This window comes from Apium graveolens, chromosome 6, assembly GCF_009905375.1.
Source record: "Apium graveolens cultivar Ventura chromosome 6, ASM990537v1, whole genome shotgun sequence".
Classification (NCBI taxonomy): Eukaryota; Viridiplantae; Streptophyta; class Magnoliopsida; order Apiales; family Apiaceae; genus Apium; species Apium graveolens.
In genome coordinates, this window is record NC_133652.1 from 216,624,500 (window position 1) to 216,696,588 (window position 72,089).

The window sequence follows — 72,089 nt, forward strand, 5'->3', positions numbered from 1 at the left end:
GGTTGTTGTAAAAGCTGAGCAAGTCTGCTCATCATGGTAGTTTCTGCATTCACTTCTGGGTCTTGGGTTTGAATTTCTTCTTCTTGGTGTTCTAGTGAGCTGGCCATTTCTTACAAACCTGATTGAGCAATTATTTAGCATTACGATAACATGGCATATATATCAACATTTATTATGAAATCTCTTTTTGCGGGTTTTAAGCTTTACCCAATTTTGCACATGCAATCCTCTTACTACATTATTCTCATATCAGTGTTGTTTTCTCATGGCACAGGGTATGATATTACATGATTTTAAATATGGTTGTATGAAATCATGGTATTCAAAACAGTTTATGCGGATCTTTAGGGTGCACAATAGAAAATAAGATATGTAGTGGATTCATCAAACCATGGGTACATAAATAAAAATCCAGTTATCACAAGTTCAGGAATAAGGTACAATATTATTACAGGGTTAAACAGAGGAAAAACTGGAAAATGTCCCCCTATCTACCCCTAACTTCTAACAACTACTACTACAAGGTTCCGAAATACAATGCAATAAATGAAAAAGGGATCCCGACATCTGACCAAGTATCCCAAAGCCTATCTGTAACGCCCCCAAATCCGGGGTCAGGAATCTGGGTCATCACGCCATCCTCGCACACACAAGTTATAGCCTTAGAAATGACGTACAAAATGTAATCCTCTTTTATTACACTCAAATGTACTTTACTGGATCTCAAACAATTATTTATAACCTCTAAATGAAGTTACAATAATTACGAATGTTATCTTATATCTATTTGATACTCTAGCACACCTGAGACAAAGCTGCTAGGGATCCTCCCCATGACTGCAAGCGACTAAGTCCCATACCGGCATACTGGTTATCTGTTATGTTGTGTCATTTAAAAGAAAGCAAGAGTGAGCGATAATGCCCAGCATAATAATGTACAACATGAAAATGACTGTATGATGACACCATATATGATAGTTATGTTTTATTCGAAAATAGTTTTCCTTCGTGATACACACCTTCTTATGAAAACAATTCTTTAAGGGATTTTATTATCCTTCGAATACCTTAATAGTAATCCCAGCACCTAGGCTTGGGTTACGGTATTGCATCATAATTCCAATTGGAAGAATTTGGATATTCGTTGGAGCCACCGTATACGATGATCAGTCGTACTACGATAAAAGTAACCTTTTCTACTAGTAGAAGGACGACACCTTCGTATCCCGGTTATCACCCTTTCCGCATTCGGGCTACGTGTCCCATTTTTGGGTATACACATACTTCACAAGTTCGTGAGTACACTGAGTACCTTCGCCTACGGTACCTTTGGTAGTCCATCTAGCACACATAGTACCAGAGTCTACCCCTCCCTTCTCCTTCAAAATAATTCTATCAATCTCGAGAACTCGAACCACATCGCAGCTCCCCAAGCGTTTTGCTTGTTGATAGAAATAGCTTATCTCTCTATGATATAAGTGTATATATGTATATACGTACTTCCGAGATTTTCGGAGGAAGTACTAAGGATGTGAGTTGACCGTTGTCAACAGATAATTAAATTAGGGGGAAAAGTTTTTCCTTGAAACTATATTCAAAATATTAAATAAGTCAGGATAATATTCACCGACAATCTGAAATTATTCGAATGATATTCTGAAATCAGGAAGTATATTTTAAATCAGGATCTATGATTTTTAAATCAATAATAAACCCTTTAAGAATAATAAATAATTAAATAATAGTCGATAAATAGTTAAACCTCGAATAAATTTACTCTCTAAAAGAATATTTAAAATAATATTCCTCAACTAGTTTGTGTCTACATAATTAATAATCTATAATGATTAATCAGGTTTGAAATAAATATTCGTTGGAGTATACTACTCCCATAATAAAGGATTAGGTATATAGTATTCATTATTCGAACCATAAAATATAGTTGAGGAAATATGATCTTTGGAAATCGTTTTAATAAAAGTTCGAGGTATTTTTAATGTCTCGTAAGTGGACGTTGATTCTCTTTAAAATGTACTACTATGGACCTTTAATCGTGCTATAATAGCACCAGGATGATTTCCGAGTTTATATTTTATAAAACAAAACCGACCGACTCTCGGTCTTACGACTATACATCACGCTCTACTATAGCGTTAATATTCTTAAATAAGCACCTCCGGAATACTTCCGGGTTTTCATCAATTTTTACTGACCGGTCCTCGGTCTAAAATATATGTGTACCACGCTACTCGCTAGCGTTACGTCCTCAATTATAAACTCCTCCGGGATACCTCCGGGTTTTTATAAGCTTACATCGACCGACTCTCGGTCTATATATAACATTTCGAACTCGGTATGAACATATACTAGAAATTATCAACAATTGAGTAATGTAATACATCTCAAACTTCGTAAAATAGTTTAAAGTAATCTCATGCATATATCACAGTTTTGTAAAATATTCACAACACAACAGTTCTTAAAAGGTAGGGTTTGAAAATTTTCCTGGGTATCTTGAGGTGGAGGATATTCTAGGTTCCGCTTAGAAATCTATAACCATAAGCACAATTCGTTAGGTCTCGTTCTATTTTACGGCGACTCGCACTCACGCGCTACTTATTATGCACCCTCTCAACTTATACTACCCTTATTATTCCTTTAATTCCTTATTCACATCATGGTCGCTTCATTTTTCTAAGTATCTTAGGTCCATTCTCTTTATCACCGTCGGCTCCGCTTATGGATTCTTACGGTTTCTACTCGCGCGATCTCGGCTCCGATATTTTTATAAAATTGAAAAATATTTATTTTTACTTGGAATTTTTATGACAGTTATAAAACTCAATATGTTACTCTCTGTAAAAATTTCATGATTTATGCACACTTTTAAGTCGATCCTTTATATTTTCCAAGTTCGTGATTTGTAGCAGTTTTCGTCGCGTAAATCACTTTTAGTAAAATGGCCATAACTTTTGATCTGTAAATCTGAATCAAGAGATTCAAGCGCCCTAACGATACTTATAACATTTTCTATCCTAAAAAAGGGTTAATTTTCAAGAAACTACAGTTTACAACTTCGGGAATTTCTGCAGAAACTTAAAGTTACGATTTATTGGTTTTAACGGAGTTACGTTTACGATCGGGGTTTCGTTTACGCCCTAACTCTTAACACAACCACCAACAATCATCATATCATTATCAACACACAAACAACTCTCAATAACATCATGTTCTTGAGGCAACAACAATCAACCTTCTACTTAACTTAAACACCAAGATTTCATCAATACCACTCATTGAACTAAGTTTACTACCACATACTAAATGGATCTTAAAATGAATCTTAAATAAAGTTGGGCCAAATATTTTTACCTTTCTTGAACGCTTGAGATGTGTTCTTGAGGATGGTGGAGGCTTGGAAGTGCTTGGTATGATTTTTGGAACCTAAAACTACTATTAAAATCAAGAAACCAAAGAGAGGTTAATATTGATACTATTCACTAGTAAGTTTCTTGATTTTATTTCACCCATCAAACCTTGATAAAAAGAGATGAAATTTTTTTCTTACCTTAGTTTAATTTCTATGAGGCTTGATAATTAATGGGATTATTTTACCATGGATAGATGTTGAGATTTGAAATTGAATTCCTCCTTTTTTTTTTCAAGGGAGCCGAATGGAAGAATGTGCAAGGAGGGGTATTTATACTAGCTTCCCTTGGTTACTTAGATTGATTGCTTTGCTAGGTTGCTTCTAGGAAATGGGGTGGAAGATCTTGCACTTGATTTTTATTCTCCTAGGTTGAATCCTAGGTTTATTCTTGTTGCAAATCTTAGGGACAAATCTTTGTAGCTTGCTAGGTTACGAGCTAAACTACATGGGTTAGCTTCATTAGCACACTATTTTGCTAGCTAGCTTGATAATCCTATGGTTAGCTCACTATTTGATGAATTAATCATGGTTACTTTCTTACCATGGTTTAGTTAGTGCGTTACGTTTATTTAATCGTTTACGCGTTCACTCGTTTGCTTAAACGTTTTCCGTAATACTTACTCGTAAATGGTTCGCGAAGTAATTCCTTTCGTATTTATTCCTTATATTTTTAAATATCATACTTGAATATAAATCCGTAGGGTTTTAATCTCGTAATTATATTGTGATTCCCGTAATCCTCGATGAGTCGTAAATACGGTCGTTTTTCAAAGTTCATTTTCTTCGAAAACTAATAGCGTTTATATACACTCATTTAGTACGTATAATCGTAATATCAACTCTGAAACTCATTTTCTCATGCACTACATAATGTGGGCTTAAAAATTTTTCCCGTCCGTCAGGGTTACTATTCATTAAACGTTTTACAAGGTCTAAAAAATTCAAGTTATTATATTATCATTCATAAAGGTCTTTTACCGATGTCAAAAATTTGGGTTATTACAGTCTTCCCCCCTTAAAAGGATTCCGTCCCAGAATCAGTTCAGAAACAGGTAGGGATATGCTTCTCGCATGACAACCTCGAGTTCTCATGTTGACCTTGCAGTATTTGATCTTTTCATAAAATTTCCACTCATCCACCCAATATATTTTCGGGTACTCGTCCTTGTAGTCTTATGACCTCTACCCGTTACTTGACATACGCTAAGTCTGGCTACGAGTTTATTAGCTTATTTTCAATCATATGTTTAGTTTCGACGGTTAAATTTCCTAACCTCGATTCGTGGTACTCGTTATAAACTTGGTGACCGTTCGACGATGGTGCTAATTTATAAGTCAACCTTCTTAGTCGTTTAATTCTTTAACTGGTCCAATAAATCTTGGGTTCAACATTTCTTTCCCTTTCGAATCTCATCACTCCTTCCTCGGGAGGTACTCTCAACAATACTTGGTCTGCTACTTCGTACTTTCTGTCTTTATAGTCCTGGTCCGCATATCTCTATTATTCGTCCTGGGCTGCCACTAGCCGAGTTTTGATAAGTTCTAGGAATTCCTTTGGTTTGTTGACTCAATTATGGTCCAGTATCCTCCGCTTACCAATTTCTTCCCAACCTAAGAGAGAACGATTCTTTCTTCCGTACAAGCTTTGTAGCCGTTCCAATGCACGCATGATAACTCGTTATTGTCGATAATTCGATTAACGTCAACTGGTCGCTTCATTTCCCTTAAAAATTGATAACATGGACAACTAGTGCATCTTCTAGTATTTGGAATCATCCTTCAACTTATTCGTTTCCCCTACATCGCTCCTACTAGTGCTAGAGTTTCATTCCTTAACGTTTTCCCATTTTGGGCGCATCATCTCTGTCGATTATTCTATGTAAGAAGTTCTCGTCACATTTCTACCCGCTCGTCTTCTGCTACACGCTTAGCACCAGATTTAACATTTCTTCCCGTAGTAGCGTAAAGCACGTCATCGTCCTGTTGCCATCTTGAAGGAAGCAACATTTCATACGCAATTTATTGACACGTTTTAGGATCGTGCAACGTTCAGCTTCCATCATTGGTCGGACTTCTTTAATCATTCCCCGTATAATATCTATAGTACTACGACACTTTTGGGGTCGTACTTGTTATTCTCGCTAGCGCCTTAGACATATTCACATTTATTGGTACCTACTACTAGTGGCCTTTATAGGGCGTGTACGATCTTCTTTGCCTTCTATCAGTTCTGATAATGACATCCTTCATTCTTTCATGTTGCCCTTCGTAAGGGATATCAGCGACTATTTTTCATATGCTAGCGTGGTAAGTACATCTACACGAATTATCTGTCAACAATAGGCGATTCCCCAAACCTTTCTAAATAAAAGGTAAGCCGCTAGACGTATCTTCAATGATTAGGATAGTCCTCTCGTTCTACTTGTCGATTTGAGAACTCTAAGTCATGCCTTTGTCCGTCCTTTTTCGTAAAATATCTTGGGAAATAGTCCTGTTGTGAAATTAAATCTTGGGTCCTTGTGCGGCGCAGTCGTCACGGGGTCTCTCTGTCCCAATTATCTCTTCTGCATTCATAAAAATTTTGTAGAGTGGACATCTATCGTTTGCATAATAAAATAAGCGGTCTTATTTAATCTATCACTCAAAATCCTGAAATAGCACGACACCTAACTTGGTTCTTGATAATCCTCCTTCAAAATTTACTATAATTAACTCTTAACCCTATTTGGGTCATCTACAAGTCGTAATCGCCAAAATTTTAACCCTCTCCTTTCCGTTTTCATTTTCCAACTATGTCGAATACTTACTTACCTACTCGATGACATCCCCTTTCATATCCTGTCACGGCTAATATCCGTTTACGTTTTTAGGCATCTTTAAGTCTTCTTGTTAAGTAATAAAGCGTTCTTTTCATGCGATCCTTCTCATTAGTTATTCTGAGATTTGTCATCCTCAATATGTCTTTTCCTACTTAAAGTGTCGGCCACCGCATTGGCCTTTGCTTGAGGATAATAGATTTCTCAATCATGGCCTTTGATCAATTTGACTATACCCTCTATCTCGTGTTCAGTGTAAAAAAAAATTCCAAAATTTTCTCATAAGTAAACTCCTTGTCCCTTTCAGTCCGAACCTTATCCCAATTATTCTAGATTATTATTAGAAAGCCTTATGTCACGGACCTTAAGTTGCGTAGATTTATCATTAGACTTCACGCAATATCCTATTTTTATCATCGAGTAATTCTAGCACGGGATTGCTACTAACTTTGCCTTCAATTCTTGAAAATCTTATTCCTCAAATTCATACATGCTTGTTTTTTTTTCCCGAATTTGTTAGCACCTTTCCCGATAATGTTTCATAGAAGTATACCTCACTAATCACGTCGTATCCCTATTTTTGTTCTTCTATAACCATATTAAAGATACTTATGATAATAACTAAACATGGTATTCTTCTTTTTAAAACAACTTACCCATCACGATGCTCCAATTGCACCATCATAGCACTGAGCTTTCATTCTCATATTACAACAACCGGTTCTCAATTATTCCTCTCTTTGTTGGGAAGGCAATTAGCCTTGAAAAAATGATTTCCACGATATCGATGGAATTTAGACAATCTTAACAAGATTTCCAAATCTAACATCTGAACAAATAATGAGCTCTGAATAAAAGAGTCACAATACTAAGAAGATTTATAACTTGGAAGGGAGAATATAAAAAGGATTATCCTTCCATGTCCTTGGAAGTTTATATTGTGATATTGTGGAGAATATCCATTGAAAGCAATGATTGCTGAATAATAACATCATACGAATGATACTTGTAAGATTTTCCCATTGAAAGAATACTTTTCTTCTCGAATAATGAAAGAAATATCGAATAACATCCTCAACCAAAGGTTAACCATTGAGGTCTCAAAGAGGTGCTATTTTGAAAGAAGGATTTTTATCCAATGATTAATAAATAAGGAAGTATATTGTTCTTCAATCACTTTGTAATTTTAATTGGATATTCGTTATAAAAATGAAAGAATAAAATATTTCATGAACAAAATATTTCATAAAACTGAATATGAATTCTCGTTTGAGTGGGCGACCTAGTTAGGTCTCAATTAAATCATTCTTTGAAAATTTCTTCAACAATTAAATTTGGCATATATAATGCACTATGGAATAATCAAAATTTTATTGGAAGTGGAACTAGCAAAATAATAACTAGTCCATATCAAGCAATATTATCAACCGGCTAAGAAAATGGCCAGCACAATTGGTTTGGCCCATAGCAACTAGCTAGGATGATTAGCTAGGCTTTTGTTGTATTAATTAAAATTTTGACTAGTTAGGACAATTAACTAGTCATTTATGAGAACATATGCAACTAGGCATATTTCAGTTTGTTTGTAAGAATCTCAACATCGTAACCACTGAAGAAATTGTGGCTACCTGGATGACGATTTTGAAATAAAGAGTTTTTAAATTTGGGGCGAGAAAGACAATTATAACTATGAATCGAGTGGTCTTGGCATCGGAACAATCGATAGCCTTTTATCAAATATTTCTTTCCAAATAAAGGGTACACTCATAGGTGCCCTAGTTCACATACTTTATCAGATCTTTAAATAGAATCGAATCGGAATACCAATATCAAATTGATACCCTTACTATGATTTCAAAGTTCAATATATAATTTCATCCCGATTAGAGGAAAAAGGATTCCCGAGGAATATATGGATATTTGATCATCCATGTTTTTAACAATTTGTTAGATATTTACAATCTCGACTGAAAGAGTAAGTATGAAAGAATAATTAAATGAAGATACTCATTATGAATATTCATCGATGAATTAAGGGAAAATTTATATATAAAAATCTCTTGGATAATTGAAATGAAGTATAAATATATCTGAGTTGAACAAGAAGATCATAATCTATGAATGAAAGTTCATGGATTAACTAAAAGAATTGAACAAGTCCTGATGCGGAGAAAGACTATTCAAGATGGTCACATCAGAAGTTCAAAGTAGGGAACGAAAAGGATTATCTGATATAACTTATCAAGGCAATACGAATGATCAACAATTTGGAGGGAGTAACGGGACAGTGAGTAGGTGCCAAAATATTTCACTGATTATCCTAACTCTCGTCATTATCCATCTGAGGATGATCCCACCTCTTCTTCTTCGTAATTCCATGTTTCAAATAGTTTCTCTTTCAACATCATTTTAAAATAGCTTACTAACTTGACTGTCGCGCGTATATCTATCATTCTGGTGTTTTACATCGAAGACCTCACTCAAAAATATTCCAAAAACATCTGTTAAGCCGATAGTTGCATGCTACACGCATTTGTTACTAACTATAAGTGGCCAATTCCTCTTAGGAACAGATCAAAGAGATCTCTTAGGGATCTCAATGCAGTCCATAAGTTCAGTGGCATGTGTGTGTAATTGAACATACGTTACCGAATATATTAGAGGTCTATGAGTATATATACGTAGCCTCTGACATTATACCTACTAAGAATTCCGCTCTGAACTCACTGGTCTATCCCTTTTAAAAAGGTTGTAAGATCAAACCATCACTCGTTAGAATCTTACGCCATTTAATTATAGACATGCCATCGATTCTCGATGCTCTTAATTTTTAATCTAAACCATCATATCCTTACATGTTAAGCGCACTAATAATATTATGTAGTGTACTTTTCTTACGATGACATTTGTATATCATATTCAAATCTTCCTTAATGGAAATAAAAATCCTCAAGGGTATATCAGACAGTATTTCTGCTGAATTCGTTATTAATACGATATTCACCTTCTCATTGGTAAAATGACACCTTCAACTAGTCTGGGTCAATAACCTCAACTGTATATTAATAATTATACTTTATGGTTCTCACATGTGATGCCCCTTCCTGGGCAACCTACACAGAACTACAGGTAACAAGGCTCGTGTTATCAAAATTTACAAATGGTGTTGGTAATATCGTCTTTAGCCCAAATGCTCTGGAGACTCAGCTCCAAGTTCTACATCCATATCCTTGCCAAATCAAATATGATTCTAATTTTTCTTCTCATCATTCTGATAATCTCCAATGGTCTCATTAGTCATACCTTAATACCTTAAATATACACTAATCCTAACCTACACATTGAGGCTACATCCGGTAATCCAATGATGAACTCTATATGAGCTCTTAGGAAATCTCGCAGTTAGACAGACTCATAACACTCTCATTTCTGAGTACTATAACTTAATGCTCTGATACTATTTCTGTAACGCCCCCAAATCCGGGGTCAGGAATCTGGGTCGTTACGGCATCCTTTACTCATGTGTAACCTGGTATTGACTCAATAATCCAACAGACCCCAATCTCATACTCGCACACACAATTTATAGCCTTAGAAACAAATTACAAAATGTAATCTTCTTTTATTACACTCAAATGTACTTTACAGGATCTCGAAAAATTATTTATAACCTCTATATGAAGTTACAATAATTACGAATGATATTTTATATCTATCTGATACTCTAGCACACCTGAGACAAAGCTGCCAGGGATCCTCCCCATGACTGCAAGCGACTAAGTCCCACACCGGCATACTGGTTATCTGTTGTGTTATGTCATTTAAAAGAAAGCAAGAGTTTGCTATAATGCCAAGCATAATAATGTACAGTATGAAAATGACTGTATGATGACATCATATATGATAATTATATTTTATTCGAAAATAGTTTTCCTTGGTGATACACACCTTCTTATGAAAACAATTCTTTAATGGATTTTATTATCCTTCGAATACCTTAATATTATTCCCAGCACCTAGGCTTGGGTTACGGTATTGCATCATAATTCCAATTGGAAGAATTTGGACATTCGTTGGAGCCACTGCATACGATGATCAGTCGTACTACGATAAAAGTAACCTTTTCTACTAGTAGAAGGACGACACCTTCGTATCCCGGTTATCACCCTTGCCGTATTCGGGCTACGTGTCCCATTTTTGGGTATACACATACTTCACAAGTTCCTGAGTACACTGAGTACCTTCGCCTGCGGTACCTTGGTAGTCCATCTAGCACAGATAGTACCAGAGTCTACCCCTCCCTTGTCCTTTAAAAGAATTCTATCAATCTCGAGAACTCGAACCACATCGCAGCTCCCCAAGCATTTTGCTTGTTGATATAAATAGCTTATCTCTCTAAGATATAAGTGTATATATGTATATACGTACTTCCGAGATTTTCGGAGGAAGTACTAAGGATGTGAGTTGACCGTTGTCAACAGAAAATTAAATTAGGGGAAAAAGTTTCTCCTTGAAACTATATTCAAAATATTAAATAAGTCGGGATAATATTCACCGACAATCTGAAATTATTCGAATGATATTCTGAAATCAGGAAGTATATTTTAAATCAGGATCTATGATTTTTAAATCAATAATAAACCCTTTAAGAATAATAAATAATTAAATAATAGTCGATAAATAGTTAAACCTCGAATGAGTTTACTCTCTAAAAGAATATTTAAAATAATATTCCTCAACTAGTTTGTGTCTACATAATTAATAATCTATAATGATTAATCGGGTTTGAAATAAATATTCGTTGGAGTATACTACTCTCATAATAAAGGATTAGATATATAGTATTCATTATTCGAACCATAAAATATAGTTGAGGAAATATGATCTTTGGAAATCGTTTTAATAAAAGTTCGAGGTATTTTTACTGTCTCGTAAGTGGACGTTGAGTCCCTTAAAAACGTACCACTATGGACCTTTAATCATCCTATAATATCACCAGGATGATTTCCGGATTTATATTTTATAAAACAAAACTGACCGACTCTGGGTCTTACGACTTATACATCACGCTCTACTATAGCGTTAATATTCTTAAATAAGCACCTCTGGAATACTTCTGGGTTTTCATCAATTTTTACTGACCGATCCTCGGTCTAAAATATATGCATACCACGCTACTCGCTAGAGTTATATCCTCAATTATAAACTCCTCCGGGATACCTCCGGGTTTTTATAAGCTTACACCGATCGACTCTCGGTCTATATATAACATTTCGAACTCGGTATGATGATATACTAGAAATTATCAACAATTGAGTAATGTAATACATCTCAAATTTCGTAAAACAGTTTAAAGCAATCTCATGCATATATCACAGTTTTGTAAAATATTTACAACACAACAGTTCTTAAAAGGTAGGGTTTGAAAAATTGCCTGGGTATCTCGAGGTGGACGATGCTCTAGGTTCCGCTTGGAAATCTATAACCATAAGCACAATTAGTTAGGTCCCGTTCTATTTGACGGCGACTCGCACTCATGCGCTACTTATTATGCACCCTCTCAACTTATACTACCATTATTATTCCTTTAAGTCTTTATTCACATCATGGTCGCTTCATTTTTCTAAGTATCTCAGGTTCATTCTCTTTATCGTTGTCGGCTCCGCTTATAGATTCTTACGGTTTCTACTCGCGCGATCTCGGCTCCGATATTTTTATAAAACTGAAAGATCATTATTTTTACTTGAAATTTTTATGGAAGTTAGGAAACTCAATATGTTACTCTCTGTAAAAATTTCATGATTTATGAAAACATTTAAGTCGACCTTTTATATTTTCCAAGTTCGTAATTTGTAGCAGTTTTCGTCGCGTAAATCACTTTTAGTAAAATGGCCATAACTTTTGATCCGTAAATCGGAATCAAGCAATTCAAGTGCCCTAACGATCCTTATAACATTTTATATCATAAAAAAGGGTTATTTTTCAATAAACTACAGTTTACAACTTCGGGACTTTCTGCAGAAACTTAAAGTTACGATTTGTTGGTTTTAACGGAGTTACGTTTACGATCGGGGTTTCGTTTACGCCCTAACTCTTAACACAACCACCAAAAATCATCATATCATCAGAAACACACAGAATCCTCTCAATAACATCATGTTATTGAGGCAACAACAATTAACCTTAAATCTGCTTAACTTAAACAACAAGATTTCATCAATACCACTCATTGAACTAAGTTTACTACCACATACTAAATGGATATTAAAACGAATCTTAAATAAAGTTGGGAAAAAGATTTTTACCTTTATTGAAAGCTTGAGATGTGTTCTTGAGGATGGTGGAGGCTTGGAAGTGCTTGGTATTATTTTTGGAACCTAAAACAACCATTGAAATCAAGAAACCAAAGAGAGGTTACTATTCATACTATTCACTAGTGAGTTCCTTGATTTTATTTCCCCCATCAAACCTTGATAAAAAGAGATGAAAAATTTTCTTACCTTAGTTTAATTTCTGGGAGGATTGAGAATTAATGGGATGATTTTACCATGGATAGATGTTGAGATTTGAAATTGAATTCCTCCTTTTTCTTCAAGGGGGCCGAATGGAAGAATGTGCAAGGGGGGTATTTATACTAGCTTCCCTTGGTTACTTAGCTTGGTTGATTTGCTAGGTTGCTTCTAGGAAATGGGGTGGAAGATCTTGCACTTCATTTTTATTCTCCTAGGTTGAATCATAGGTTTATTTTTGTTGCAAATCTTAGGGACAAATCTTTGTAGGTTGCTAGGCTACAAGCTAAACTGCATGGGTTAGCTTCCTTAGCACACTATTTTGCTAGCTAGCTTGATCATCCTATGGTTAGCTCACTATTTGATGAAGAAACCATGGTTACTTTCTTACCATGGTTTAGTTAGTGTGTTATGTTTATTTAATCATTTACGCGTTCGCTCGTTTGCTTAAACATTTTCCGTAATACTTACTCGTAAATGGTTCGCAAAGTAATTCCTTTCGTATTTATTCCTTATATTTTTAATTATCATACTTGAATATAATCCGTAGGATTTTAATCTCGTAATTATATTGTGATTCCCGTAATCCTCGATGAGTCGTAAATATGGTCATTTTTCAAAGTTCGTTTTCTTCGAAAACTAATAGCGTTTACATACACTTATTTAGTACGTATAATCGTAATATCAACTCCGAAACTCATTTTCTCATGCACTACATAGTGTGGGCTCAAAAATTTCTCCCGTCCATCAGGGTTACTATTCATTAAACCTTTTACAAGGTCTCAAAAATTCAAGTTATTATATTATCATTCATAAAGGTCTTTTACCGATGTCAAAAATTTGGGTTCTTACACTACCGGCGCTGAAAAACAACAACTACGGGCTCAACTAACAGTCCCGCCTAACAACTAATCATCCAGAATCTCTCTCAATACAACCAACATCCAACGAATGATCTTATTCAGCCTCCGGGCCTCAGCATCAGTATCACTAGTGGGTGGATGGTCCCTCATCCAATCTCCTCCGAGCAACCTGCTCCATCATCTTAATCCGGACTCGCCACTCATCATCCATAACTGAAGTGCTCTGCCTAGTCTCTCGAGCTATCCTATCCACCAAAGCTCCCAACTCAGGAATACGGGAGTAAACAAAGTCTCGATCCTGGGCTAACTTGCCACCTACACTGACAGGCACAATCTTAGGCATCTCAGACTCTAGCTCAAGGGCAGGGGTCTCTAAATTTGGCCTCAGGGGTGAAATCTGCATAGGGATCTCACTACTCTCAGAAGGATCCTCCTCTGAATCTGAACTAACATATACAGGCTCCTCTGAAGAGGGTGGAATGGGGTCCACTGGGGTCCCAGTCAAACTAATCTCTGAATCTGAATCACTACCACTACTGGGATCCTGAGAGAAAACACAAAACAACAACCAAGAAACAACGTTAGGGTTAAATAAAGCTTCTTGCTAACTCACACCCAAGCTCTAGTCACCACTTTATCTAATACACACTTTTCCTTAGACTATACCTAATAGTCTAACTCAACTCTATATGAGTCGAACTCTCTCGCGATATAAATATATACCCAAAATACCCTTTTTAATCATAACTTGTCTCAGGGACTAGATCTTGTAGCTCTGATACCAGACTTGTGACGCCCTCAATCTCGGGGTTAGGAAATGAGGACTCACACACCTTTAATCTACTAATTAATAAGCATAAACCCCGATTAGCTACTAACAGGATCAAACAGGATAAAGTATGAGACAAGATTACAACTACCAATCATAAAATATAACTTACAACCCCAAAATAAAACCAAATATACATAGTCGATCCCGGCTTGGAACCGACAGATAACCCATTGTATCTTTACAACTCTCTGGCTAAGCGCTTGCTCACTCAAAAACTTCACTACCTGCTCCGGCAACCGGAAGTCCTCAACACGATAGGGACCACCAGGTACGCTCTTACGAGCAGTGCGCCTAAGCCTGGCCATCTTCTTGCTTAACTGCCATGGTTAGATTAAAACAAAACATATGAGTATAAAACTCAGCAAGTAACTAAACAGCAGTTCTACAATATAAAATCCACAATATACTCTACTGATCTCAGGGCATTCTACTTTATCAATTCTAGGTGGCAGATTTCTATCTTTCAGGTTATAAAAGGGGTTATGAAGAAAATTTTGGGCTTCCAAGGAACAAGGCTCAAAGCAGGGTGAAAGCCGACATTCATCACAAATCATTAACAGGATTACAAATGATCTTTCAAATGTAAAGCGACAATCTTTTCATTATAAGGAATCAATCATATGATCAATAGAATCAAAATCAGGGTTCACAAGCTACAAGCTTCACAATATCACAATCAACTCTTTACAAAGCAAAAAACCTTTTTTAATTTTCAAAGAATCAAATACTGAATAGGAAATTTCAATTCCTTTTAAAATCATTAAGGAACCCTTTATTGGACCACTTTATCTTTCATTTCATAATAAAACAGGTTATCAGCCCGTACCGACCTCCATCCGGTCTTTAAGGTACCAATGGAATAATTTCAGCCTTAAACTGGACTAGCCCCGCTAGCCTCTTACTATGACTGGACTAGTCCCACTAGCCTCTTACGTCCCAATCCAATCCATCAGGAATTCGTTTGGAAAACCTTGAGTTGGAAAAAGGCAGGTTTACTAAATTCATTTTATCATTACCAAGAATATGAAATCATTCGGACTCTTTCAAGTCGAAACTCATTCTTAAGTTCAATTTCAAGAATTCGAAGTTAAGGGAATGAATCAGGGATAAGCAAAGTTCAATTCTAGGGAAGGATCAATAAAGGATAAGGTAAACAAGGAATGAAGCATCATTACAAGGGGTTCGTAAAGGTACTTAAAGGTTTTATAACAGTTCATGGTATAACAAATAATCAGAATAGGAAAAAGGGGTTACCAAAGGGTTGGATCAATAAGCTTATCAATAACAAATTCATAAGATCAATGATAGGGTATCAATAACAGTGATACATTACTTTAACAGTTCAATACTCTACTTGGCATGAACAATATCCTTTCTATAACCATTTACACAAGTAAATAAAGTTACTTGCCTGAATTCGCTTTCCTGAAGGTTGAACTACTGCCACCTAGTAAACCTTTCCCTTTCCTAGCTTAATGCCCTCACGCTCCGAATCTACAATCCAAAACCAAAACCTTAATTAATTTCTTAACTCACGTTCCCGGAACGCTTAACTTTCCTTTAACCGTAATACCCTAAAGGTATGTATATATATATACTCTCACCATAAACACATATACGCATATACACTACAAGAATAATGTCAATAGACATCACACATTAGACATCGGTTAACTTTGCCACTGATGTTAAAAAGAGTATTGACATCACCCCGTGTTTTTTTGATGTCTTTGTTCTTTGTAGACATCGGTTATAATTAAACCGATGTCTAAAATTCACCAAAAAAAAACAAAATTCGCGCCCACCATTTCTTCCCCCGTTAGTGAAATTTCATTTAGTTTTTAGTTCTACATTCCCCCAATCCTAAAATTCTCCCCCCTTAACCAAATTTTGGTTACCCCCAAATCAATCTTCAGACACAAAATCAAAACAAAAAATCAAAACTAAAAACTAAAAAACAGAAAACTGTTCTCTCTCTCTCGAACCCCTCTCTCTCTCTCTCTCTCACCTCTCTCCCCTCACAATCTCTCTGAACTCCGGCCATCATCTCACCATCATAATCTCTCAAACCTCTCTCTCTTCCTCGAACCTCTCTCTCTCTCTCACCTGTCTCTGGAACCTCTCTCTCTCTCTCTCTCTGAACCTCTCTCCGCTCTGAATCTCTCCGTTAAGCCTCTTTCGTTTAACCTCTCTACTTCGGTAAGTATTGTATCTTCTTGAATCGAACTGGTCTTCTCTGCATAAAGACCAGTTTTAAAAGTTGAGGATTTTTGAATTCAAAACCCTAATTTTGCAAATTGGGGTTTTTTCTAATTCGAAACCCTTATTTTTTTTATTAATTTAGTGCCAAATCTTGTTGCTAATACTTTTCTTCTTGTTGTATACAGGACTTAATCTGAGAAAAAGATTTAAAGCTTTAGGTAATTTGGATTTTTTAGTTGTACATTTATATTTTTGTTTATTTTTTTTATTTTTGTAAATTAGGTTTTCATTTGTTTGTAATGTTGTGATTTGTTTTTGCAGGATATTAGTGTTGTTTGATTTTTCGATCTTCGGTGAGTTTTCTTCTCCAACTCTGTTTTGTACGCTTATACATTTGATTTGTTTTGTTAGTTTTGATAGTGTGTTTTTTGTCTATGTGCTATGCAGTTGGTTCTTATGTTGATCTATGTGTTGTGTATAATATGCATTATGTATTATATGAAATCTCAGTTTTGTTTTATTTGCAATTATGTGCAGGAGAATTCATTTTGGTATTAGTATGTTATATTTAAATGTAGTCGTGTTCTGAATTTTGGATGCAAGTGTGTGGTTAATTTAGTGATTGTGTATGCAAGTGTTTAGTTGAAAATAGTACATTTATAATTTGATAATCTGCATCCGTGATCTGACTATTATACTATGGTTAATTATATAGTGATTATACATTAAGTATTGAATGACTAGTTAATATATAGTACTAGTACTATAATTAAATGTATAATATGAATTACGTAATGCATTACAAATCGATTCATATCATATTATAATAAAATATATAACATTAAAATGTATAATATGCATTATGTATAATATGAATTCTCAGTTTTCTTATGTCGTTTATAGTCTGCCCTATGTGTGGATGTCATACTTAAAATCAAGTTAGACTTCTAAAATAAATATTAGGCTTATAAAATAAATATAAGCCTTATACTGAATTTTTTAGTGACATACCAGGTGGTTTTAAATGGATAGGTCTTGGATAAAAGCCGATGGGGATTCTCTACAGTATGAAATTAGTGTTGAAAACTTCTTGATATTTGCCGAGGAAAATGCTAAAAACCCCAAGAAAATTCCTTGTCCTTGTGCACACTGCTCTAACTTCAAAAAGTTTTCTGTGAATATAATCAGAGGTCATCTTTATGAATCAGGGTTTAGTTTAAGATATTCTGATTGGATTTGGCATGGTGAAAACCATGATAATAGTACTAGGTCATCTGTTGGTAGTACTTGTCCTCCCTCGAAGCCCATACCAATTTCAGAAACATTTAATGTGTGTGAAGCAGCCTATAGTAGGGAAGATTGCGATAAAGAGTCAGATAACTTTAAGAGGTTTGTTGCCGATGCAGAACAACCTCTGTTTGAGGGAAGTGAGTGTACTAAACTGAAGTCGGTCTTAAAATTACATAATTAGAAGGCTAGGTTTGGAGTTTCCGATAAAGCTTTTAGTGATCTGCTTCAATCAATTGGATCAATTCTTCCTAAAGATAATCTGCTTCCGTCTAATATGTATGAAGCCAAGAAAACATTGACTGATTTAGGCCTCGAGTATATTAAATTCCACGCTTGTCCAAATGACTGCGTATTATACAGGGGTCCAATTCTCGAGTCTTCTTCCGAGTGTCCCAAATGCCATCTCTCTCGCTGGAAAGTTGGGAAAGATGGTCAAGTTAGGGTAAATGTGCCAGCTAAGGTTATGTGGTATTTTCTGATAATCCCCAGATTTAAAAGAATGTTTAAATCTTCATCTACTGCTGAATTAATGAGTTGGCATGCAAATAATCGATCCAAAGATGGAAAGATGCGTCACCCCTCTTATTCTCCTTCTTAGAGAAATGTAGATTGTAGGTGGCCTGAGTTTGGTAGCGAGGCAAGAAATATACGTTTAGGATTAGCGGCCGATGGTATAAATCCACACAACAATGGATTAAATAATCGGTACAGCTGCTGGCCAGTTATGTTAGTAACATATAATCTTCCTCCATGGTTATGCATGAAGAGGAAGTTTATGATGTTAACAACATTAATTTCAGGCCCACAAGAGCCTGGTAATGATATTGACGTATATCTCCAGCCACTGATCGACGATTTAAAAAAATTGTGGGAGGAAGGTGAACCAAACGTGTACGATGCCCATACCAAATCCTTTTTCACTCTAAAGGCAATCTTGATGTGGACAATAAATGACTTTCCGGGATATGGAAATTTGTCGGGGTGCGTTAATAAGGGTTATAGGGCCTGTCCAGTATGCGGTGATCAGACCGTGGCTAAATATCTAAGTCGTAGTAGAAAAATGAGCTACAAGGACATCGTCGGTATTTAGATCTTTATCATCCGTATAGGAGACAAAGGACAGCTTTTAATGGAGAACAAGAATTTGGTTGTGCACCTGAACCACTTAGCGGAGAGGAAGTGTTGGGGCAACAACAGCAACTTAGGTTCAGTTTTGGAAAGTGGGGAAGCCAAAAAAGGTGGAGTCTCCATGGAAAAAACAGTCAGTTTTTTTTGAGTTAGAGTATTGGAAGTTTCACCATGTTCGACACTGTTTAGATGTCATGCACGTCGAAAAGAACGTGTGTGATAATATAATTGGGACACTTCTACACATGAAATTCAAGAGTAAAGACAGCCTTGCCTCGCGTCTTGATTTGGTTGACATGGGAATACGGCCTGATTTAGCTCCAGAAGTAGGTGAGAAAAGAACATACCTACCTCCTGCCCCTTATACTCTCTCCCGGAAAGAAAAACAAATAATATTGGCATCATTGTACGACATGAAACTTCCATACAGACATGCTTCAAATATAAGAAATTGTGTATCGATGATTGATATGAAGTTGTATGGTTTAAAGTCCCATGACTGCCATATCCTTCTCCAACAACTACTACCTGTTTGCATTCGTTCAGTGCTTCCGAAAAATGTTAGGGTTAGTATCATAAGATTGTGTTTTTTCTTCTACTCTCTGTGCAACAAAGTTGTAGATGTGTCAAAGTTGAATAAATTACAAGCAGATGTGATATTGACCCTGTGTGAGTTAGAGAAGATATTCCCTCCGTTATTTTTTGATGTTATGATACATCTTATGGTCCATCTAGTAAGGGAACTGCGATTATGTGGACCGGTTTTTTATAGATGGATGTTTTCATTTGAACGCTTTAATAAAATATTGAAGAGTTATGTAAGAAACCGATTCTATCCAGAAGGTTCTATAGCTGAAGGTTACCTCAAAGAAGAGTCAATAGAATTTTGCAGTGAGTTCTATAGCGGGAGTAGTAGAATAACCGGTCTTCCGAAAGATGAAGAAAAAATTTCTGGTCCAATCGGTGGTGTGACTATGAAGTCAGTTGCGGAAAAAGAACGAGATGAGGCTCATCTTTCAGTTCTTCGTAATAATTCGGAAGTGGAACCATATGTTATGTAAGTAAAACATAAAAAGTATACATATAATTGTTAAAGTTGTATTTCGTATAGTTTAGTCGAATTTGATGTAAGTAATTTCAGGTTGCATAAAAAATATTTGGAAGAGATTTATCGAGGGAAAAGAAGAGTGTACAGTGGCTATTGGGAGAGTACAATCGACAATTTGTCGATTGGTTTGAACAAAAAGTTGGTTTATATTATTTTTCCTTCTCTTTTATTTTTATAAGTCGTGTTTTTAAATTTGTAGCCACTTATATGCATCAATAAATTATATGTAGGTCAGTACAGAAATGAGGGAGAATGCGGAAGCCGTATCTGAAACTATAAGATGGTTGGCTGGGAAACCTTCATTTTCAGTTTTGACTTACGAAAGTTATGCTGTTGAAGGGGTCCGATACCACACAAAGGATCGAGATAATGCAAGGGTAGTTCAGAATAGTGGTGTGTCATTAGTTGCGAGGACAGTCCAAGTCTCTAGTGCTAAGGACATGAATCCTATAGAGAGTGATTTAAAATTTTATGGGGTGATCAGGGAAATATGGGAATTAGACTACCACGCATTCAAGGCCCCTCTGTTTTTATGTACATGGGCAGCAAGTGACAAAGGTGTCAAGTCCGATGATCTTGGTTTCACCCTTGTCAACTTCAATCGACCAGGTCACAAAAAGGACAAATATGACTCTGTTGACCAAGTCAACCAAGTATTTTATATTGAGGATCCAGTTGATGCTAATTGGTCCATTGTGTTATCGGCGACAACTCGAGACTATCATGATGTTTATAATGAAGATGCTCCTGAAGACACCTCCTGGAACCCTCCCCCATTCTGTTCTAATATCCCTACATGTGACCCTGCTAAAATTGATGATGCAAGTGTTTGTAATAGAAGAGAAAATGTTGAGGGTATATGGGTCAAAAAGTTATAGGAGTCTAGCTATATATTCTCCTTATTTGTAATTTTTCTTGTTATTTGTAATTTTTCTTGTTATTTGTAATGTATCTTGTGATCTCTGTTTTCTTGTAATTTTTCAATGTAGTTATAGAAGTCTATCTGTAATTTTTCTTGACAATTAAATGAGAATTTTGTTTAATTTTCTGCATATATGTTAGACATTATACCATGAACTGTGTAGTTGGTCTAATCTGTTAAATATTAGTTAATTTTTCAGATTAGAGGAAGAGGAAAGAATGGCACCAAAAAAGCAAATGCGAAAGCAATCAGAAAAGACTGCATCACAGAATCTTAGCGGTGGAAGCCCCAAGCGGCTGGAGGATGTTCCGAACAATGATGAAAATAATGAAGGGCATGCATCGGAATCTTAACCGACTAACTCAGAACAGACAAATACTACAACTAATACAGCTACAAGGAAGTCTGGGGGTAAGCGAGGCGTATGCGTAATGTACAAAGTGATTGTCAAGAAAGCTCGCGGGAAGAAAGTTAAAGTCACTGCCAATGAATGGGGGATTCTTAATGGGGAAACTAGAGCCCGTTTGCAGTCTTACATTGGTATGTTGGCTAGGACTACGATTCCAATCGACATTCCTACGTGGCCAAATGTAGACCCTGAATTAAAATCAAAGCTTTGGTTAGATCTCCAGGTACTAGATCAATTGTAAAAAATTATTATCAAATATAGATCTTGAATATAAGTTTTTCCTGTTATGATTTTGTGAACTTGTGTTTTTTCAGGCTACCTTCAAAGTTAAACCAGAAATTGAAAACATGGTCCTAAAGTCAGCAGGCTCTAAATGGCGACAGTTTAAGACTGATTTGACGAGAAAGTATGTGCTACCATTTATTGGAGAAAAGAAGAAGCTAAGTAAGCCGCCAAGAGGCTATGGCTATGTTAGTAAGGCAACCTGGAAAAGGTTTGTGAGACAGAGGACTGATTCTAAGTGGAAGGTATGTTTTAATTCTGTAATATATGATTTTGGTGATTTTTTTGCATCGTCTGTTGTAATTTTTGTAATCTTGTGACATGTTTTTAGGAAATTCATGACACACAAAGTGAAAGAGTGTCTAAGAGAAAATATCATCACCGATTGTCAAGAAAGGGCTATATCGGTTTAAAAGAAGATGAGGTAAGAAAAGTTTATTTAATTGTATAACTGTATTTAATTTATAATAGGTCAGTCCATAATAAATTAGAGTCCTACATTTTTTAGCCCTGGAGTTATTTGTATTACTGTATTTTATTTTATTTGTAACAGATAAAAAAAGGAAGGTTGAATCCGGGAGAAGAACCGGATAGAGCGATTTTTTGGCAAAAGGCTCGTAAGCGGAAAAACGGACAAGAGGTCGAAGAGGTCGATGAAGATTTGGCTGTTGTATGCGATAAAATTGTAAGTTTTAATTTTGGTTAAATTATATTAAAGTAGGCGAATCAGTAAAATTAGGACGACATAAATCAGTAAAGTAGGTGAATCAGTATAAATAGGACCCCTGTCAATGTTTTAGTTAATTGGTCTTTAATCATACTGATTACAATTATGCGAAATAATTATTATTTATCTTTTATTGAAAACTAGTTAACTCCATTTTGGTTAATTTATTTTCTTGTTAACAGAACGCATTGTTGGAAAAAAAGAAGAAGGGTGAGATTCAGTTTTCTGGTGCTGAAGATGTTCTGACAACGGCTTTGGAGAGTCGTGAGCATTCTGGGAGGGTTCGGGCTGTTGGAGGGTACATTACTCCAAAACAATACTTTAATTTGCCAAGAGAGCCAAAGCTTCGAATCACAAAGGCAGAGTTGATGGCCCGTGATCGACAAAGGGATGAACTGCTTGAAAAAAAACGCAAGCTCTCGAGGCAGAGATTGATCGCTTGAAGTCAGTGATCGAAAGTGGAGGTACTTTTCACTCTCCAATGCCATCTGAAAAGGCAAGTCTCGATCCGGAAAAGGATAAAGAAATGAAGTCAAATCCACCACCTGCAAGAGGAGTTGTGTTGGTATATGAAGATGATGACTGTGTTTTTACAGATGGCCCAACTAGGCCTTCACCTCCTGGAAGTCACGTAAGTTATTTTAATTTTGTGAGCAACCTTGTCATTTATCTTACTAAGGTAAATCATTGTTACCTTAATTTTTTAATTTTGTTTATTTAAATTTTATAGGCCCAACGATCTTGTGAGCTATCTGTCGAGAGACTTGAGAATAAGGTTGCATTTGGTATGGTATATCCTCGCGAGGATAATTTAACTGATTTGGTACATGGAGTTGATATACCAATTGGACATCAATGTGTCTCCGTTGATGGCCTCATAAAACCAGATGCCTTGCTTCCAGCTGAGACACGTGGTGATGACATGATGACTGTCCGCGATGCTCTAGGATCTTTTTTGGCATGGCCTGAGGAATTAATTAGCTACACAAATGTTGCGGTATAATGAATAATATATATATGTATAATATTGTCTGAATTTTGAAATTAAATTGTTCATTTCAAGATATTAAAAATTAAGTGGTATGTACATTTTATTTTGGTTTTATATTATCATCAGGTGCAGAAAAAAGAAAGGCCCCGAACAAGTGCTGAAAAATAAAAAAGAATGACGGGTTGCAGGATTTGAAGGCACAATTTCTTCAAGCAAAGCCAAGTGCGAAAGTTCCAAAGGGATTTAAGCTGTTGTATAAACATGCAACAACTTGGATGAAAACTACCGGGGTCAGTATCCAGGTTCGATGTGAGCCGAATGTGTTTGGACATGAAAAAACAATTTATTTGTTGCATGAGAATGTTGTGTCTTTATTGGAGTTTGAAATGTTGGGCCAAGCAGTAGTTGCAAGTTACATGGCGTAAGTTACCTTTTTTTCTTTTTAATGATCATTTTTTTAATGTTTGTAATTTTCCAGAACTTGCATTTTAACATCAGCACTCTTTCGATAGGCACTTGCATTCTGAGATTAGTGAAATACCAGAACTGGCGGAGACATTTGCTTTTATTGACCCCGGATCCACATATCACGTGAATGCTGATTTTGAAGCATACATTTGAAATCGGTTGAGAGAGGGTAACCCGGATCGCCTATTCTTTCTTTCGCATAATCAGAAGTAAGTACTTATTGTAATACTGAAAATTAAAAACATGGATAGTACAGTACAAATTTCTATGTGATGTGTCCTATCTGTCTTTGTTTTTTTATGAAAATAGTATGCATTGGATTTTGGTCGTTATCTGGGAAGGGGAAATATATATTCTGAATCCATTACCTCACCCGACATAATTTTCAGAACTAGAAAAGGCGTTATCAAGGTAAATTTTTATTAACGTAACAGTTTGGTATAATTGCATGTTCATTTCTGTACATTATATGAGATTTTATGTTTTTTATGCAGGGCTTTGAAAAGTTACAACTCTGAAACCGGCAGGGGTAACAAGATGGCCAAGGCAAAGTTTCTTAGTGTAAGTACAATAGATCGAGTACCTAATATTTGTGCTTAATATATATGATTTATTTGACATGCCTGATTTGTCTTTTAATTAATGAAATAGGGATCTCCCAAACAACCCGGTGGGATTGAATGTGCGTATGTAATAATGCGATACATGAAAGAAATTATCGATGATGACAAGTTGAATTTTGCTAAAAAGGTATTACCTTGACGCTTCCAGTTTGCTATATACTGAGATATGGTTACTTTTCGATATGGTTACTTTTCATTCATGTACTGAATTTTGTTTGTTTGGAATTTGTAGTGGTTGGCCAAGACTCGATCGTGTTACAGCATTGAACAGCTAGATGAAGTTCGCATTGAGGCTCTGCAGTTCATCCAAGAGCATATCTGATCAATTCTTGTACTCAAGGTCTTTTCTTTTGCGTAGTCGTACATTTGGTAATTTAGACGGTTCTGTGTAGTAAGAATGTAAGTGTATAAATGCTGGGGTTGCTGTATAGGTTTGCAAATGTTGGGGGTTGTACATTTGGTAATATAGATTATGTAGTTTTTGAATGATTGATGCAGATAATGTGGTTGGTGTTGGTAATTTTTGGATGATTGATGCAGATGATGGGGTTGGTGTTGGTGGTTTTCGGATGATTGAATGGTTAAATGTATGAATGATTGACTGGTTAGATTTGTATGGATGCGTGTTATTCTAATGTTTTAGTTTTGGTTATGTAGTAAAGGACAACGGTTTTATTTATAACAAATGTCTATTAGTAACGAGTACATCGCTTTTTTAGAAAATTAGTGATGTAAAACTTTACACAATTTGGTCTATAAATTTCTTACACATCACTTTTAATTAAGAAAAGCTGATGTCAAAAAAGATAATGTACATCACTTTTAACCAAACAAAACTGATGTCAAAAAACGCAATGTACATCAGTTTAAGGCAAATAACCGATGTGAAAAACTAACATGTTCAAGTCTAAATGATACATAGACATCACTTCATTCTAGAAAAAACTGATGTCTATACGCTTAATTAGACATCACCTTTTATTAAAGAAACAGATGTTTAATATGCTATTTTACATCACCTCTGTCAAAATTATCGATGTTTTTGTGACAAAAAACATAACTCAATATATGTTTAATATGTTTTAATAGGTGTAATTTAGTTATTAAATAATTTTGTTATAGCATTTTTTGTGAAAAATCATCACATAGACATCAGTGTTTTTCACTAAAATCGATGTTTTTGTGACAAAAAACATAGCTCATGATATGTTTAACATGTTTAATTAGGTGTAATTTAGTTATTAAATAATTTACTTATAACATTTTGTTTTAATAATCAACACATAGACATCTGTTTTTTAACTAAAATCGATGTCTAATCCAGTATAGACATCGGGTATTCAACGATGTCTAGAATAGACATCACCGACATCAACATCGGTTGGGAAACAGCATAGACATCGGCCAAAAAGCGATGTCTATGGACTTTTTTCTTGTAGTGATACCAGAACTCGCATATCCAAACCAAATAGACTTCGGGTCACGTATTACAATATAAATATGACATATAACATTTAATCCTTGTATATTAAACTCTATACTCGAGTTATCATATCAATACATAATCTCGTATCAAAACGACTCAAAAACCTTCTTTTTACATCACTTAATTCGAACCAAACAAGCAAATAATCCACATTATTCATAGAAATCTCACATGCATCTACTTTAGCATCAAATCATTCATTTTATAGCCATAAACCATTTGGCTTTAACAGAAAACACCAACAAAAGATCCAATGATCCTTTTAGACTCTAATCTTGTCAATTACAACCTATATCTTAACATGCAATTCTTATTTCTTTCATATCTATCTCCAATTTATCATAGAAACAAACAAGCAATACTTTAAGCACATAATCCATCAAAATTTCTATAAAACCAACTTATATCATTCGAATTTCTCAAGAATCGTCACATGCAACACCATAATTTGACATGCAAGTATAGGGATCATTTATACTCTTTAGTTTATACCAAAATTCATCATTTAAAACCTTTTTCAAAGAAATTCGATGCAAAATTAATCCCTCAAACCAAAACTCTTTATAAGCTTGAATCGAAATCAAAAACCCATTTCTTAAAAGTAAAAATTCGAACTAAAAACGCTTTTAAACAAAACCAAAGATTCTTTGATTCTTAAATCTTAAGCACCTTAAGCAAATGACTACTCCTTTCCTTTTTACTCAAAAATTTGAACCAACTCTAGCACAAAACCAATCAAGTCACTTGAAAGTAACTTAGTGCTACCACTCATACTATCACACAATAAAAATCATCCTTTCCCCTTCATTTTTATAAAAATTCGAACCTAGCAAATGTTCAAAACCAAAAGAAGCCTAAAACATTGACATGCAATAACTTTTAGGGACATGCATATGGATTCTTATGACATAAATATCATTTTTAATCATCTAAACACCAAGATCACTTACTAATAGACCTTACATACAATCTTCTAAACATAACACTTAATTTACCAACAATACTTCAAGAAATCATCAAATATCAAACATGCAATTAGTATCTTAGCAAGATCATACTATAGCACTTGGAAAATCACACTTTGAAAGTCCACCAGCTCTCCTTGGATCATGGCCGGTGGTGGTCGAACTTAGGAGTGCCTATAACGGGTGTCCTCTTGAGTTTTAAACCACAAAATCACTTTAAACTTCTCTTATGATCATATATCAAGAAATCATATTTCCTTGAACACAACCATGGAGATTGAATTATGAAATCTACATAGACACTTACATGCAAATGGTGTTTGAGTAGTAAATCGAAAATAGAAACTATGGATGGTGAAATCTTTGAATTTGGATGAGTATTTGTTGTTGCATGCAAGAGAGAGAAGAGAGATGGGGAGAGAGCCGAGAGAGAGTGATCAAGAGAGAGGAAGAAAGAAAGAGAGGGAGGGAGAGAGGGGTGCTCACAGGAAAGAAAAAGAAAGAAGGGGGGATGAGCTTGTATTTGTATTAGGGGGCAAGGGTAGTTTAGTAATTCACTAATCCTTTTCTTTGTTTGATTTACTCTTTCTTTTACTCTAATAAAATAGAAATGGAATATTAAATATATCTCTCTCGAAAATTTAAAAATTATTTTGAATGACAATTTTAAGATGTAGATATCGAAATTAGCTTTCCAACCAATACTCATAATAAACTTTTGAGCGTACGGTTGATTTTATATGATTTTTACAAATTTATGCTAATAACAGCATTCTAACATATAAAAATCATTTTAGAATGCAACGATCATGAAATAAATCCGTCTATCATTTTTAGAAAGTCTCTAGGACTATTTCAAAGATACAAAACAAATCTCATGCCTTTACCTTACTCAGATAATTTTATAAAAATGTGCAAAGGTTAAATAAACCTTAATTAAATCAAATAATTCCCTTATATCCATAAAAATATTAACAGATCATATATTCACCTATACAGACAAGCAAGCACAATTACTCACACATCACAACTCATGTCTGATCATAAAATTTTCCCTTTTTAAATATTATTCCTCTTTACGCGTACCGGGTCACGTTCTGCCTGACGGCCCGACGCTCAGCGTTTCAATTACGCTTCACAATATCATTATCGACCGACATGTCACTAGAACACAATACTTTACTTAAACATTCATTTCACATAATAACACATAATTCACATTTGAAATACTTTAATCCCTTTTTAGGACGGATTCCATTCAACTTGACGTCCCGACAGCACAGCTTAACTCCTAAGCTGACTCTTTAAATTGGAACGCTTATATTTACGCTCCCAGATACTTATATACAATAAAAACAATTAATTAACACTTAATCACATAATTTATAATTACGTCACAAAATTCTCAGTCGTCACACTTTTGCTATCTAAGATATTTTGATTAAAGTATTACTTCTAATTAAATTATGTGCATCTAGGGGCTCGGAACACCAAATTTTTATTAAATTGTCCGGTTTTGATGTTTATCTCAAAACCGAGTCCATTTGGATCAGTTTTTATTTATTCTTTGCTATTAAGTATTGGATTTTTTTATCCGATATGATCCAACGGGATCCTAATTTCTCGTAAATATAAATAGCCTTCAATGTACTTTATTTTGTACATAAATACATTTTATATAGCAAAATTACATAATAATCGAGGGAAGCTGATGAGTGTTCTTCGCGTCCTTTGTAAACAAACCAAGATTCGAAGGTGTTAGGGAAGCCAAAACGAAGCTCTAGAGAAGTTCTAACCAACTGTATCCACTATATCACTACAGACATAACAGGTAAATTTTTATAAATTTTACAAAATTTGAATTAATTAGGGGAAAATTAGGATTTTTAGATTTTAAAGTTGTTTGTGTGATTTGATGATTCCATGTTGTAGAGCATCTCCTGCAATTCAATTTAGTTTATTTTATGATGAATTTTGAGCTCCATAACATAGAGAAATTAAGGTTTGATTCTTGAATTTGAAAATTAGAGTTTATATGAATTCGTTTGAATGTTCTTAATTGGAAATAGGGATTTTCATATATGTTAAATCTGGGTGTGATTGAGGGTTTCTGACATATGTATTTTGATGTTTAGAATTGTTTGGTGTAGTTAATTTTGATGAAGGAAGCCGAAAACGTGTTGCCGAAATTCTTAAAGCTCGAAGGCGACGACATTTTTTGGTCTGTTTTTCGAGCCCGATGGTCGTTCTTTTGCCTAAACCAATCACATAAGTAGGTTCATGGTTGTTTAAAGAGTCAATCTGCACCTTGTGGTGCGTTTCCGGGTCAGGAATCTCCACTGTCGCCGTCTACGACGGACAGGGCCGCCGCGATTGCCAAAATTTCTAATCAGCCCTTAGGGTTTTGGAGGTGGTGACTTTTAATCACTATATTTTCCAATTTTGCAATTTAGCCCTCGCCTTAAGTTTTGAAAACTTGTATTTTTAACCCTGTAGTTTTAAAAACTTTTAAATTTATTTTTAATTATTTATTTTAATTTCAAAATTCATTTTATTTATATATAAATTCAAAAATAAATCTTAATTATTTAATTAATTAAATTTATTTAGTAATTAATTATTTTAATTGATCAATTAATTAAATATTAATTGATTAATTGATTTAATTATTTATTAATTAATTGTAATTGATCATTAATTAGATTTTTTTTTATTTTTTTGATTTAGAAATTTCTGAAAGAAAAATGACCAAACTACCTAATATTTTAAAATACTATGCCTTAAATACCTTCAGGCGAAAAGTCCGCCCAAAATACATGTTCACGCACGATAAGAACACGTATACCTTTTATTTATACATTGTGTAGCTTTTTCTTATGACTACTTCGTTCATTGATGTAGAGTGAGTGATAGGCGAATTGTCGTGTTTCATATTAAGACTAGAGCCCACATTTATGTGTGCTCACGTGCAATCGTCCCCTGCTACTTGAAAATCTACAAATCTACAACAAAAAGTCAAGGAGTGCTATATGTATGCCATACGCATGTTTTCTTTTCTCACAGGCTACATATAGTAAACATATTTTATGTTAATTGAACAATCATAATGTAGTATATTACAAATTATTTGCATGTTCGTCATGTGGAGACAACCTTTGCGCATATACCATATGAGTAGTCTATCTAGTGTATGCGCATCACATCAATGCGTATATTTTACTAACAAATTAAGTTGAGTTTGAACAACAAACTACACGCATTTCTTGTACGCGTATTCTGACCACGCATTTGTAGGATGCGTAGTTAAAGGGTATTTTGGACGGTCCGAGGTGCCTACTGGTATTTTGGATTTTTTGTTTAAAGTAGAAGGTAATATAGACTTTTACCCTTTCTGAAAATAGTTTTGAGCAAGAAAATATTTTTCTAAATTATGATTAACAATTGGTTAATTATTATTAATTTTTTTAAAAATCATTTCCAGTCAATTAGACTTGATTATTCAATTATAAATTGATTCTTTTATCCGTTTAATTTCAAAAAATGTCTAAAAATTCCAGAAAATATCTGAAAAATTATTTTTAACTTGAGACTTGATTTGACAATAGATGGGATGGGAAATCTTATATGCTATGTTATGTATGCTATCTGGTTGGTGTGTTATAGGTTGATAAGTGAATCGGAAAACTGTTTTGACCATATCTTTTAAATGTAATTCGGAATCTAGTTAAAGGAAAAAGGGATTAAAGATTATTAAGTCAACTTAAATATGATTTGATGATATGATTAGGTCTACAATGTGATTATATGTTGATCAGTATACGTAATATAGACAAATGTGATCTGTTTTTTTTATAAATGAACGAATATATGAAAAATATGTGTAATTCTTATTTTACAAATATGATAAATGATTTGAGTAAGATGATATTGTGTTTGGATTGGTGTTGGACAAGTATATGTTGAGTTATGAAGTTAGATTAAGTGGGTTTATTGTTGATTGAAATAGAATAACAAGGGGATAGTCTAATAAATAGACGAGAAAATGTCAGATTTTCGATATAATTTGTACAAGCGTTGACTTATAGAATATTGTGTTTAAAATGGTTTGATTGTAAGATAGAGTCAAAGCATGATTATGTGTAAATTGATAATTGGTAAGTCAGAAGGTTTGTATGGGTTGACTTTTGATTATGTGTTAAGTGTTTATTGGCATAAGTGATACGTATATGCAAAGAGTTATAAATACGGAGTTTGATAGTTATAAGTTAGAATTGGTAGACTCTTTAGTGAATATAGTATTGTCTTATTCTCATAAAGGATCCGGACAAGACGTGCAATATCGAAAATGTACAGAAGGTCAAATGGTGTCGCAAAGTGAATAAGGAATAAGTTGAGGAAGCAATGATGTATTGCGGATAGAGTATAGTCATAGGTTATCTGTGAGTTATAATATGTATATATTATGGAGTATAAAGTATGAGACTGAGCTATAAGTTGGAATCAAATATAAGGAAAGTTTTCTAAATTATTTCTTATATATGTTGCATAGATTGTGATGTTTCTTTCAAGATTATGGTATAATGTTTATGCTGTGAACCACATCTGGTAAACCTTTACTTCTGAGAATGAAACCCATGATTTGTTTCTACCTTTAAGTTCTGAAAATCCAAACACTTTATCATTTCTATGAACACATACCTACAATACGATACCACTTCAAAATCACCAGATACCTTTATTTCAATGAATACACCCCCTTTTATACCTGATTTCGTTTCTTAAATACCAAACCTTTGTTATTACAAGGTTGAAACTCTTGTCGTACCAGATTTGATTACCAAAGGCAAATGTTGTTTTTGGTTAAATGTTTTATAATTGTTGATTATGATTCTGTTTATGGAAATGAATGTTTTATTTGAATTGAATTATTAGAATTGGATTGTTTTTATAAAATATGTGGACCAGATTCATGGTCAATTGTAGGACAAAGTGTGCCTTGGATCCAGTATAGAGAACATGGATGTGTGCCATGTTCGGGGTTAGTGCATGACTGATCAGCAGCCTAACCTTTGGTTTTTAGTTAAAATGAGACAAGTCCAATTCAATAATTCTTTTGAATGATTGAATTTCCTAGTTTTTAATTGATACAAAGATTGATGAATCCTTTTATATACTACCCTGAGCTTTTGAATTCTTGATAAACAATTTTAGATTGTTATTGCTATATTGGTACTTCCTGAGCATTGTTGTTCACTCATGCTTTTCTTTTAATCATTTCATAAAGGCGTAAACATGAGTTTCTCGAGTACGATAGCATTTAAGGCTAAGGCTAGTCGAAGAGCATGAGTGGTTAAGTTATCCAAAGGTCAATGAAGATATCTAGGGAATTTGATGAAAAGGGTTTGACTTAGAGTTGTTTACTGAGATTCAGTTGTGAATCAGGTTGTTAAATAAAGTAGTAATGATTCTTCTTATCGAAGATGAGTTGATGTTGTAAAAGATGTTGTTATTAATAATAGTGATTGATTCTAATTTCAATGGTGTAACCAGTATGCGATCCTGTTTTTAAGGGGACAAACTATTTTTTGATAAATCTTTTACTAAATCTTTCAAGTTTTAAATTCTTTGGTTTTTATTATCATTTCCAAAGATATAAGTTTTTAAAAGTATTTTCATGTGGTGACATCAAATCCAAACCCCCTGATTTGAGAAGCGTCACAAGGAGACCTTTTATCCCCTATGCTCTTTAATTTGGAAGGATATGTTTTTAGAAAAATGCTAATCAAGCTAGTGTACTAGGGAAGTTTGAGGGTCTGTAATTTAAAAAGCATGGTCAGAGTATAACTCATTTGCACTATACTGATGATACAATAGTGTTTTTGAAGGGCAGTGTGAAGTCAATCTCAGGAGTGAAAAGATTGTTACAGTGTTTTCTATTGCTCTGTGGTTTAAAGATTAATTTTACAAAAAGTAGTATATACTCTTGTCATATCCCAGGGGAGGAGATGGAGTTATTTGCATACAAGTTGGGTTGTAAAGTATGTACTTGGCCTTTGATAGATTTTGGCAGTCAAATTGGAGTAAGTCCTAGAAACACCATCTTTTGGAAGCCCCTGATGGGGATGTTTAAGAATAAATTGGCTAATTGGAAAAGAGATAGCCTGAATCAAGCTGCAAGGCTGCCTCTAGTAAAATTAACCAAGAATAGCCTTCTAATCTATTGGCTTGCTCTATATAGGGTTCCTGTGGGAATTTGTAATCAGTTAGAGAAAGTTAGAAGAGACTTTTTTGGGAAGATATTTTAGGGGATGGAGATATTAGTTGTATAAAGATGCATCTTAAAGCTTGAAATCTAATATGTAATCCCGAGAAGATGGGAGGTTTGGGATTAAGTTCATTACAACATGGAAACTTAGTGCTTTGTGCAACTCGTGGTTCAAGTGGCAAGTTGGAAGGAAGGTAGGTTGGATTGTGTGGTTTATGGATTCGTATGGGTGCAATAAGGGGCAGGGATTAGAACAGTTGAGTAATCATAAATATTTTTCAGTTATGATGCAAGATATCTTAAAAACAGTTGCTAACTTCTCTGAGTCGGGTCATATGGGCTTTGGTAGTTTAAGATGGGTACTGTATGATGGGGAATCAGCTTTATTCTGGGAAGACTATTGTGTTGTGCAAGACATGCATGTATAATAACAAGACTAAGTCACTTTAACAACCCTGCGATTTAGTTATTTGATAATCAATTTTTTTATTCTGTAATGTATTTCTTGAGTCTGTAAAAAGGTTAGAAGATTAGACTGGAGCATTTTTTTGGGAACAGATTCAAGGTAAGAAATAAACTCTAGAAGAAGATAAAACCATAATCATGCCTCAGAGAAAAGTGTAGAAGCTTGGAGTTGAATAAAAATGTTGTATGAAAAATGTTCCAAGTCAAGATATCGACAAGTCACAAATAAAGTTATATCGAGAAGTCTAGAATTGTTTATCGAGGAGTCCAAAATGGCTTATGGAGAAGGCTCAGAGATATCGACAAGTTAAATGAAGATGTACATAACTAGAGATATCGACAAGTCATTTCTACATGTAGAGAACTCAAAGATATCGACAACTCAAATGAAGATGTGAAGAATTGGAGATATCGACAAGTCAATTTCTCATATAGTGATCTCAAAGATATCGACAAGTCAAAATGCATATAAAGATCTCAGAGATATTGAAAAGTCATTTCTACATGTAGAGATCTCAGACATATCGACAAGTCATTTCACATGCAAGGAGATAGAGACCTCGACAAGTCATATATACCTATAGAGAACTCAAAGATCTCGATAATTCATTATACTTATCGAGATGTCATTTCTCTCTAGAACAAACTGAAGATCTCGATATGCCTCTCATGTACAGTATGCAGACAATTTAAATATTCAAGAATCTCAGTCAACAAATGATCTATCAACTATATTGAATAATCTACAAAGAAGCTGGGAGAATTTAAGATCAAGGGCCAAGATTAATAGGACAAATGATGATAACAGGTCTGCAAGATACTGCACAGATTTGCTAAACTAGAAATGGAAATAAAAAAAGGTTGCTTTAGAAAGTAGTTTAGTACCTTTTAATGCAAGTCTTGTAAACCCGTGTTGCTAGTCTATAAAGCATGCACTCGTCCTTACTTCATAAGTAACAAAATAGATCAAAATTTTCTTGTATTTCCCCAAGATAAAAGTTGTGTTCTTATTGTCTTAAGAACCTATAATTTTTAGCAAGACAAACTTAATTAATACAAATTAAGTGAATTTTGAAATACTGTGCTTGTTGATTTATTTCTCTAATACACTATCTCTGCAAATATAAAATACTTTGTTCACACAATATCCAAACAAGATTAAAAAGGATAAAATGCAAGAAACACATTCACCCCCTGTGTTGCACTCAATATCTAACAAGTGGTACCAGAGAAAAATCTGAAAGAAAATAGATAAAGATCTTGGAAGAATGAGTACACAAAAGATAAGCAGTATCAAAATACCAACCTTTGATAAAATCAACTATACACTTTGGAAGAAAAAAGATGATGTTGTTCATAAGGATGGACAACCCAATGTACATCCTGATTCTCAAGAATGGCCCTTTTATTCACATGGAAAGGATTGATGAATGCATTGATGGTCATTCCAGCTCACTTTGCCCCTAATGACCCCTCAAAATACACTGAACCTGAAAAAGAGAAAGTCCCTCTGGATAGTGGCCTGCAACTAATTCGGATAGAGTCACTTGACAATGTCATGTACAACAATATTATCAACTGTGACACAGCCAAACAAATCTTGGAGAAGATTGAAATTTTGTGTGAGGGTACATAGGAAGTAAGGTCTAATCAAAGGAGAATACTGGTGTCTGGGTATGAGGGTTTCATGGCCAAGCCTAAAGAAGGAATTACTGAAGTTTTTGAAAGGTTCAACAAAGTGATAAATGACTTGTAAATTCATTATATATATTATGAAGCTAAAGAGGTTAACTTAAAACTTTTTCTAGCTCTTCCTGGACACCTTGAATAGAAGATATCAGCTATTAGAGAAGGAAGAGACTTGAAAAATGACACTGAAAGTCTTGTATGGGATCTTGAAGACATATAAACTTGAGATGTTTCAAAGAAAGTCATTAAAGGAAAATCAACGACATGTGGTTTATGGTTCCAGTGCTTTAGTTGTTAATAACAGTGAAGCAGGTCAAGATGAACAAAGTGCTATATCTGTAGTCATTCATGTTGTGGAGTAAAAGGACAAGGGACCTCAGAAACAAGTTATTTTGGAGCTAGAGGAAGATGAATTATACACCCTTGATGAGCTAGATGAGATGGATCAATTTATGGGTTACCTAGCTAGATATTTTCTAATATAAGGGTCAAAAAGCCAAGGTTTTTCAAGAACAAGGGACAGTCCTCAAATAGCAACAATTGGAAATAAAAAACTCGATATAATTCAGCTAGCAAAGGTGGCTATAAGACTGGATCTGTTGACAGATCAAAGATAAGGTATTTCAAATGTGATAAGTTGGGTCTTTTTTCTACTGAGTGCAGGAAGCCAAAGAAAGTGAAGAAGGATAAAGCCTATCTGGAATTGGAAGCAAAGTATGAAGCTCTCTTGAAGAAAAAATAGGGAAAAGCTTTCATAGTTGAAGGCAAGAGTTGGGATGACACTGATGAAGAAGATGAGAATGAAAAGTTTGGAAATTATGCATTTATGGCTCTTGAGCAAGAAGAATCATCCTCATCAAAATCAGAGGTACCTACTCTAACTACCATTTTTTGAAATACAAACTAATATAAAGAAACTGTCAAAAAAATGAGTGTAGAGATATTTCATATCCACACAAGTATGGTGGCAGCTACTGAGGAGGTTAGTGGACTGTCAAAGAAAAATCAGAAGCTTGAGATTGAAAAGCAAGAATTGGAACTGCAACTTGTTGAGCTTGAAACAATCAAGAAAGATAATAAATATTTGAAAAACAAGCTCAAGTGTGCAAGTGAAATAGAAGTTGTGTTGAGGGAAAAGTTGGAGAAGAATGAGGTGAAATTGAAGTCTTTCAGAAATGCATCTCATTTAGTTGGACAATAGAATGAGAAGAACAAACCATGTGCTAATATAGCTATTGGTTTGGACTATGATGCCTTGAACATCAATAAGAAGAATGAAGGTGACAAAGATAAAGCAACTGTAAATCAAGATGTCCCAGTAATGCTGAGAAAAGTTAATGCACCTTTTTTCAAGGCATGTGAAGTCAATTTCAGTGAAGTGAAGTTGGTCATCAGGCAAGAACTTGCAGATGAAGACAATGAAAAGAAGAATGAAGAAACCACTCCTACTGCTGAAATTAAAAAGAATCATGTGGTCAGTCAAGGTTCTAAGACACCAATCAAGAATGAGAATGCAGGAAAGAAAAAGAAGAACATGAATGGGAAAATTGAAGTGAACAAGAGTAATAACTTTGCATTTATTGCAGATGCTCCCAGGAAACAATGTCAAAAGTGTGGCTCTACAAATCACCTAAGTGACCTTTGTAAAAAGACTGTTGGTGAGCCAAAAGTAGGGGCATGCAAATACAATGAAACAAAGGCTGAAGATCTCTATTCCTTCTATGACAAATTTGATTTTATTTCTTGCAATATGAAAGTGATGACAAGCTATCATAAACTGACATTAGATATCAAAGAAGTTAAAATTGGATATACAGCTAAAAAAGAAAATACAAATCAGTCATTGAACATTATTCTTTCTGAATCATCAAATTCTACTTCTGTAACTTTTGTTAAAATGAAGAAAGTACCGCACACTGCTTGGGTAGCTAAACACACTTAATCCTCATTGTGTGCAGGGCAAAGTGAAGAAAGTTATATAGATCATAGACAGTGGATGCTCCAGGCATATGACAGGTGATAAAGTAATGCTATCACAGTTTAAGGAGATGGTTGGCCCATTGGTGACTTTTGGAGACAACAACAAAGGGTTTACAATGGGATATAGCAAGTTAATTTCTCAAAATATTTTCCTTGAAGATGTAGCACTGGTAGCTGTTCTTGAGGTGAATATCCTAAGTGTCAGCCAATTCATAGACAGAGGATTCAAGGTTTCAATTGACAAAGGAGACTGCTCTATTATCAACAATAAGACTGGTGAAGTTGCTTTGAAAGGAGCAAGAAAGGGAAACTTGTTTGTTGCAGATTTATACTCAGCAAATAAGGATAGTATATGTTGCTTCTACATCAAGGCATCTATTGAGCAAAGTAAGCTGTGGCATGAGAAACTCTCTCACCTGAACTACAAAGAAATTAATTCATGGGTGAAAAATAAATTAGTGAGAGACATGCCAAACTTGGAATTTGCTCAAGATGAAGTTTATGAGGCTTGTCAAATAGGCAAAATGAAAAGGTTTAGTCACAAAAGCAAAGCTGTGAATTCCCTAAGTGCACCTCTGCAACTTATTCACATGGACCTGTTTGGACCAGCTAATGTCTTATCTATTTCTAGAAAGAAATATGCATTTATGATGGTGGATGACTACTCAAGATACACACGGGTAGAGTTTATACATTCAAAGGATGAAACTCCACACATCATTGCTGAACACATCAAGAAAATTGAGAAGCAGGCTGAAGATCAAAACTGTGTAAAGAGATTGAGGAGTGAAAATGGCACAGAATTCAAAAATGCAACTTTATCTGAATTCTGCAAAAACAAGGGTATTGTTTAAGAGTTCTCACTTCAAGGAAACCTCAGCAAAATAGGGTAGTTGAAAGGAAGAATAGAACTCTAGTTGAGGCTTCTAGAACAATGCTCCAAGATGCTAATTTTCTAAAACATTTTTGGGAAGAAGCTGACAACATTGCATGCTACACTCAAAACAGATATCTCATGAACAAAAATCTTGGCAAGTCACCCTACTCAATCTTATCAAAAAGGAAGCCTACTGTGAAGCATCTGCATGTATTTGGAATCAAGTGTTTTGTTTTAAAAGGCAACTCTAAATATATGGGAAAATTTGTCTCTAAAGTTTTTGAAGCAATTTTTCTGGGATATTCATTGGAAAGAACTCCCCACAGAGTTTATGTGCTTAAAAAAAGAAGATTATGGAAAGCACATATGTGACTTTTGAAGATGACAAGTGTTCAGGCTTGGAATGCCTTGATGAAAATGAAGTTGAAGCCCTTAAATTTGAAAATCTCAACATTGACATTGATAGTGATTCTGAAGATGAAACTTAGATCAACACAAGCAACAGAATGAATGAAGAGTCAATTGAGCAAGTGAATCATGAGAATGAAAACTCATCTCATACACTTGAATTTGATAGCACAAACTCAGGGGGAGAAAGAGGAGACAGTTCTGCAAGTCATGCCAATGGTGAAGAAAATGCAGAAAATTCAAGTCAACAAAACCACACCGGAAAATGGGATAGGAGTCGTACAAGAGATGCAATTATCTAAATACTGGACTGAGGACTAGAAGTGCAACTGCTAATAAATGTCTACATGCATGCTTTCTTTCACAAAATGAGCCTAAGAAAACTGTAGAAGCTCTTCTTGATCTTGACTGGATATCTGCTATGCAAGAAGAGATAAATAAATTTGAAAGAAACAAAGTTTGGATGTTGGTTCTTGCACCAAAGAACAGAATCATAATTGGAATAAAGTAGGTGTACAAGAACAAAATGGATGAAAATGGAATTGTAACAAAGAACAAAGCAAGGTTGGTTGTAAAAGGCTACTCACAGGTTGAAGGAATTTATTATGATGAAAAATTTGCTCCAGTTGCAAGACTTGAAGCATTAAGGATATTTCTTGTATTTGCTGCACACTCAAATTTTAAAGTGTATCAAATGGATCTAAATAGTGCATTCCTTAATGGTGAGTTGGAAGAAGAAGATTATATGCAACAACCACCTGGCTCTGAAGATCCAGAATTTTCATATTTTGTTTATCAATTAATCAAGGCTACATATGGATTGAAGCAAGCACCTAGATCTTGGTATGACACATTGTTAGAATTTCTGTTAAAACATGGATTCACTAGAGGAACAATTGACAAGACTCTATTCTACAAGCAGCATGGTTGTAATATGATCCTAGTTCAAATCTATGTGGATAATATCATTTTTGGTTCTACAAATGAAAATTTATGCAAAAGATTCTCAAGACTCATGCATAGTGAATATGAGATGAGCATGATGGGAGAATTAAGTTACTTTCTTGGACTTCAAGTTAGTCAAAGAATTGATGGAATCTTCATCATCCAAACCAAGTATGTTAAATATTTATTGAAGAAGTTTGGAATGGTTGATTGTTCACCTGCATCAACACCTATGTCTACAGCTACAAAGTTGGATGAAGATAAGAAAGGAAAAAATGTAGACATTTTAGGTTATAGAGGAATGATTGGATCTTTGCTATATTTGACTGCTATTAGACCAGACATCATGTTTGCAACATATTTGTATGCAAGATTTCAAGCTAATCCAAAGGAATCACATTTGATGGATGTGAAAAGAATTTTCAGATACTTAAAGGGAACAACAAACTTAGGGCTCTGGTTTCCTAAGGGAACTAGATTTGAAGCTGTTGGATACACATATGCATATTTTGCTGGATGCAGGGTTGACAGAGCACTAGTGGAAGCTGCCAATTTCTTGGACCAAGACTTGTATCCTGGTACAGTAAGAAACAACAATATATGTCAACTTCCACAGCTGAGGCTGAATGCATAGATGCTGGAAGTTGTTGTGCTCAAGTGCTTTGGATTAGAAATTAATTAACGGACTATGACCCAGTGTTACATAAAATTCCAATTATATGTGACAATACCAGTGTTATATCCATTGTTACTAATCTAGTTAATCATTCTAGAACAAAGCACATTGATGTAAGGTACCATTTTATTAGAGAACATGCTGCAAATGACATTATTAAGCTCATTTTTGTTCCAACAAAAAAACAATTAGCTAACATTTTCACTAAACCTTTGGATGAAGTAGCTTTCACTAGATTTGTTGTCAAAATTGGAATGTTAAATTTGTCATCGTAAAGGCAAGAACTCAGCTAATATGTTGCAGCCGATTAATTTATGAAAAATCAAAATTAATTTGATTTAATTAGAAATTAATTAGAATATAATGTATAAATATTTCAGAACTCTCTGCATATTTATTTTTCAAAATTCAAAATTTAGCTTGGAATTTTTCAAATTCTAAAAAAACTGTATAAATGTTAATTTATATTTTCAATATGTGAACTTAATATAAGACATAACCAAAAAGAACAAAAGTATATAGAGAACTGAGTTCTCGATAAGTCTAATTGACTTCTCGATAAGTCATTTGAGACTTCTCAACAAGCCTCATTATGACTTCTCGATAAGTCATGTAGAGATCTCGACATATGCTAATTCATAGATTTCTCTAAAAGTATCCATTTTAGGACTTCTCGATAACTTAGAACTGAAATAATTTAATTTAATAAATTATTCTAGTAAAACACTTTTAATATGAAATCATTCTAATTTTATTTTGATTTATTCAAATAAAAATTGGAAAATTCAATCCATTCAAGATTAACTGGGTATTTATTTGACATCTCGATAAGTCACTATCTATTTCTCGATAAGAGCCAGGAAAGTGACATATCAATATGTATCTATTCTCTCATGTTACTTCTCGATAAGAAAATCTCGAACGTTTATTCCTACTTCTAGACAAGTCATTTACCTTTTTCTATAAATACCCAAACATCTCGACATAACCCCTCTTTACGCTTTCGAGATCTCAATTGATCTAGTTTTCGCAAACCTCAACCGTTCTCTCTCATTTCGAACTTTCTCTCTTTCAAATTTCATACCCACTAAAATTCAAACAATATCAATGGCATCCAACAATGTTAGAGCTATTATCCCCACGGATGGCATAAACTACTTGGCTTTTACAGATGCTAACCAAACTCCTGACAACTTCAAATATTTTGTCAAGTTTCTAGCTGAATCCTATCTTGTAGGAGCTTTGACTGCCATCTTATTCTCTACCTGGATGTGCTTAATGACTTTTGGAACTCAGCTGTAATGGAGACCGTTGAGCATGATAACTAAGGAGCTTCTTTGGTGGTTAAATACTCATTTTAAGGGAAGCAGGTGGAGTTTGGTGTAAGTGATATGAACAAAGCACTGGGTATTCTTACAGAAGGCTTGGTGGATGCACCAACAACACAAGAGTTAGCTGAGTTCATGGACTTCATAAACTACAGTGAAAAGATTGACCTGGCCAGATTGAATAAGAAGCACCTAAGGAGGGAGTGGTCATTTCTTTTTGACTCCATTGGGAGGGCATTCACATGCAGGAAGACATGATATGATATTATATCCAGTGTAGTACAAAAGCTAGTCTTCTCCATGGCATATAACAAGCCACTTAATGTTGGGGTATTGATCTTGGAAGAACTTAGCACCAGACTTATTATACCATTGGTAAGTAAAGGTAAGGAAATTTTCTTTCCTAGATTTATTATGTCTACTTTAATTAATTAAGTAACAGACATACATATGGTTGAAGGTATTGACAGAACCAAAATAGGCAATTGTAAACAAGTGTCCAAAATATTATTTGGTTCACTAATTACAAAGAATAAGGTGGAGGTAGCACTAAATCTTACTGACTTCATGTTAGAAAGATTTAGGACCTACCCCTCCCTACCCTATGCCTGACATGAGGTCAAGTGCAGTAACTAATACAGTTATGGCTCATGTACCTGTGGAAGTACAAACACAGGAACACCAACAGAAGCCTTCCACAATTGAGACCCTTTCTTCTCTACCACTAGAAGCTAGGAAACCAACCACTTCATCCTCTCAACAGGGTGGAGTGAGTAAAAAGAAGAGAAATCAGGCCCCCTTAACTGTTATAAATGAGAGTGGTGAGGATCAAATTCCAATAAAGTATAACTTGGTTAAGAAACCAAATAAGATTAAGAAAGATGAGTTGACCACTCAATTAGCTATCTCTGCATCTTCCCAATAGAATGCAGTTGTAATTGAGGGAATTAAACAGACTCTAGAGGCATCCTCTCAACAAGGTGTGTCTATTGAACAAAGCACTCTCCCTAGTGCACTTTGTAAAGAGTCCACACCACAACTTGAGCACACTCAAGTTTATGAAAGAAGAAATAAATATGGTACACACATTGAGAGCACGTCATTTGAAGTTTCCTCATCTATTCAGGGGGAGCAGCCAACACTCAATGCTTAAATATCTAATTTCATATCTCATATTTTTTCTACTTATAATGAAACACTTGAATCTACTTCTCAAGTGTTTCCGACATCAAGTGACACAGTTCAAGAAACTGTTATCACCACAAAGGAACCACATTCAGTTGGTGAGAGGCTATATATTGGGGTAGACCTTGATGATATCAACAAAAATGTAGGGGTTTCATCAGTTTTTACTGAAGACCTTGTGTTGGTACAAAATGCACCTTCTTGTACTAATCAATCTTCACAGATTGAAAGGTTTGAGGGTATTACTCCTAAGGGGGAGCTATCTAAATCCTCTCCAATTCAATTAGAGGTTCCTCGGGTAGGGACAACTCCTCTCAAAACCTTGTCTAAAATTACATTGTCAATAGAAGCTGGGAGTCAATTTGTCAATGATCCAATTATTGGGGAGGCATGTATAGCACATTCAAGTGCAAGTTCTTTGCAAGAAGAACAAGGATTTGAGTCCATGGTACATGAAAGTAACATGGTCAAATCCCCTCCAATTCTAATGGAGGTTCCCATTATTGGTGAACAACACACTGCCATAGAGGAGGTGAAAAATGTTGTACAGAATTATGTTGGTTCTTTGGCAGCATTCAGTTCAGTTCAACCCTTGTTTGCATCAACACCCCTACAAATCCAAAGTCTGCAAGATTAAATCTCATCTCTCCAATATTCTAATGCTTCTTTGACAGCTCAAGTTTCCCTGTTAACAGCTTTAGTGCAGAATCAACATGATGATATCAAGTCCCTAGTAGACTCCCACAAAAATCTTCAAATGCAAAATTCTCTATCTCTGGGAGCTATTATAGGTGCCTTGAACATCCACTACCTGCCTTGCCAGAAGCTGTTTGGCCAAAAATTCCTAGTCCTCTACTCCTGCATGCTACCAAGACTAAGGGGGAGATAGAAGCTAGAATACAACAATCAAAAGACGCTGGACTACATAAACCAAAATCACACTCTGGCCAAAGCTTTACTCAAGTTAAAATTTCTCAAGATGTCAGTAAAGACAGACTCCAAAAAGCTGCAGAAGGACCTTGTCAAGACAAAGAGGTCAATGAGTTACTCATTATGCTGAGAGTCTCTCTTTTCATAATAACTACATCACCTGCAAAAGAGCTTTGGTCAACAACATTAACTTTCTGAGAGTGGTGCTGGTAAAGAAAGGAAATTTCTTGAAGAAAAGAATAGTTGCCAATGTCAATGATTGTGGTTTAGATAGGTTTCTACAGGTGTCTCTCTCAAATCTTCAATCCATGAGAGCATTTGAGCTGGATGTCATAATTGACAAGGTTAATCCAATTATTCCAGAGGACACTCAATTTCTTAATGAACTTAAAAAGGTTCAGATAGTTACTTTTCCTGAAGCCTATCTTCATCCAAGTAAGGGGGTGGCCTACATCTGTTCCCAAACATGAAAGTGCAAATACTTCGCATTCCCCAAAACTTGTATTAGGGGTAATCTCAAACTAATTATGACATTGGAAACTGATCTAAAAATAAAGAAGAAGAAGATAGCTGAAGATGAGGAAGTAATAAGAATTTTGGGAAGATATCTATTGAATGCTGAAACCATGTTGCCAAATACCCAATTAAATACCAAAGATGATTTGGATGATGATGAGAAGAAGAAGGATAAAAACAAATCTTCTGGCTCAAATCCAAGTCAATTTTCTAAGGCAACTGGTAGTAAGATGGATGAGAATAAGAAAATGATAAAAAGAAGGGAGATGAAAGCAAGAGGAAGAAAAGGGGAGGAGAAGAAGGTAACAAGAAAATTGTCTAAAAGATTCAAATATCACAAACTCAAACCTCCAAACCAACTCAAACACAATCTAAACCAACCCTACTTCAAAACCCTAAATTCTTGTACAAATAAACCTCCAATACTTTACTCAAAATACCAATCAGATCCAGCCAAGTCACACTAAAGAAAATCACAAACCTACCATCATTCAAGCCTCCAACCAAAACTCACTTCAAGACTGTTGGAAGAAAACCCAAGAAAATGCAAGTTGGTGTTGGTGTTATTTAGAATTGTTTCAATCAAGATGACTTTCTTCCTCTAAACATGAGCATAATTTATGATGACTATTTCCAACTATTATCCGAAGAAATTGCCAAAGTTTGTGTTGTCCTATTAGCAGAAGTCAGAATCTACTATTTGGATGGCTCCTTCATTTTGCTTAGCAGGGAAGTAATGGAAATATTTTCAACCACATAATTGAAGAGGGTGATTAGCTTGATGAAGGACAAGGATACAAGTACAAGGATGTCGAAGGATGTGATATTTGAAAGGCTAAGAGAAAGGAATGAAAGACATACAAGAATTAAGGTTGAAAAAGAAGAAAGGGATAGGAAATATGCAAAGGAGATAGAAATATTTGAGCAAAGGTCAAATGAACTCAAGGCAAGGGGGTTGAGTATAATATCAAAAGATGGACATTTCCTAAACATTCAAATTGGCAGATTTTTAAGATTCAGAGTAAATTACCTCAACAGCTACAAAATGGATGACTGGCTCAGACTGGTAGAAGCCTTAAGAGGGACTAAAATAATTGAAAAACTACAAGTGCTAGTAAATCTCAAGGAACTCATTAGGAAAGAACTAGGCTATAAGAAATTCACCTAATGCTTATAATGTTTGAACTGAAGTAATTCCTCAATGTATATATTTATAATTGTTAATTTGTCAATATTGTATGTAATTGATTTTAGCTTAGGGTTAGTCTTGTTATCAGGCATGAATTTGTGATAAGCAATCTTCTCACAAATTGGGGGAGATTGTTGTGCAAGACATTCATGTATAATAACAAGACTAAGTCACTTTAACAATGATAAGTGGATTTTATATCTACTTGGAACGCTTTATTGCAAGCTTAAGTTGGTGTTTTGGACTCAAGTTGTTGGTATTTTTGATGTATTTTTGTGTTTTTTCATCTCAGGCACTAGTTGGAGGAAGAATGGATCTTTTATTTTATATATGCTGAAAATAGCAAAGAATCTAAACTCAAGGCCATTCCCAAATTGTGGAGGATCTTGAGAGCTTTGTGTGGACTATTGGATCGCCAAATTCTGTCAGACGGAACTCAAACTATAGACAGAACAAGAAATGGAGCCAAAGTAGCTGAAGTGTGGCACGCCCGCGCGGGGAGTTAGGGCGGCCGCGCCGGAGTGCAGAAAGCGCGCGCGCCCGCGCGCAAGTGGGGGCGGTCGCACAGGAAGTTTTGTCCATAATTTTTTTTTGACTTGGATTCGAAGAATTTGAAGCCCAAAACGTCCAGAAGCCTATATAAACCCCAAAATAAGACGTTTTTAACAACAAGGAGACCAGGAGATAGCAGGAAGAAGACCAAATAACACAATACAATGAAGGAGAAGTAGATCTAGTTTTTACTTGTGATTCTTTTCTTAAGTTGTAATCTTGGATGCTTGTTTTCTTTGTTGTTTGAACCTAATACTCTTTCTAACATACTTTGTTATTATTATTCAGTTTATTAAAGACCTAGTTTATTTTAGTTTATTTACCATGCTTTCATCGGAACCCACAGTGATGATGAGTTCGATTATGAACTAATCATTATCGTGGGGTTCTAACAGATTTACTTATGGATTTTAATAGTTAATTTATTTCGATACCTAAGTGTGTGGTGATTGTATGATATCCTAGTATTGGTTGTGCTAATTCATCTTATGTGCATCGTGAGCACATAAAATAGCGTGTTAATCTCTATTGAAGCGACAATGAATATAGAGATTTAGAACTTGCCATGCTAGCATAGGTTCATGTATTTATTATGCATGATTCGTAGGTAATTTTAACCATCTTACTTGCCCTATGTAATCACGATAGATAACTTGTGCTTTAAACCTTTATGTTTTTAAATTATATAGACATATAGGGTCACAATATAATTGGTGTCTATTCAGCTTCTATCTCTTTTGTGGATGTTTAGTAGTAGGGTAATTGTACAACGACAGTTGGCGTTTATGAATTTCGTGTTATCTAATTAGTTATCATCACCATCGCATACTAAGGTTAAGAACAATGACTTGAATGAAGTATTTAATAAAGTTAGAATCCCATGTTTGTCTCATATAGATAATTCAATCACTTTTAATCTCTTAGTTATTTGCATGTTAGTTTAATCGTAGTTATAAAACATCTCAATTTGTTACTTATCTTAGCATTGAATGATAATCATACATTGATGCATAGGTGCACATTCTGAATTTAACCTAAACCAGTCTCTATGGGAATGAACTAGAAAATATTCTATATTACTTGCGAACGTGTATACTTGGGTGAAATTTTAGCGCGTGTTTTCGTCCTAACATGTTTTTGGCGCCGATGCCGGGGACTCGGTGATAATTTTTAGTTTATGTGCTTGTCATCAGTGGTCGTTGTAACGTCTAGGAAATATTATGTAATTATTTTTATCAATAAATAATTATTATGTGATTTTTATGTGAATTTTGGTGAATTATTTGATGATGGATAATAATATTTGGATGTTTATTTTTGATAAAATTTAGATATTTTAATTTTTAATTATCCAGGATAAAATGTAGATAGACTTGGTATTTTTCTAGTAATTTTTGGATCATTGTATGATTTTATAAGAATTTATAGAATTAATAATGATTATTTTTACGTAATTATAAAATTACTTTTTAGAATCAGAAATCGTCCCACTTCAATCATTTTTGCATTTTTACTACCCGAAACTTTTCCAAAAACTCCTTCATAACCTAATCTGATAGTTCTGAACACTTTTCATGTTTTGACTTTCTCGATCCGGGGTACGGTTTGACCTGTACGAGTCCCTGCGTGAAATTTTCGATACGCAAATCAGTTTATAGATCGATAGAAATCTTTATTCTCAAAAGGCGAGATATTATTATCTTGTTTTCGTGTAAAATGTTTTGTAGGAAGCTCTATTTTGAAAATTATCCAAGTCTAGTATTAAAATCATATCGTTATATAGTTATTTAGCGGCTAAGTAACCTATTTTTGGATCCGATATATAGATGTAATTACTGAATTATTAAATAGATAAAATGTATGATGAGTCTGTTAGCTGTGTGTTACCTTATTGTTAATTCTAGGTAATTGTTGGATATGTACCTTATTTGTATAATTAATTATTGAACTGTATGGTATTAATTTGTTTTTAAAATGATTTTATTGAATATTTATTCTTATAAATGCTAAAATTATTTCTAAAACTATTTTTGTTGCTTTATAATTTTATTTATAATTTTTAAGAGTTTATAAAATTTAGAAATTAATATTTTATTAATTATTTACCTTTCAATGATTTTCCGATTTCATTTATTTGTAAAATCAATATTTAATTCCAGATTACTTTAAAAATTAGGAAACTCATATTTTATTAAGTTTTGAACATTTCAAGAATTTTATAATTATTTCCGAAATTTTCGGGTTATATATATATATATATACCCGCGTATTTGTTCGTTAAATGTAAAATGCAGATATAATGAGCAATTACAAAAATGATTTAAACATTAGGAAAATTTTATTATCAGCTTTTATTTACTTCGAGAAATTTAAAAATATTTCAGATTTATTCCGATGTATTTATATCCGGAAAATGTATCGTTAAATTTATAATGCGATGTTAGATTCGAGTTTTAAGTAATCAGGTCATGTGTCAATTAATAGACACGCGACTACAAATTAAGCTGTGAGCGTGTTGTGTTCTTTCTTCCCTAATATTTCACCGACTCAATCTCTTTTGTCTCTCTCAATCTCTCATCCCTCGATCTCCACCGACTCTCTCTCAAATCTCTCTCGTCTCTCTCTGTTACTCCTTCTTTCATCTTTTTCTTCTCTGATTTCTTCCCCTTCCTCTTTGTTTCCATTTCTTCTCCCGGCGTTGCTCGTTCCGTCGCCGTTTCCGGTACTTTCTCCGGCTGTTTCTTCCTGTTCGATTCTGGCTTTGTCTTAATTGGTATATATATATATATAAGTGTGTGTATTGTGTGTGTGTTTAATTTGTGTGTGTGTGTGCAAGTGTTTTTGGGTGTGTGTTGTGACGGCGTGTGGCCGTGTCTGTGCAGTGGTGTGTGGTTTGTGCTGGGCTTCTTGTTGGGCAGGTTCTGTTTGCAGTTGGGCCTGTTAAGTTGGTCCTTGCTATTGGATTTTGTTGTTGGGCTTTTGTTGAGCCCAGTGCGTGCAGTTGGACTGGATTGTTCTAATATTTAATTTTAATTTCCTTTTTTCTGCAGAGAACTAATTGGTTAATATTCGAATAAATTATTTGAGAAAATTTGGTGAAATAAATTCATTTATGCGGGATTAGTAAAATTAATCGGTGGTATTCGTATGGAAACCCGAATTTATCGGGTACCGACAAATTTTACCGCCGTCGGTGATGAGCCTCGGCGAGCTGATGGTGGACAATGATAATTAATTCTGAGTCCTAAATTATAAATAAATAAAATTAGTTATAAAATAAATTTTGAAACAAAAATAAATGTTAATGATTAATAATTGAATTCGTATCGGTGATTGGGATTGGTGCATTGGTTGTGAATTGGATGATTGCATTGCGTTGTGATTGTTGATTGTGATTGACGTCGAATTGATTCGATGGGTAGGCCGATAAACAAAGGAAACGCTGCCCGATTTTCGAGAAATTAATTCCGAAAATGCGGGAACGTGACCTATAATTATCGGAAACGTCGAATAACCATATATAATTATACGATATGAACTTCATTGCGGTTGAGACAAGATAATTTATAAATAATCGATTACATGTTCTTCAAAATGACGAGTATACATATTTTCCGAAAATAGGCCCTGAACTAAAATTCGATGATGTGAACCTTAAATGTGATGTGTATATCAATAATATATATATATATATATATATTGGTCGAGATATGAAATCGCATGGGTAGAAGTGATAGTGATATTATGTTAAGCGAGATAATTATCTGAATTAGGGAATCTCAACCCTATAGGTCCTCGTCGGAAGACCCGAGGAGTGACGTCGGACTAAGAATGATATAATGATTAGTCGTTGAGCTCAACGAAGTTCCAATCGAAGGACCTGAGCGTTGAGATCATAGCCAGAATAGGATAGGGGTCTGACGATAAAGACAAACGTTCAAGGCAATCCAAAAGTCAATCGATAATAGTGGTTAAAGCTTATCAAGGCAAGTATTCCTGAACTTTCTTTTAAATACTACAGTTATTTCTTCCTTCCTATTCTAAGTTTAGAATAGTTAACTGTTTTATATTTCGCTGCAATTACTCTTAATTATGCAAGTTTTTTTCATTATTGTTCCTATAATTTGATTGCTCTCTTGAGCAAATACCCATTCTTTCGGGTTATTTGTGAACCCTGAATTGGGATGTTTTGAAATCAAAATGATTTGACATCAAAATACTCCATGGACTGGATGATGATGATATGTGGGATTAAGTGTTTTTAATCCTAAGGACCGGAATGTTTCCGTATCCTTGAGATGGGCCGTAGAGCGTGGGTACCCGACTGGATCTATACAGGTAGGTATAGATCTGCACTGTATCCTGGCTGATCAGCAGGATATAGGTGTGAACTAGTGTCCAGTCTAATTTGTTGTTGATCGCCATTAACGGCATTCTCTCTCGAAAGCTTTATGATTCCAAAAACTGGACAAAAACCTGATTCAGGAGATGAATCTGGGAATCATTTTTGGATATATAATTAAAGGATGGTAACAACCAATGTTTATTCGCTCAACTCTCTTAAATAAATAGAATCGTTTAAAATTGTTTAAAGATTTCATCCGGAAAGTTTTCCTTCGATATTAATACTTAAAACTCAAATTATATACTTGCTGGGCATTTTTGGCTCACTCTTGCTTTGTAAATTCTTATTTCTTCCAGCAGCAGATAATAAAAAAAGTGAATAGCTTTCGATAGACAGCAGAAGTTAGAGAGATCTCTGCTGCGAAAGGAAGAAGATGTTAGAAAAATAAGACAAGGGCATTAACATAAAGGTATTTATACTCGTTTTGTAGCTGTTGTGAATTGTAAAAGGTTAGATTCTTGTTTCATACCATAACCTGTAAATGATCCGGAATTAAGGGGTTATTTATTCATTATTTTATTTTATGTAAAGATTGTTTGGTGACACCAAATCTTGACCCCGGATTTTGGGTTGTTACAAGTTGGCATCAGAGCTACAGGTTATTGATCACTGAAATAAGAATAGGTGAGGGTAAGATAGGAGTGATAGGCCATATAAGATAGAAAAAACCTTACGTATACTCATTTTAAGTTCGAATTGAATGCGAGTGAGGATTAGCAGGTCCGGTCTGGAATTGGTAAGTTAGGATTGTTGAGGGAAGTGTAAGGCGAATATCGCAACACGATAGGTATATTGTGTTCTCCGATCCTATAGTAATGAGGAATCAACAGATCGACGGAGAATGGGTATGTTACCCTACTTTTCCTGTGGTTTTGAAGAAAATGCGATTGATTCTTGTGAAAACTTGTGAAAGAGAGGCTAGGTGAATTTTGGTACGATTTAACCTAGAATTAGGTAGTGGGACGAGTTCCACGTCGAAGGCAACGAGTTGATGGGAGCTGATGAAGAGTCAAAGTTGTAAGCTGTAAAGGCACCACCATTGCGAGAAGCTTCTTATCACTTATCAAGCGCTACATAAGGAATGGTATCTACCTTATTAGGTATAGGAAAGACTAGCAAGGAAATGCGATCTTATCTACAAGAAGAACGTTGAATGGCATGTGTGGTTGTAAATATAACGTCAAGGATGGCGACGAGAACGTCAAAGAAGTATCAGATAACAGTATAGGGTTAGAATTGCGAATAAAATGATATGCAACGATAAATGAAGTTTTGTCGACTAATAAGTGCGAGCAGAATCCAAGGAGAAAGAGAATATGTACTAACATGGAGAGACCCTTATATGAGAATTCTTTTAATTAGATATTTCATTAGCGGATCATGAGAATATCAAGTAACTTATATTGCAATGTCAACCAAATATTTGATTTTCAAAATTTTAAAATGAGATTTCGAAAAAGATTTTCTAATCAACTTTCAGAAGATTTTTGCATGAAATGAGTTTTTCAATTTGGTTGTCGAATTACCATTTAAGTTCTTGTTATTATAAACAGAAAATGACCTAAAAAGAAGAATGGAATTAGACTCGGTATTTTTAATCTGGAGGACAAAGTAGACCCACTAGTAAGAAGAAAGTTTAAAGTTTCCATGAAAAATGAACATAAAATTTGTTTAATAGTAGTAATGATTGAATCAACAAGTTAAAACATTAATTACACAATTCATAAAATTATTGAAATTTAACGAGACTTGTAATTCGAACGAACAACGGATGATTGAAGGAAATGAAAGAATGTTCTAGATGACTGGAGAATAATAATGTTCCTATCGACGAAGTTGAGACGTTGCGGGATTGATTGTTATTCTACGCGGCATAGATGAAGTCGGAAGTAATAATTATAAATTTCGTAAGGATGCGCGTATGGTCGAATCATTAAAATATTTGATGTGAAGGTATTTCCAGACAGCATTCTGAAGTAATGATGTGACTTGAATTGTGAACCTGTATTCAAATGATCCTGAAGGCATACGTAGGTGAAGCGTGGAAAGTGATCAACACTGACATTCTTTCTACTAATACGATAGCATATGTTCTTATTGATTCTTGAATATGTATGAGCTTCTTTTGTTGATAAATCATATGAGGCGAAAATGAAAGAAAATTTATTGTATTCCTTCTGAATTGTTTCTCTTCTCAAATTATTGATTCCTGATTGAGACAAACAGTGTTGTGGTATGACGCTTTGTCGAAATGACGAAGAGTCGGGTGGGACGCCACCTAATCATGTACAGTATGCCATATAGTATGTCTGGTGCCCCAAAACCCGGGGTCAGGAGTCTCGGAAGCCACGCCATCTAAACTCTTACAACCACACAACTCACACTACAATATATAAATACTCACGCTTCACGACCCCACATTTATCAAACACACACACTTACAGGTTATTGTCTTGGAAACGAACCATCATAACTAGAGTAATTGTCAACCATCAAGTGATATTTATTACAACCCAAAAGTAATTAATCTTACCGGGGAGTAACCTTTAAGTAAGGCTAGTCCAGCGGCCAAATATACGTTTCTTGTTTCTTACCTTACATAAGTCATACTTATAAATAAGCCGAACTATAAACAACTGAAAACTAATCCAACTTATTCTGACTAGCTGTGGTACAACACCAAACAATCTACGGAACAGCTGGACATTTCCTACCCATTTCCTGTTGTGGTTCTCATGGCAGGCATCTTGATTCACTGTTGTGTTGTGTCAATTTAAGAAAAGAAGCGTGAGCTATAATGCCCAGCATAATAAAGTACAGTATGAAAATGACTGTATGATAACATCATATATGATAATTATGTTTTATTCGAAAATAGTTTTCCTTGGTGATACACACCTTCTTATGAAAACAATTCTTTATGGGATTTTATTATCCTGCGAATACCTTAATAGTAATCCCATCACGTAGTCTTGGGTTACGGTATTGCATCTCAATTTCAATTGGAAGAATTAGAACACTCGTTGGAGCCACCGTATACAATGATCAGTCGTAATACGATAATAGTAATCTTTTCTACTAGTAGAAGGACGACATTTTCGTATCCCGCTTATCACCCTTGCCGCATTCGGGCTACGTGTCCCATTTTCGGGTATACACATACTTCACAAGTTCCTGAGTACACTGAGTACCTTCGCCTGCGGTACCTTTGGTAGTCCATCTAGCACACATAGTACCAGAGTCTACCCCTCCCTTGTCCTTTAAAATAATTCTATCAATCTCGAGAACTCGAACCACATCGAAGTTCCCCAAGCGTTTTGCTTGTTGATAGAAACAGCTTATCTCTCTAAGATATAAGTGTATATATGTGTATATACGTACTGCCGAGAATTTCGGAGGAAGTACTAAGGATGTGAGTTGACCGTTGTCAACAAACAATTAATAAGGGGGACAAGTTTCTCCTTGAAACTATATTCAAAATATTAAATAAGTCGGGATAATATTCACCGACGATCTGAAATTATTCGAATGATATTCTGAAATCAGAAAGTATGTTTTTAAATCAGGACCTATGATTTTAAATCTAAATAAAACCTTTAATAAATAATAATTAATAAATGATAATCGATAAATAATTAAACCTCGAATGAGTTTATTATCTGAAAGAATATTTTAAATAATATTCCTCAACTAGTTTGTGTCTACACTATTAATAATCTATAATGATTAATCGGGTTTGATATAAATAATCGTGGGGCAAACTACTCCCATTATAAAAGAATAAGTATAAAGTATTTATTATTCGAACGATAAAATATAGTTGAGGGAATATGATCGTTGGGAAATCGTTTTAATAAAAGTTCGAGGTGTTTCAATGTTTCGTTAGTGGACGTTGAGTCCCATTAAAACGTACTACTATGGACTTATAACCGTCCTATAATATCACCGGAAATAATTTCCGGGTTTTATCTTAAATTCCGACCGACTCTCGGTCTTATATAATACGTCACGCTTAAAGCAAAATAACATTTCATGATATATACTTTATCGTACAACATCGCTATATTATGCGAAATTCCAACAACTACGTATCATGGTAAACATGGTATTTATGCAACGATAGTAAAATAATCCTTTCACAATATAACAATAAAAATGGAGTTGGGTTCGTAAACTTGCCTGGATATCTCGAGGTGGAGGATGCTCTAGGTTCCGCTCGGAAATCTATAACCATAAACACATTTCATTTCGTTAGGTCCCGTTCTAATTTACGGTGACTCGCACTCATGTGCTACTTATTATGCACCCTCTCGACTTATACTACCCTTATCATTCCTTTAAGTCATATTCACATTATGGTCACTTCATTTTTTTAAGTATCGTAGGTTCATTCTCATTATCATCGTCGGCTCCTCTTATGGATTCTTATGGTTTCTACTCGCGTGGTCTCGGCTCCGACATTTTTATAAAATTGAGAAATCATTATTTTCACTTGAACTTTTTATGGAAGTTAGGAAACTCAATATGTTACTCTCTGTAAAAATTTAATGATTTATGAACACTTTAAGTCTATCCTTTATATTTTCAAAGTTCGTACTTCGTAGCAGTTTTTGTCGCGTAAATCACTTTTAGTAAAATGACAATAAATTTGATCCGTAAATTGGAATCAAGCGATTCAAGCGCCTAAACGATCCTTATAACATTGTCTATCCTAAACAAAGGTTATTTTTCAAGATTCTACAGTTTAAAACTTCAGGACTTTCTGTAGAAACTTAAAGTTATGATTTGTTGGTTTTAACGAAGTTACGTTTACGATCGGGGTTTCGTTTACGCCCTAACTCTTAACACAACCACCAATAATCATCATATTATCATCAACACACAAAATCCTCTCAAGAACATCATTTTATTGAGGCAACAACTACCAAACTTAAATCTACTTAACTTAATCATCAAGATTTCATCAATAACACTCATTACACTATGTTTACTAAGAAAACTGTTAACATAAAATCTGATAAGAAAACTGTTAACATAAAATCTGATGCTAAATCCGCTGCAAATGTTAACAAACCTAAAAAGGCCAAAGGATCCAAGCAAGTCTGGGTCCTTAAAACTAATAATTAGTGGTCTTTTTTATTGCAGGGCAACAGGAAAAATATTTTAGTTCTGGACAGTGGATGTTCAGGACATATGACTGGAAATAAGGCCCTGCTATCAGACTTTGTGGAGAAAGCTGGCCCAAGTGTTTCTTATGGAGATGGCAACATTGGAAAAACTTTGGGATATGGCAATATCAATCTTGGGAATGTCATTATTAAAGATGTAGCTCTGGTCTCAGGACTTAAACACAACTTACTGAGTATAAGTCAAATCTGTGACAGAGGTTATCATGTTGATTTCTTTGCAGAACATTGTGAAATAGTTAGTAAATCTAAAGGAAAAATTGTTCTGAAGGGATTCAGGCGTGGTAACATTTATGAAGCTAAGCTTTCAACAAGTTCTGATGGTTCTGCAATCTGTTTAGTGAGTAGAGCCTCAACTGAAGAAAGCTGGAATTGGCACAAGAAACTCTCTCATTTAAACTTCAACAAGATAAATGAACTGATCAAGAAAGATCTTGTGAGAGGACTGCCAAAATCAGTGTTTGTTCCTGATGATCTTTGTGACTCATGTCAGAAGGCTAAACAAAGAAAATCTTCGTTCAAGAGCAAGACTGAATCATCAATTCTTGAGCCTTATTATCTGCTTCATGTTGATCTATTTGGTCCAGTGAATGTCATGTCTATTGCAAAGAAGAAATATGCGTTGGTCATAGTAGATGAGTTCACCAGATACACATGGGTGTATTTCTTGCACACAAAAAGTGAAACTGCATCTATCCTGATTGATCATGTCAAACATCTGGATAAATTGATCAAAGATTCTGTGAAAATTTTGAGGAGTGATAATGGCACTGAATTCAAGAATTTGATAATGGAAGAGTTCTGCAAAAATCATGGAATAAAGCAGGAATTTTCTGCTCCTGGAACTCCACAGCAAAATGGAGTTGTTGAAAGGAAGAATAGAACTCTAATTGAAGCTGCACGAACAATGCTTGAAGAAGCAAAGCTTCCAACCTATTTTTGGGCTGAAGCTGTGCAGACTGCTTGTTTTACTCAAAATGCAACACTCATTAACAAGCATGGAAAAACACCATATGAGATGGTGAAGAACAAGAAGCCAAATCTCAAATACTTTCATGTATTTGGATGTAAGTGTTTTGTTCTCAAGACTCATCCTGAACAGCTATCCAAGTTTGATCTAAAAGCTGATGAGGGAATCTTTGTGGGATATCCACTTTCTACAAAAACCTTCAGAGTCTATAATTTGAGAACAAAAGTGGTCATGGAATCTATCAATGTCTCTTTTGATGACAAGAAGATCACTGGACTTGAAGATTGCATTGATCATTATCAGCTGAGATTTGAAAATGAAGATTCATATTCTGATACCTCAAGTCCTGACAGTCTAAGTCCTGATACTGTAAATTCTGATGGATTAAACTCTGATGATTTTGAAACTGTGGTGACTACGTCAAAGGAAGATGCACCAATGTAGGGGGAGCATACTCAAGATATTATCACATCTCAAGAAGCATCAGAACATACATCTGGCTCTTCAAATTCAGAATCGTCAGGTTCTGATAAGCCAAGTACTGACAGTACTGAAAATCTAAATACTGAAGGATCCAACTCAGAGAGCATAGTTTCAGGGGGAGCATCAGAAAATGAAACCGAAGACAGCATGAATCATGGGGGAGCATCCAGTTCTAGAGAAAATCTTCCATCTGCAAGGAAGTGGACAAAATCACATACACCTGATTTAATAATTGGAAATCCTGAGGCAGGTGTCAGAACTAGAACAGGTACTTCGAATGAATGTCTTTACAATTCTTTTCTCTCTCAGTCTGAGCCAAAGAAAGTGGAAGAAGCTCTTCAAGATGCTGATTGGGTGCAAGCAATGCAGGAAGAGTTGAATGAATTTGAAAGAAACAAAGTCTGGACCTTAGTGCCAAGACCCAAGAATAGATCGGTTGTTGGTACAAAGTGGGTATTCAGAAACAAAACTGACAGTGATGGCATAATTGTAAGGAACAAAGCAAGGCTGGTTGCAAAAGGATATTCTCAACAGGAGGGAATTGACTATGATGAAACATTTGCTCCAGTTGCTAGGTTAGAAGCCATAAGGATATTCATGGCTTATGCTGCTCACAAAAAGTTTACTGTCTTTCAAATGGATGTGAAAAGTGCTTTTCTCAATGGAGAATTGGAAGAGGAAGTATATGTTGAACAACCTCCAGGCTTTGTAGATTCCAAACATCCAGATTATGTCTACAGGCTTGATAAAGCACTTTATGGACTTAAGCAAGCTCCTAGAGCATGGTATGAGACTTTAGCTCAGTTTCTTCTGGAAAGTGGATTCAACAGAGGAACTATTGACAAAACACTGTTCTATCTCAACCATGGCAAGGACTTACTTTTGATCCAGATTTATGTTGATGATATTATTTTTGGGTCTCCAAATGACAAACTTTGCAAAAAGTTTGCCAACCTAATGCAGTCAAGATATCAGATGAGTATGATGGGAGAACTTAGTTATTTTCTGGGCCTTCAAGTCAAGCAGAGTGAAGAAGGAACTTTTATTTGTCAATCTAAGTACACCAGAAACTTGCTGAAGAAATTTGGAATGCAAGACTGTTCAAGTGCATCCACTCCCATGGCCACTGCAACAAAACTGGATAAGGATACTGGTAATTCAGTAGATATTACTGATTACAGAGGTATGATTGGCTCACTTCTCTATCTAACTGCTAGTAGACCAGATATCATGTTTGCTACCTGTCTTTGTGCAAGATTTCAAGCAGATCCAAGAGAACCTCACTTAACAGCTGTAAAAAGAATCTTTAAGTATCTTAAAGGAACAGCTGATCTAGGATTACGGTATCCTAGAGAATCAGATTTTAAATTAATAGGTTACTTAGATGCAGATTTTGCAGGTTGCAAAATTGACAGGAAAAGCACAAGTGGTAGCTGCCAATTTCTTGGAGGCAGGTTGGTTTCTTGGTATAGCAAGAAACAAAAGTCAATTTCCACATCAACTGCAGAAGCAGAGTATATTGCTGCAGGAAGCTGCTGTGCACAGATTCTTTGGATGAAGAATCAGTTACTGGATTATGGGTTAACATATTTCAAAATCCCTATTTACTGTGATAATCAAAGTGCTATTGCTATGACAGGTAATCCAGTTCAACACTCTATGACAAAGCACATCAGCATCAGGTACCATTTCATCAGGGAACATGTGGATGAAGGTACAGTGGAATTGCATTTTGTTCCCACAGATCAACAAGTAGCAGATATCTTCACAAAACCACTGTGTGAAGCTACCTTTTCAAAATTGGTAAATGAACTTGGAATGATTTCAGGTTCTTTCTCTAAATCTGCTTAAACTTGTTCTATGTTATCAGACTTTATGATCAGTATTTACAGAATTAATCTCTTTGTATATTCTGTGCATTAATTGATAAATGTCTTTAAGTACTGACTGTTGTCTGATACATATTTCTAAACTCTGATAAGTGATATGTCTGTTTCAGTAACTATTCAACCCTATGAGGATAATTGTGCTAGATACTGACCTACTAGTCTTCAATAAACAAATGATCCCATGAAAGAAGTAATTATTTCTGTGGAAATCTTATGACACAAGCAAATTCTGATACTTGAGCTTAGTTTAGTTTACTTTATTCATCTTACTACTAAGTCCCAAATTAGAATAATGCTACTCATCTGTTTAAGTTCTGATTCTAGTAAAACTGCTGAATGTACTAAGTGCTGATAAACCTCACTTATCAAAAGAAAAAGAAAAAGAATCAAAGAATAATATCAGGTACTCCTTTGAGATCTAGAGTAAAAATGTGAATGGGACGACCCAAGTGCATTGCTGGTATTAAGTAAATATGCATTAGAAAAGCAAAATATTTTTTCTTGGTGACTTTTCACACTCTATGATTACTGGAAAAATACTCTGATAATAGCATAAATTCTGATAAGCAGTCGTGACTCACTTACACTGAGAAGCCTCTGTAAAATAGAATTTCAAAAGATGCATAAAATTAGCACAAAAACAGTTGAGGTGGACTCATGCATGAACTCATTTATCAGTAGGTTTCAGGATAATGACAGCTCTTTAGCAAAATTTTAATTATGACTTATTTCTAAGATGTACTGAAGTAGATCAGACTTTACTCTTTGTCTGTTATTTAGCTTAATGCACACACACATCACTCCATATGAATGATGAAATTTCTGTGGTGGTCTATGTTATTTTAGATAAACAGTCATTGTGTCACTTTTGCACAAATTCTGAGGACAAGTTCTAGTTACACGTTCTGATGATTAAGTTCTGACGTTCATAACTAAGAACTTGTATGAGTATTTACTAATATAGATATTCCTTGTTCGAGTTAAGACATTATGTTCTGATGACTGTTAAGTTCTGGTATAGGTCTAAGTTCTGATTTTTCAGTCTAACCCTTTACTTGACTTATCTGTGAGTAAAATTTGGTAACAGTCTCAGATCAATTTCGAAATGTTGAAGTGGAAGATTAATAGTCTATGGTTAAAACATAATGGCACTCGTCCTTGAACAGTTCACTCTTGTTACATGTGCACATTCCTTTTCCAATGACTGTTATTCTTTTTCAAAGTCTAGGGAGACGAGGTAGAATTAATTCTACCTGTCAGCATTAAATATCTTTGCGTCTCTTGGCATTCTCTTGCCTATATACACAGCCACTTCATATTATTCTTTCCATCACACACACTTATCCTCCTTCTTCTGTCAAAAACACAATGGTTCGATACAACATGTTTTTGAACACACAAACCTTCACAATGAAGCTGAGAAGGCAACTTCTCAGAAGGATTCTGCAATTGGGGGTTCTAGGCTTCTCAAGAGGCTTAGACGTATGACGGTTCCTGAAATTCCCAAGGAATCCAAATCAACAAGGAAGTACAAGAAACAGAGGGCACAGAGGCCAGTTTCAGATGATGAGGAGGAAGCAGCTAAGGAAGGGGATCAGGAATCTCTGATCTCACAAGCCAAGGAATTTGCTCCAGTCACTTCTTCTCCATCAACTCCATCTCAGGAACCTGTATCTGACAAGGCTAATTCACCTTCTATGTCTCTTGTTGATCCAGGCACAAGTGCTGAAATTGATATTCAGAACTTGGTTGTGCCTGAAATACTTTTCTTAGAAGCTCCAACACCAAATAATCCTTCCACAACACCTGTCACTGATGTTGTTCAAACTCCTGAGTTATCACGAACACCTTCTCTGTATCAAGATGCTGATGATCAGATTTTAGGTGAGCATCAGGATATGGCTGTTGATCAGAACTTATTATCAGCTCAGCAATTAGAGGATGTTGAAGCCTCCATTGCTACTCACACAGTTGTCTTATCAGAAGATACTGATTCTTTAAGTTCTGATGCTGCAAATGTTGGAGATACTGGTGAAGCTGCTACAACTGTAGATGCTGATGAAGCAGGTCCTTCAGGACATACTCCTCCACTGACTCTTCCTAAGTCTGAACTGCTAAAGGAGTTTGTTATCAGGGATGCACCAGTACCTTGGAGTGAAACTCCTGCAGGTCAGGAGTGGACTAAGGAATGGAACTCAGTTTCATGTGTTCCTAATGCTTTACATCTTGCTGAGCACTTGACTAAAGCTGATGACATGTTACATTCTGATGATTTTAAAACCCAGCTTAGAGTCACTGCATTGAGTACTAAACATCTACAAGGTCTTCATTCCAACACTCATGCAGAGCTACACAAGATTCAGGAGAACTTTATCAAACAGGAACAAGTTTGGAAAATTGATAAGAAAAAGTTCTTCCAACCTACCATTGACAGGGTTGCTTATATTGAGAAAACTCAAGAGAAGCAACAAGCTCAGATTGATCAAATTCTGACAAATCAAGCTTCTCAGCAATCGCAACTTACTGAAATCCAGACCTCAGTGGAACTACTTATCTCTCTTTTATTACCTGCTGATGCCAAAAAGGGGGAGAAGGTAATTAAGTCCAAATGCAAAACCAACAAGTCACTGCAAGGAAAGGATGATGGAAAAGATGACCAAGGAAACTCTGGAATGGGTAGTGGTCATAGTCAAGGTAGAAGGTTTACATCAAGACAAGCTAGTCACAGAACAAGTTCTGATACTGGGAAAAGAATGAGTTCTGCTGCTGGTAAAAGGATAAGTTCTGATGAACTTCTAGATCTTGATGAGGAAATGTCAAGACAGTTATTTCTTCAAGAAAATCCAGGGATGGACTTGGAAAGTTTAAAGGAAGAAGAAGCCAGACTTAAATCAGAGAAAGTCACATCTAAATCTGAAGCTTCTGGTAAAAAATTACTTCCAAAACCTAAAGGCATTGTGATCAAAGAAAGGATACATACTGAAGAAACTTTGGCTAGATCACAACCACAGATAGATCCAAGATCCAAGGGTAAAGAAAAGGTTGGTGAACCTATCAAGCCTTATGTACCTCCTGAGGAAGAAGAAATTACTGATGGAAAAGATAATCTTGCTCTGACTTCAAGAAAAGTTCTTAAAACAACCTCTGACATGGCTCAAGTTGTTCAGAGTCAAGAAATTGTAAGTTCTGATATTCAAAAGAAGCAAGTAACCTCTGACAGTGCTCAAGTTAACTTGATATCAGAAAATAAATCTAAAACACTCCTACCAGGATTCACTAAAGCAAAACAGACTCAATCTTTGAAGACTACTTCAAGTGGTTTTGAAGCAAGAGTAGTTACTGGAAAGGAAGCTAGAGATAAAACTGGATTGGGAAGTGCTGATGAAAGAAGAATACACAACACTACCGATGATCCAACTTCCTTGAGTGAACCAGGTATTGGAGCAACTCCTGAGAGATTGAATCAACTAGAATCTGTACAGATGGTTTACCATACCTACTTGAAAGAATACATCATGTTGTATTTCATGACAGATGGTAGGGTTTATCATATAAGACAAAATGCCATTCCATTGAAGTATTTTGAAGAATTGGAGCATGTACTTTTCTTACTTCAAGTGGATGACAGAATAACAGAGACTGCTGCAAACTACTTAAAAGAACAGATTCAGAGACAGAAAAGACTTTATTCTGTTAAGTCTGACAACAGATATGTTCCAAAGTACAGAAATCACAATGGTGATATTGTTGATATGAAGCCTAATACTGCACAGATCAGAACATATCTTGGTATTAAGGGGCTTGAATTCAATCTAGAGTCTGACAAAGCTTATGTCATAAGACTAGATAGGGAGTTGAGAAAAGCAAAGATTAATGATCTCAGAGCTGCAATATTTCAAACTGGTGAAGATACTGCAGAGCTTAAAGATGTCAAACGGAGAATGATTGATGAACTCAGATATGCTGAGAAATGTTTGTTGAAGAATTATCTCAGAACAACTCCTGACATCAGAGAGATCAGAAAATGATGAAGCCAAGTCGAAGATCTACAACTGCTTAAATTCTGACATTTATACAGATTGAAGTTGTTATCAGAAGTTGAATTGGTAAAAACTTTAAGGACTGTAAGTTGTAGTTATCTTGTCTATTTCTCATGCATTTGTACTTAATGTTTTTGACATCATCAAATATCTGTTAAACTTGTATATTTTGCTAATTTACAAGTTGGGGGAGATTGTTAGATATATTTGATAATGTCATGGCTAATATGTTTTATGTTTAGATTTCAGATCTTATTTGAACATAACAAATCAGTACTTAACTGATCAGTACTTATACTGGAAGTCAGAACTTAAGGGATATCAGTACTTATGATTATCAGGAGATAAGCATCAGGAGATAGATATCAGAACTTAAGTGCTGAAGGACGATCAGATAAGGACAGTAGCTGATTAAAGTTAAGAAGATCAAGATAAACATAAGAAGAGATATGCATGAAGAAGGAATTCCGTGAAGAATGGAATACTTGGAATAGAAGATATCTGATTGATATATTTTAGGAAGCAGAATTATATTCCATATCAATTAGCGATTATCTTGTAACTGTGTAGTATATAAACACAGACATAGGGTTTACACTATAAGTGTTATCATAATCGAGAATATTATTTACTATAACCCTAGCAGCTCTCGTGATATTTTGTTCATCACTGAGAGATAACAGTTCCAGATTGTAACAGAGTTTATTGATTAAATAAAGTTTGTTTTCTGTTACATAAGTTCTTGAAGTTTGATTTGATTGTAATAAACACTGTATTCACCCCCTCTACAGTGAAAGTGTGACCTAACATTCAATAACACAAAATCTCCTACTTCATATTCCCTATCCTTCCTGGTCTGGTCGACGTACTTCTTTTGTCTGTCCTGGGCTGCTAACAGTCTTTTCCTGATAAGTCCTACCATTTCTCTGGTCTGCTGGACTAACTCTGGTCCTAATATCTTGTGTTCTCCAACTTCATCCCAACACAGGGGAGAGCGACATCTTCTTCCGTAAAGAGCTTCATACCGGGGCATTCCTATGCTAGCGTGATAGATATTGATTTAAGCAAATTCGATCAGGGGTAAGTGGTCATCCCAATTTCCTTTGAAATCAATGGCACATACTCGTAGCATATCTTCTAGGGTCTGAATAGTCCTTTCGCTTTGTCCATCAGTCCGGGGTAGTAAGCGGTACTCATGTTTAGTCTGGTGCCTACGCATTCCTGGAAGCTTCTCCAAAATCGGGAATTAAACCTTGGGTCTCTATCCGACACTATGGCCCCAGGAACGCCGCGTCTCACTACAATTTCCTTCAAGTAAATATCTACCAACTTGTCTACAGTGTATCTTTCGTTGATTGGTAGGAAGTGTGTGGACTTGGTCAATCTATCTATGATAACCCATATGGCATCGTGATTGGTCTTTGTCCTTGGTAAACCTGTCATAAAATCCATGGCTATATGCTCCCATTTCCATTCCGGAATCTCTAGGGGTCGTAATAGTCCACTAGGTCGCTGATGTTTAGCCTTCACTCTCTGGCATGTCAAGAACTTGCTGACCCACTCTGCTACTTCTCTCTTCATGTTAGGCCACCAATAATATTCCTTAAGGTCACGGTACAATTTCGTACTTCCTGGGTGGATTGAATATCTAGAGTTGTGCCCTTCGTGCAGCAGCTCATCCTTTAACTCTTGCACATTTGGAATCCAAATTTGGGATGCGTACCTCATGATCCCTTTCTCGTCCTTCTCGCATCTTACTTCTTCACCCGTCAAGGTTCCTCTTTCTTCATTCATCTTCTTTTCCTGACATATTCGTATCTTTTTAGCCAGCTCTGGCACTAGCTTAATCTCAAATAATCCTTATGTTCCCTTACTGGGCATTCTCACGTCAATTTCCATCTTCTCAAATTCCTTAATCAACTCCTCCGATGTCATTATCATCTCGAGTCTTTCCTTCCTACTAAGGGCGTCAGCCACCACATTGGCTTTACCCGGGTGATACAAAATTTCACAGTCGTAGTCTTTTATCAACTCTAACCATCTCCTATGTCTCATGTTCAGTTCCTTTTGAGTAAAAATATATTTGAGGCTTTTATGGTCAGTGTAGATCTTGCATTTCTCACTGTATAGGTAGTGTCTCCAAATTTTCAGGGCAAACACTATGGCTGCTAATTCTAGATCATGCGTAGGGTATCTGCTCTCGTATTCCTTCAATTGCCGAGAGGCATACGCTATAACTTTTCCGTGCTGCATCAGTATACATCCTAATCCTTTAAGCGATATTTTGCTGTATATCACAAACTCTCCCTTTCCATCAGGAAGAGCGAGCACTGATGCTGACATCAGCCTCCTTTTCAGTTCTTGGAAACTCTCCTCACATTTCTCTGTCCATACAAACTTTTCTGTCTTACGGGTAAGTCTAGTCAGTGGACCGGCGCAAAATCTTGCATGAACCTTCGGTAATATCATGCTAAACCCATAAAACTCCTAACCTCCGTTGGGGTAGTTGGTCTTTCCCAATTGGATACCGCCTCTATCTTGGCAGGGTCGACTAAAACTCCTTTTCTACTCACCACATGTCCTAAAAACTGAACTTCTCTCAACCAAAACTCGCACTTCGAGAACTTGGCATACAATTTCTCATTCCTCAAAATTTCTATGACTATCCTCAAATGTTCTGCGTGTTCCTGCTCTGTCTTTGAGTAGATCAGAATATCATCTATAAAAACTATCACACATATATCCAGGTACTTTTTGAACACTCTGTTCATCAAATCCATAAAGGTCGCGGGTGCATTGGTTAACCCAAACGACATAACTAAGAACTCATAGTGTCCATACCTAGTGCGAAAAGCAGTCTTCGGTATATCTTCCGGTTTGATTTTCAACTGGTGATATCCTGTTCTTAAATCTATTTTGGAAAAATGTACAGCTCCTATGAGTTGATCGAATAGGTCATCAATTCTGGGGAGAGGGTACCTATTCTTAATAGTCAGCTTATTCAGCTCTCGATAGTCTATGCATAATCTCATACTGCCATCCTTTTTCTTTACGAATAGTACTGGCACTCCCCATGGCGACACACTGGGCCTTATCATTCCATTATCTAATAACTCTTGCAGTTGAGAATCTAGTTCCTTCATCTCAACTGGGGCTAGCCTATATGGGGCCTTGGATACTGGTGTCATTCCTGGTGCTAACTCTATAATGAACTCTATTTCTCGGTCAGGTGGCAATCCTGGTAACTTTTCTGGAAATATATCCTCAAATTCATTTACTACGGATATGTCCTGTATATTAAGGACCTTCTTCTTGGTATCTATCACATAAGCCAAATAGACCTCGTTACCTTTCCTTAACAATCTTTTTTCCTGTAGCATGGTTAGAAATTTCTGGTTCTGTCGTTGACCTTTAAACACTACTTTTTTTTCATTCTGCACTCTTTTCTTTACTTTCTTCCGTTCACAATCTATGTGCGCTCTGTTGCTGGATAACCAATCCATACCTAAGATTACATCAAACTCTCCTAACACGAATGGGATTAGGTCGACCTCGAAGATCTTTCCTTCTAATTTTAACTTGCACTTAGGGTGTACTTGATTTACAGGAATTATTTCTTTGTTTGCTATTTCCACTCGTAATATCTCACGTAAGGGTATTGCATTAAGCTTTAACTTTTTAGCAAAATCTTGAGATATAAAAGACTTGGTTGCTCCAGAATCAAATAGGACATTTGCATGTTCAGAATTTAACAAAAGATTACCTGCTATCACGTTAGTGTTTCGGACAGCATCCTGAACAGTCATGTTGAAGTTCCTAGCAGCTAGGGGTCGGTTGGATGCAGCTTTGCTCATTCCTGAGGCTGGGGGCTTCAACGTTGGGCAATCATTTCTCATGTGTCCTACCTTTCCACATTAGAAACACATTACATTGGGCCGGGTGCAGTTGTTAGCAAGGTGTCCAATTTGGTCACACTGGTAACATCTCAGAGGGGCTCTTGTCTGGGTACACACTCCAAGGTGTCTCTTCTTACAGGTTTGACACTCTGTTATTGGGGCACATGGTTGGCTATGAAATGTTACCCTAGATTATCCGCCGCCCTGGCCAACGCTCTCACTTGGGGCCTTTCTGAATTCGGGGCCTCGTGCAGATTGGGACACAGCTCCCTGACGAACCTGCTCGGAAGGTTCCTGTTCCCGATTCCTATTCCTTGGCTTCCTATCTTCCTCTTCCTATTTTCCTTCTCCTTCACACTCTGTTCACTGCCAGCTTCAACAATCGAGGCTTTCTGTACTAAGGTGGCATAGTCTGTCAGCTCTAACACTGCTACTCGGTTCTGTATCCACTGTTTTAAACCAAGCTGAAACCTTCGCGCTTTCTTTTCTTCGGTATTCACAAACTCGGGCACAAATCTGGACAACTCAGTAAATTTGGCCTCATATTCTTCCACAGTCATCTTATCCTGTTTCAACTCCAGAAACCTAATCTCCATCTGGATTTCCATAAACCTAGGGAAGTATTTGTCTAAGAACAGTCGGGTAAACCTATCCTATGGAATCACAACATAAGTTTCTAGGTTTCGTTTGGACTCCCACCAGTAGTTAGCTTCTCCTTTCAGTATGTAAGAAGCGAAAATGGTCTTATGTCGTTCCTCGACACCTAGTATCTCGAAGGACTTTTCTATCTCTTTGAGCCAGGCCCGTACTTCAACGGGGTCGGAAAATCCTAGAAACTCTGGGGGTTTGAGAGATTTGAAGGCTCTAAAGGCAGTAGTTGCAGTCTGTTGGGCAGCATGTGGCTGTGGTGGAATAGGCTGTTGGTTCAGATTTGCTCTTAGTAGTTCCATAAATTCATTCATGGGGTTCCCTCCCTGATGGGTATCCTCAGCCTCTTCTTCTACATATTCTTCCTCATCATATTCATTATAGTCTAAGTCTTCTTCACTTTCCTCATTCAATACAGGGTCAGGTTCACCTCGTTGTTGGTTAACAGATTCTGCGGGTTGTGCCCTGGTTCCTCTTCTACGGGGTGGCATCGTTCTGATATTGAAAATTGGTCAACATAGTTGTAATTATAACAGTTGGATTATTTTATTCGTATGTAAGCATGTCATTTATTATCTAGCAGGTTTTTATAAAGTGCAAAAATATAGACATCATTTCTTAATAACTGCTTAGATATATATTAATAAGATCTCCCACTTATATCTTGGGGATAAAACAACTAGCCAAGTTCATACATGCCTGATTACAATCTATCACTACTAAATCTGAATACTGAAATGAAAATACATAAGTCGTGTACCCTGAAGGGCTAGGAACGCTATCTACTATTAGCTATCCTACCAAAATTGGTGACAAGTCACCCAGCCTTCTTCAAGGTCTATATCTAGTCACTAGTCTCTCAGTCACTATCACTGCGAGTGAGGTCACGCACCCTCCTCATCACTCTAGCAATCATCATCTCTGCATCAACTACCGAGATGTATCCTCCCTTTGATGTCATCCTCATTTGCCTGGTACGGAGCTCGATCCCATCGATCTCTCTGCGGGCTATAGCTGGGGAAGCAGCTCTGAAATCTCCTGGGTATCCTAGTCGGGTGTCTCTCTCAGCTGTCAGTGCCTAGCATAACTCCGCAATGCGAGCAGATGCCGCAGTGATCTCAGCGTTAAGCTGACCCGCTATCCAGTCGTGTACGACTACATGCATGGTCTCCGGTGGTGGTAGAGGTGAATCTGGGTCGCTAGAGGATATTTTATGAACCTCGTGAAACTGTGCACGTATCGGCTCCTCATCATCATCATCAGTATAGGGCATAGGGCTTTGGATCCCTGGGGGTGGTGTAGGAGAGCGAATAGCCTAATGAGGGTACATCTCTACATCCCTCCATACTACGCCATTAGCTATGGGGACAGGAAGGTCAGTCTCCTTCTCTAGGACATCCTCAGTATGGTCATCATCTGATTCATCAATGGGTGGGCTCTCTGGCTCGGGAATAGGTTCACGCTCAGGAATCATGACATCATCAACAAGATCAACCTCCCTCCTAGGCTCCACTGGTACCTGACACAATAGGCAAGGTGTTACTAACTTAGAGTTGGAATTCCCTTGAGGGTAAAATAGTCAAGACTACCTGTGTAGCCCGACGATGAACTCGACTTTAGCTCTAATTGATTATTTTATTATTCTTATGTCTACGTATTTTATGTCCTATCGTTTCCAAAATTTGATAACCTAAGGCTCTGATACCATTTCTGTGGCGCCCCAAAACCCGGGGTCAGGAGTCTTGGAAGCCACACCATCTAAACTCTTACAACCATACAATTCACACTATAATATATAAATACTCACGCTTCACGACCCCACACTTATCACACACACACACACTTACAGATTATTGTCTTGGAAATGAACCATCATAACTAGAGTAATTATCAACCATCAAGTGATATTTATTACAACCCAAAAGTAATTAATCTTACCAGGGAGTAACCTTTAAGTAAGGCTAGTCCGTCGGCCAAATATACGTTTCTTATTTCTTACCTTACATAAGTCATACTCATAAATAAGCCAAACTATAAACAACTGAAAACTAATCCAACTTATTCTGACTACCTGTGGTACAGCACCAAACAATCTATAGAACAACTGGCCATTTCCTACCCGTTTCCTGGCTGTGGTTCTCATGGCAGGCATCTTGATTCACTGTTGTGCTGTGTCAATTTAAGAAAATAAGCGTGGGCTATAATGCCCAGCATAATAAAGTACAGTATGAAAATGACTGAATGATAACATCATATATGATAATTATGTTTTATTCGAAAACAGTTTTCCTTGGTGATACACACCTTCTTATGAAAACAATTCTTTAAGGGATTTTATTATCCTGCGAATACCTTAATAGTAATCCCAGCACCTAGGCTTGGGTTACGGTATTGCATCTCAATTCCAATTGGAAGAATTAGGACACTCGTTGGAGCCACCGTATACGATGATCAGTCGTAATACGATAATAGTAACCTTTTTTACTAGTAGAAGGACGACACCTTCGTATCCCGGTTATCACCCTTGCCGCATTCGGGCTACGTGTCCCATTTTCGGGTATACACATACTTCACAAGTTCCTGAGTACACTGAGTACCTTCGCTTGCGGTACCTTTAATAGTCCATGTAGCACACATAGTACCAGAGTCTACCCCTCCCTTTTCCTTTAAAATAATTCTCAATCTCGAGAACTCGAACCACATCGAAGTTCCCCAAGCATTTTGCTTCTTGATAGAAACAACTTATCTCTCTAAGATATAAGTGTATATATATATATACGTACTTCCGAGAATTTCGAAGAAAGTACTAAGGATGTGAGTTGACCGTTGTCAACAGATAATTAATAAGGGGAAAAGTTTCTCCTTGAAACTATATTCAAAATATTAAATAAGTCGGGATAATATTCACCGACGATCTGAAATTATTCGAATGATATTCTGAAATCAGAAAGTATGTTTTTAAATCAGGATCTAAGATTTTTAAATCAAATAAACCTTTAATAAATAATAATTAATAAATGATAATCGATAAATAATTAAACCTCGAATGAGTTTATTCTCTGAAAGAATATTTTAAATAATATTCCTCAACTAGTTTGTGTCTACACAATTAATAATCTATAATGATTAATCGGGTTTGAAATAAATAATCGTGGGGCAAACTACTCCCATGATAAAAGAATAAGTATAAAGTATTTATTATTCGAACGATAAAATATAGTTGAGGGAATATGATCGTTGGGAAATCATTTTAATAAAAGTTTGAGGTGTTTCAATGTTTCGTAAGTGGACGTTGAGTCCCTTTAAAACATACTACTATGGACTTATAGCCATCCTATAATATCACCGGATATAATTCCCGGGTTTTATCTTAAATTCCGACCGACTCTCGGTCTTATATAATATGTCACGCTTAAAGCGAAATAACATTTCACGATATATACTTTATCGTACAACATCGCTATATTATGCGAAATTCCAACAACTACGTATCATGGCAAGTATGGTATTTATGCAATGATAGTAAAACAATCCTTTCACAACACAACAGTAAAAATGGAGTTGGGTTCGTAAACTTGCCTGGGTATCTCAAGGTGGAGGATGCTCTAGGTTCCGCTCGGAAATCTATAACCATAAACATATTTCATTTCGTTAGGTCCCGTTCTAATTTACGGTGACTCGCACTCATATACTACTTATTATGCACCCTCTCGACTTATACTACCCTTATCATTCCTTTAAGTCATATTCACATTATGGTCACTTCATTTTTCTAAGTATCGTAGGTTCATTCTCATTATCGTCGTCGGCTCCGCTTATGGATTATTACGGTTTCTACTCGCGTGGTCTCGGCTCCGACATTTTTATAAAATTGAGAAATCATTATTTTCACTTGAAATTTTTATGGAAGTTAGGAAACTCAATATTTTACTCTCTGTAAAAATTTCATGATTTATGAACACTTTGAAGTCTATCCCTAATATTTTCAAAGTTCGTACTTCGTAGCAGTTTTTGTCGCGTAAATCACTTTTAGTAAAACGACAATAATTTTGATCTGTAAATAGGAATCAAGCGATTCAAGAGCCTAAACGATCCTTATAACATTGTCTATCCTAAACAAAGGTTATTCTTCAAGAATCTACAGTTTAAAACTTTGGGACTTTCTGCAGAAACTTAAAGTTACGATTTGGTTGTTTTAACGAAGTTACGTTTACGATCGAGGTTTCGTTTACGCCCTAACTCTTAACACAACCACCAAAAATCATCATATGATCATCAACACACAAACTCCTCTCAAGAACATCATTTTCTTAAGGCAACAACTACCAACCTTAAATCTACTTAACTTAATCATCAAGATTTCATCAATAACACTCATTACACTAGGTTTACTACCATATACTAAATGGATCTTAAAAATGAATCTTAAATAAAGTTGGGCCAAAGATTTTTACCTTTATTGAAAGCTTCAGATGTGTTATTGAGTATGGTGGTGGCTTGGAAGTGCTTGGTATGA